At 48.3% G+C, this 69,115-nt stretch overlaps 7 protein-coding genes and 1 pseudogene across 10 annotated transcripts; 7 read left to right on the top strand and 1 right to left on the bottom strand.

The window, feature by feature from the left end:
• Positions 1-1,925: 1,925 nt before the first annotated feature.
• On the top strand, positions 1,926-5,739 carry LOC136482006 (formin-like protein 14). The gene is made up of 4 exons (XM_066479268.1): positions 1,926-3,463; positions 3,554-3,714; positions 4,365-4,609; positions 4,761-5,739. Exons 1-4 carry the CDS (start codon positions 2,184-2,186, stop codon positions 5,511-5,513), a joined length of 2,439 nt encoding a protein of 812 aa, XP_066335365.1. The 5' UTR covers positions 1,926-2,183; the 3' UTR covers positions 5,514-5,739.
• Positions 5,740-5,997: 258 nt separating this feature from the next.
• Positions 5,998-12,879, top strand: LOC136481997 (vacuolar sorting protein 3-like). The gene is made up of 14 exons (XM_066479257.1): positions 5,998-7,128; positions 7,640-7,915; positions 8,435-8,631; positions 8,718-8,859; positions 9,002-9,271; positions 9,339-9,411; positions 9,685-9,733; positions 10,422-10,686; positions 10,808-10,863; positions 10,979-11,047; positions 11,163-11,274; positions 11,980-12,069; positions 12,236-12,406; positions 12,509-12,879. Exons 1-14 carry the CDS (start codon positions 6,190-6,192, stop codon positions 12,602-12,604), a joined length of 2,805 nt encoding a protein of 934 aa, XP_066335354.1. The 5' UTR covers positions 5,998-6,189; the 3' UTR covers positions 12,605-12,879.
• A 3,482-nt stretch (positions 12,880-16,361) lies between these two features.
• LOC136481977 (polygalacturonase inhibitor-like) lies at positions 16,362-18,035 on the top strand. The gene has a single exon (XM_066479239.1). It carries the CDS (start codon positions 16,481-16,483, stop codon positions 17,522-17,524), a length of 1,044 nt encoding a protein of 347 aa, XP_066335336.1. The 5' UTR covers positions 16,362-16,480; the 3' UTR covers positions 17,525-18,035.
• A 7,381-nt stretch (positions 18,036-25,416) lies between these two features.
• Positions 25,417-26,627, top strand: LOC136481987 (polygalacturonase inhibitor-like). Its single transcript, XM_066479247.1, has one exon. The coding sequence runs from the start codon at positions 25,550-25,552 to the stop codon at positions 26,579-26,581; it is 1,032 nt and encodes a 343-aa protein (XP_066335344.1). The 5' UTR covers positions 25,417-25,549; the 3' UTR covers positions 26,582-26,627.
• Positions 26,628-40,751: 14,124 nt separating this feature from the next.
• On the top strand, positions 40,752-47,759 carry LOC136507479 (serpin-ZXA-like). 4 transcript variants are annotated; one of them, XR_010771754.1, is made up of 4 exons: positions 40,752-41,391; positions 41,650-42,439; positions 43,269-43,495; positions 47,542-47,757. XR_010771754.1 is itself a non-coding variant. In XM_066502268.1 (3 exons), the coding sequence occupies exons 1-2, from the start codon at positions 40,966-40,968 to the stop codon at positions 42,430-42,432; spliced, it is 1,209 nt and encodes a 402-aa protein (XP_066358365.1). In that variant the 5' UTR covers positions 40,752-40,965; the 3' UTR covers positions 42,433-42,435; positions 43,269-47,759. The 4 variants fall into 4 exon arrangements, 3 of the variants coding, with proteins under 3 accessions (XP_066358365.1, XP_066358310.1, XP_066358408.1); XM_066502268.1 differs by having other exon boundaries at positions 41,650-42,435; positions 43,269-47,759; XM_066502213.1 differs by having other exon boundaries at positions 43,269-47,759.
• Positions 47,760-49,534: 1,775 nt separating this feature from the next.
• LOC136455954 (zingipain-2-like) lies at positions 49,535-50,140 on the top strand. Its single transcript, XM_066455687.1, has one exon. The coding sequence runs from the start codon at positions 49,535-49,537 to the stop codon at positions 50,138-50,140; it is 606 nt and encodes a 201-aa protein (XP_066311784.1).
• Positions 50,141-50,310: 170 nt separating this feature from the next.
• LOC136481965 (uncharacterized) lies at positions 50,311-52,470 on the top strand (annotated as a pseudogene).
• A 3,597-nt stretch (positions 52,471-56,067) lies between these two features.
• Positions 56,068-59,608, bottom strand: LOC136481955 (E3 ubiquitin-protein ligase CHIP-like). The gene is made up of 8 exons (XM_066479225.1): positions 59,425-59,608; positions 59,059-59,126; positions 58,899-58,962; positions 58,669-58,740; positions 57,138-57,271; positions 56,846-56,996; positions 56,640-56,750; positions 56,068-56,525 (listed from the first exon to the last, which is right to left on the bottom strand). The coding sequence occupies exons 1-8, from the start codon at positions 59,533-59,535 to the stop codon at positions 56,400-56,402; spliced, it is 837 nt and encodes a 278-aa protein (XP_066335322.1). The 5' UTR covers positions 59,536-59,608; the 3' UTR covers positions 56,068-56,399.
• Positions 59,609-69,115: the final 9,507 nt, after the last annotated feature.

Genomic DNA, 69,115 nt, shown 5'->3' with positions numbered 1-69,115 from the left:
ATGGTTATCAAACAGTTTTCTACTGAAAAATGATCCTACAAAATAATTTTATGAAATAAACTAAGAGGCTGACTGAAAAAAGTATACTAGATTCTATGCTGGTTTTGAGTTATATTTCTTTCCATTCTGTTATAGACCTAATCTTTATATTTAAATAAAACTTCCATCATCAAAGAGAAAACCCCCTTGCCTAAAAACCCCCTTGCCTAACTTATTGATAATCAAAATAATTTATGATCATGGTTACAAGGGTATTAAGGACTTCTAATTTTTCTTCAGTATGTCTGAAGGACACATGTCTAGGTAGTACTCCCTCTATCTCATCAAACTACAAGTCATTCTAATATTTTTGGAGAGTCGAAACATCTCAAGCTTGATCAATTTTATATAGTAAAATAATAATATCAAATAAATATCATAGATTCTTTATTTATTATATTTTCATAGTATACCTATTTGATATATATCATAAATATTTATAATTTTCTTCATAATTTTCATCAATCCTGTATACTTTGACTCTCCAAGAAAGTTAAAGTAACTTATAATTGAGAATGGAGAGAGTAACACTATGGAGGCAGATAGGGATATCCAGATAAAGATTTTTTTTTTTGTAAGGTGGGCATTGACTCCGGTGATTATGGAAATAGATGGAATAAATCCTGTCTTGTTTCTTTGTTTTCGTATTTGTAGAAAAATACGAAAATGAGACTGGAAACTGGGTAGTATGGTTTTTTTTTCTGTTTGTTTGTGTTCATAGGATACCGTATTTAAGTGGGATACACCCATATTCATCTCATAACAAGACTTGTAACATGTTGAATAGGCACACTAGGCCATACCATGATCTTACATTAAGTTTATTGTTCCCTAACTTACACTAAGTTTCTAGTTCCGGTCCATAATTGTTCATCCTTGTATTCCCATATAACCCTTTTTTGTGCTCTAGTTTCCATTTCCGATCAAATGTGGAAACATAAATATTTCCTACGGGCTATCCTCTCCTCGTTCTCTTCTCGCTCGACCGTCCATCCACACGACGCGTGTGACATGGCTGCACCTGTTCTTGGTCGCCTGAGGGGAGCCGTGTGGTGTGCGCCGGCATGCTCGTGAGCTCGGTCGCCTAGTCCTAGCCAGCGGCCATGCTGGCCACGGTTGAGCTCGATGGCTACCTGCAAGGGTATAACTCTAGTAGCTCCTCACCACGGTAATGTTGGAGGGAAAGGAAAAAGGATGTGTTGCTCTCCCCTCTTTTCGAGGGATTGTGGGTGTGTTATTTGAACCGAGAAAAAACAGAAAAATAACTGAAAAGGATCCTCAAGGTCTGGTCTAGATTGCAAGTTTTTTCGCTCTCTCTTCATCACATCAAATTTTTAGACACGTGCATGGAGTATTAAATATAGATAAAAAAATAATTAATTACACAGTTTGATTGTGAATTACGAGACGAATCTTTTGAGCCTAGTTAGGCCATGATTGGACAATAATTATCAAATACAAACGAAAGTACTACAATATCGAATACTGATTCCTAACCTCAATCTAAACAAGACCCAAATGTTTCTTTTTCTTCTTTGATCGTACCCTTCGTTCTGAATCACAAGAGGTTTTGGTTATTTGGATACATAATTTTTTTACGTAACACTATGTCCAGATACATGGTATAAAAAGCCAAACTGTGTTTTATTTTTCATTTCCGCACAGCAAGGAGAGAATAAATAAAATATATACTAGTAGTCCTTGAGAAGGCAATAAAATCCAGTAAAAAGGGTGTGGCTCAGCGACTGTAAGCTACGAGTAGTAAAAAGGCACCGGATTTCGAAAAAAAGGGGCCCATGCCTCACTCGTTCACACGCCTAGCAGTACACGCTACAGCCGCACGGAACGGCGGTGCCTGCCACTTCTGTGTCATCTTCCTCCTTCTCTCTCTTCCGCGATTCCCGAGACAAAGCCCCGTAGGGGCAGCGCAGGGCACTGGCTGGCACGCAGCCTCTGCGCCGCTCCACCCCTCCGCCGCCGCCACCAACTGCGTCGTCTTCCTCTCTCTCTCTCGTGTGCACGCACGCAGACACAGCCAAACCCCAAAGGCACCATTTCTTCCCCCAAAGCCCCAAGCCAAAACCCCCTTTTCTTTCCCCCACCCGTGAGTCCCGCCGGCGGAGGCCGCCGGATCGCGGCGCGCGATGCCGTTGCCGCCGCCTCCCTCCTTCTTCCTCCTCCTCTCCCTGCTGCTGCTCCCGGCCGCTACCATTTCCACCACCCAAACAAATGCCACCCTCCCGTCTCCGCCTCCGCCGCCGGCGGCACCGCATCCTCCCCGCCGCCACCACCACACCGCGTCTCCTCGCGCCCCGCTGACGCCGCCGCCGCCACCCAGCCTGCCCCCTCCTCCGCCGCACCCTACACCCACTCCGGTCGCCGTGCCGCCGGCGCCACCGCCCACGCCCACGCCCACGCCAGCGCCGCCGGTCACCACTTCGCCGACGCCCAAGTACCCGTCCTCCTCCGCCACCCCCTCCACCGGGGATCCATACCCCTTCACCAACAACCCCTTCTTCCCAACAGCAAACTCGCCGCCGCCTCCTCCCCCAGCCGCCGAAACCCAGCCCTCCGGCGACGGCGGCCTCCCGACGTTCCCCGCCAACATCTCCACCCTCGTCGCCCCGACCCCGCGCGCCTCCGGCTCCCACCGCTTCCCCGTGCTCCAGGCGCTGCTCCTCTCCCTGCTCTCGCTCTGCCTCCTCCTCCTCTCCGCGCTCCTCTCCATCCACCTCGTCCGCCGCCTCCGCCACCGCGGCGGCGGCGGCCGCTCCGGGGCCGCGGCGTCCTCCGCCTCCGCCGCCCACCGCCGCGCCGCCAGCAACCACGACGACGACGATGACGGGGACGAGGAGGGGCGCAGCCTCAAGCCGCCGCCAATGCCCACCTCCTCCACTAACCCCAGCACCGAGTTCCTCTACCTCGGCACCCTCGCCACCCCGCCGCCGTCGGGACCGCAGCACCCCGGCACCAGTTCTAATCTGCGTCCTGGCTCGCCAGAGCTCCGCCCTCTGCCGCCGCTTCCGCGCGTCGGACCGCCGTCAGGCGAGTTCGCATCCCGCAGCTCGGCCTCCGACCCCAGCACCGTGCCTCCCGCCGCCGCTGCCGATGTCTCGTCCTCCTCGCTCTCTCCCTCCTCGCCGTCGGCTTCCTCACCCACGCTCGGCTCCAGCCCCGTCCATTTCCGCCCGCCGTCCATCCCGCAGCCGCGTGGCCGAGCCCCCAATCCCTCGCCGCCTAAACGGAGGCCGTCGCCGCCCAAGGGTGCTGCGGAGCTCGTGGCGGCGCACGCGTGGAACCCCTTCGTGCCGCTGCCGCCGCGACCAGCAGTTGCTTCGTCAGATGATGGTGACTCTGATCAGATGATGGACCTGCGCAAGTCGCGGCCTTTGCATTCGGACAAGCTCAAGCCCGGCTCTTTGCAGTAAGACCAAACCTTCTTGTTCCCTCCTTCTGCTGCTTGCGGATTCGATTTGATGTCTGAGGTTGCCTCTCTCTGCCCTGTGTGCTATAGCATGAAGGACGAGGTCATCCAGCTATACCTCAACAATTCGGCGGCGGTTGCGGCGCCGAGGGAGGTGTGTTTGCTCGGTGCCCTCAGGTGTCATGGCATCGGGATGATTGTGGGGGCATTGGGAGTTTCCAAGGAGCAACTGAGGGATGCACTCTTGGAAGGTACAGATAGACTGATCTTTCCTCTTCAGCCTCGTATTTGGCTTATAAGCCATGGCTTATCAGTCTTTCTCTCCCACCAAACCAGCCAACAGTACTTTCATCAGGCAACCCAGATTGAGTTTTCTCTGAATAATGCTGACAGTTGCAATCTTTGTTTGACGGAAGTACTCTAGTGTTTATTACTTGTGGGGGACCTTCGAATTGGTTGTTGTGCCATTGACCATGTTTGTAGCATCACATGGTGCCTTGTTGATTATGAGTTACATGAATGATTGTCTCTGATAAACGTTGGGGCCTTACCAATGGGCCACATGGCATGCCCCTCCTACTGTCATAAGTTTGAAAAACCAGAGTTACACAGCCCGCTTTCATTTTAGGTGCATTGTCTATTTCCTAGAAAGAGATCGCATTTAGGATACCATTGGAGCGTTTTGTTGTCCATGTGTATAACTTCTTCATGGGGTCACATCACATTTTAGACAAAGTTGTCCTTTCAAGAGTGCACCACTCTTTGTTTTACATGTCATAGCAAATCTGTTTTGGTTCCTGAAGTTGATCAATTACAACTTTCTCCAATCCTTCGTGCTATGCCTTTATGTGGTATGTTTTATCGCTACTAACTGTAGCATATTTCTGGTTGCTGGGTACAGGTAATGCACATGGTTTGGGAGTGGAAGCCTTGCGGATGCTCACTCAGATGGTGCTCAGCAATGAAGAAGAGCTTAAGCTCAAATATTTCAAGGATGATTCCCAGACCAGACTTTGCCCAGTTGATGCTTTTTTGAAGGCAATGCTGGATGTTCCGTTTGCGTTCAAGAGAGTGGATGCCATGCTTTACATTGCCAGTTTCTATTTGGAGATCAATCAGCTGAGAATGTCATATGCTACTCTTGAGGTAATGCTGTGTTCTTTAGGGGATACAACACAATTATACTGTCCAGAGATTGCTTCTGCTGAAATGATATCACTTATTAGTGATTTTACCTTCTTTCGACTATCATGCATTCATTATCTGAATGTTTAATCCATTTTATTTATTCATCTAGGGGGCTTGCCAGGAGATGAGCAGCAGCAGGCTGTTCCACAAAGTCCTTGAGGCAGTTGTGAATTTTGGCAATTTCATGAACACCAATTCGGGGTCTCCATGTTCAAAAGGCTTGGAGCCAAACACTGTTCTGAAGATAGCTGATGTGAAAGGAGCTGATGGGAAGGCTGCTCTCATGCAGTTTCTTGTCCAGGAAATTGTGAAACCTGAAGGATACAATGTGATGGAGGATGGTTCAGGTACATGCAAGATGAACACAAGCACTCTGCAGTATGATGCTGAGTGCAGGAAGCATGGCCTTGAGGTTGTCACCAAACTTGCAGCCGAGCTGAGCACCACGAAGAAAGCCGCGTCCATTGACATAACAAGGCTGAGCCGAAGCGTGTCGGAGCTTGGAATGGGGCTTGGGAAGGTCCATGACGTGGTGAGGCTGAACAGCATGGTTACCTCTGCTGAGAGCACTCGGCGTTTCCACAATAGCATGAGCACGTTCCTGAGGCACGCTGAGGAGGAGATCCTGAAGCTCCAGTCTCAGGAGAGCATCTGCTTGTCATCAGTGAAGGAGATAGCGGAGTGGTTCATCAGGGAGTTAGGCAATGACGAAGCTCACATGTTCAGAATTTTCGCTGGAGTGAGGGAGTTCCTAGCTATGCTCGACCGGATCTGCAAGGAGGCTGGGGAGGTGAACAGCAACAACTGGGTCGGCGCGACAACGGCGAGCTGGATGGCTGCACCCATGGGGATGACGCCTTAAGCCGCAGGAGCTGCCTTGGCAAAATCTGTAGCTGTCCTTTTTGTAGAATATCATATCGAATCGAGCTATTTGGACTAGTATGGTTCCTAGTATTAGCAGTAGATGAGAACAATGTTATGCTATGTTAAGCCTAAGCCTCTCTATATATAAATATCTGGATAATCTATGCTGGACACCCTGGCTATTGTAAAGTTTACTGTTACTGGTAATGGATGTTGTTGCTTTTCCGTCTTCTCCTGAATGCTGCTGTCCTGCCAATGAGGCAATGAAGCAGCCTTCTATTCCAACTCCATTGGTGATGCCTCTGCTTCTGAATTCTGATAGTTTCTAAAAGTTGCTCATGGATGTCTCGGTCAGAATTGTGTGTGATGAGTGATGACATGATACTTCGTTTGAGTTTGGGCAATGCACGAAGAACCTTTTTTTTTTGGGGGGACGTGTTTTTTCCGCGAGATGTATCTGCAACAGCAAGTTGGTTTGTACAGGTCAGATTCTGAAGTCCTGAAGTCGTCTTCCTCCTTCGCCTCCAAGCAAACCAGCAAGCAGGGCAAAGTAGTCGCCGGCAGAGTCACCCCGCACCCCCAGCCCCCAGTGATTGGGACTGACAGAGGTCTGCAGAGACTAGCGGCGATGGCGCCACCCTGCCCCGAACCCTAACCCCACTCCACCACCGGCCATGGGATCCCAGCCGCCGGCCTCCCGCGTGGCCCTGGAGCCCCTCGCAACGCTCGACCCCCCCGCGCTCGCCGGCCTCCCCGTCTCCTCCCCGCTCACCGTCCGCTCCGCCGCGCTCTCCGGCCACCTGCTCTACCTCGGCACCGGCGGCGGCAAGCTGCTCCTCTTCTCCCTCCAGGATCCCTCCACCCCCGAGTTCCTCCGCCTCCTCCCCATCGGCGCCACGCTTCCTGTCTCCGCCATCGTCCCGCTCCCCTCCGTCGCTCGCCTCCTCGTCCTCGCCGACGGTCTCCTGCTCCTCGCGGACCCGCTCCTCTCCCGCCCCGTCCGCCGCCTCGGCTCCCTGCGCAACGTCGCGGCCGTCGCCGCCCGCCGCGTCGACCCCGCCGACCCATCATCATGCTCCGTCGCCATCTCCGTCGGGAAGAAGCTGCTCCGGGTCGACTTCACGCTGCACGACGCCGACGAGCTGGATGTGCAGACGCGCGAGATCGCCTCTGTCGAGGGGGTCAAGGCGCTCGCTTGGGTCGACGACTCTGTCTTCGTTGCCACCGCCACTGGGTACTCCCTCTACTCGAGCACCACTGGCCAGGTTGTGGACATATTCTCGCTCCCAGAATCCTCCGGCCACCCGAGGGTGAAGCCGCTCTCTGGAGGTGACGAGGTGATGCTCCTGGTCGACAATGTCGGTGTTGTGGTTGACAGATTTGGCCAACCGGTTGGAAGCAGCTTGGTGTTCAGCACCACGCCCGACTGCATAGCCGAGGTGTTCCCCTATGTGATTGTTGCTGGGGACTTCAAGGTCGATGTGTACAGGAGGAGAAATGCTGCACACCTACAGACCATTCCTGTTGCCAGGACTGGTCAAGGCGTTTTGATTGTGGCTAGCGATGATGATGGGATCGGCATGGAGCTAGTTGTGATCGCTACGACTTATAAGGTAACGTAGGTACGTCGATTCATCCGTTATTCATTTGAACTTCTGTATCCAAATTCTATTAGTGTATTTGTATTAGTGTTATGTGGTGCCACAACTGTTGGAAAGAAAATAACTTTACATTACATTGCATCCTAAATAGATGTAGTCTCCCAAGCACACAGGACTAGATGAGCAGGAAAGACTGCCTATATGAATTTGGCATGGGTTGATAGCTAAAGGGTCTATACAACTGTGGTTGGCCTTTGGTTTTACTTTCACAAGGAAGGACGGTAGGTTACCTTGTAGAATCATAATGTTTGTATATATATACTAGTTATAAGTTGCATAAATAAGGCTAGCTTTTACATTCCCTGTACAATTTTAGTACCATATGTATAGTTATCTAAGATTCTAATGTAAAGGAAAGGCTAATAGCACTATAGTAGTGGAAACTGAGAATGTTTAGTCTGGCTCTAATTTATGCAGATTATACTTATGTTACACTGATATAGGAATCAATTGGCTTATCCAGGTTTTTTGCTACCGTAAAGTATCTGCAGTGGAGCAGATTAAGGCATCTTTACGAAGAAAGAACTACAAGGAAGCTATTTCTTTATTAGAAGAGTTTGAGTCAGATGGTGAAATTTCAAAGGAAATGATCTCCTTTGTCCATGCACAACTTGGATTTTTGTTGTTTTTTGACTTGCGTTTCGAGGATGCTGTAAATCATTTCTTGTTATCGGAGACTATGCAGCCATCAGAAGTATTTCCATTCATTATGCGGGATCCTAACCGTTGGTCAGATCTGGTACGCTACATTGCCACTTGGTAGCTGGGATACTGTATATGAGATAAACTGTTTTAGTTCAGTTTCTAAATTAATTGTGTACATCACAAGTTGTGTATTAATTGTGTACATCACAAGTTGTGTTCCAAAAGTACTTTCTTGTCACGTTGTCTTAACCTATTTCTTTTCATGATGAAAATTCACTCTTAATGCTTACATTGAGCTCTTAAAATGATCCAATAAATCTGAATCAACTATTAAAAAATCTCTAGATGAACCAGCTTGACCCTATTTTAGCACAATAGTCATAGATAGGAACTTGTTGAGCCTTACTGAGTTAGAGTATTTATGATTCATCAACTCATTCTTTCAGTTTATGATGAGTCAGTTTTTCCTTCATGGCTCTTTTGGCACTTAACACTGATTATTATTGTACCCTATGTCCGTACCTACTGATTATAACTACGGAGAAACCAAACAATCTTTCATACATTCAGCTACTTGTTTCTAATGGTAACCATTAACAATTATATCCATTAGGTGCCAAGAAAGCGGTATTGGGGTTTGCATCCACCCCCTAAGCCCCTTGAAGAAGTTATTGATGATGGTCTGGTAGCAGTTCAACAGGCATTGTTTCTGAAAAAGGCAGGTGTGGATACAATTGTGGATGAAGATTTCCTTTCAAATCCACCAAGTAGAGCTGATCTTTTGGAACTAGCAATCAGAAATATTATCAGGTATGGTATATGCACGGGTTATATTCATTGTGAATCACTGGGAAGCCACGTCTATCCTCAACTATCTTAATGCTGAATGAATCTAGGTACCTTTGTGCATCGCGGATGAAGAATTTATCTTCTCCAGAGATGGAAGGAGTTGATACTCTTCTGATGTATCTTTATAGAGCACTTCATCTTGTTGATGACATGGAGAAGCTTGCATCATCTCAGAATAGCTGTATTGTGGTATGTACATGCCCTTTAGACATCTGCATCCGATGTGCTTTTGTATGTTGAAGTATTGAATTGACAGAGCACAATGGTCCCATCCTAATGTTTTCATCACATTTGAATGAACACTAAGAAAGCTGCTTGATGCATGGTGCAGGATGAACTAGAATCCCTTTTGGATGACTCTGGACATTTACGGACACTTGCTTTCTTGTATGGCAGTAAAGGAATGTGCTCCAAAGCTCTTTCTATATGGCGTATACTGGCAAGGAATTATAGCACAGGTTTGTGGAAGGATCTGTCTGAGAATGGTTCCTGTGGAACTTTGGTTGGCAAAAGGTCTGGCGAGGAAATTGCCGCTATAGAAGCAGCCAAGATCCTCAAAGAATTGTCTGATGAGGACCTTGTTCTGGAACATCTTGGATGGGTATGCATTTCAGGTTAAGAACTTGTTTATCTTATAACAAGTGTTTTATTACTGAATTTATTTGTAGGTGGCAGACATCGATCAAGATCTAGCGATTGCAGTTTTAACATCTGAGACGAGGGAAAATCAACTCTCACCAGGTAATTGATATGTTCTGGATAGACCAATGTATCAGTGTGCTTTTACTACATAATCATGGCCAGACACATTTTCTAGTTTCTGAGCATGCGTGTCAGAGAATGATGATAGGGACAGAGGGGTAGACTGTTTTAGAATAATTTTGCATGGTTATAGCTTATCGTGTGACATTTAGGAATGTTTTTTTTAGTAATTGGGGGTTAGGTATCTTAAAAGGCTATTCTGCAGAAAAGGTTGTCGCTGCTGTCATTTATTTGAATAATGCTATTTTGCAGAAAAGGTTGTCGCTGCTGTTGATGCTGAAAAGGTTGTGATCCATCAAAGGTATAGATGATTGTCGGTGAACTTTTCAATAAGTTCAGATCTCTTAATTCAACAATCCAAATATAATATTTTAGTTTCATATGAGTGACAAAATATGAGTGACAAAAGTAGTAGGATTACTCTATGGACATATTTGTATGGTAGCTTGTTAGTATGTGTTTTTGCAAATTAGCTCTAAGTATGCAACATCCTTATAATCAACTTTTAGTGGCCAAATGTTGGCTAGGGCTGCGAGGGCGAGAGAGGGCCGGCCGCAGGGCCTTTGCCCACGGCCGAGCAAGAGGGAAGGGTTTCCTTCTTAAGTCTTGCTTGGTTAGATTGATACATCTCCTCTCCTTATATAGAGAGGTTTACTTGACTCCCAAGCTAGGCTTACTTGACCCCTAAGTAAGCGACCCTTATCTCTAATTAACCCTAACACTAATGGGCTATATAGCCAGCCCAGGCCCAATAGGCCCCTGACATACTCTAACACCCCATGCTTTCAGTGAGGTTATAGAATCATTATGCAAATAGTGTTATTCCTTTACATGTTCTTTAAAACTGTTTGTCTATATCTTCTCCTGTATCTTGTCTCTTTGGCCACCTTCATTTGTCATTCATCAGCAGAGAATGCTATGTGGTAGGTAATGATTATTTTCTTATTATCCTTCTGTTATAAAAAGTCTGAACCAGCCAAATTGTACAGATATCTGCAGTGGTTGATTGAGGATCAGGGCTGCGATGACCCTCACTATCACACATCATATGCTCTTTCACTGGCTAAATCTGCGATTGAAGCAATTGATATGGAGTCTAAATATAGAGGGAAAGACAATAGTGAAATTGATTCTGATGCACAATTTATTTATTTATTAAGAGAGAGCTTGCAATTGTTTCTGCAAGCTTCAGACCTGTATGATTCAGAAGATGTGCTCGATGTGATAGCAGAATCTGAGCTATGGCTGGAAAAGGTGATGTTACGATTTGTCTTCTTCCTGGCACTTCCATGTTTGCCTGGTTAAAAATCTTTCCATTGAACTCTCATGCTTGCCCGATCATGCTATACTGATACTCTAGACTTTCCCTTGTCAGGCAATACTGTATAGGAAAATGGGCCAAGAGAATATTGTACTTCAGATACTAGCATTGTAAGATTCTATGCTCTTGGGTTTGATTTTCTATATGTTACCTTCCTTACATATTGGTTTGTTGTAGCCTGTAAATTGCTCTATTGAAATGTCTGCTGCTTGTTATGTGATGAAGGAAGCTGGAGGATAGTGAAGCTGCTGAGCAGTATTGTGCTGAGATTGGTCGAGATGATGCCTATATTCAGTATGTCATTTTTTTTTCACATCAGTATTTCTAAATTAATTAACTTAATTTTTTTCTTCGTCTTTTTGAACAGAAATAATCCCTGCTGTTCATGTTGTCCTTTTTTAAATCTCAGGCTTTTGGGTTTGTATTTGGATCCTCAAAACGGGAAGGAGCCTATGTTTACAGCAGCTGTACGACTTCTTCATAATCATGGTGAATCTTTGGACCCCATACAAGTATTGGAGGTATTACTTCATTGTTGCTTCAATACTCGCAGATTCTTTTGAGAGTCTTGTAGCTTGCATGCTAGTTTGCAAGATGTTGGTGTTCTGGCCTTCAGTATTTTAGGATGGCATATCAGTCATGTGAGGACTGGAGAGAACGGAATAAATATCGTGAAGGTAGTTGTTAGCTCTGGAAATGTGGTGTTCTGTTGAAAAGTGAGCAATTAAAAAAAATAGGACATGGATACAATTGTTCCCCCCTTCACAATAGGATTTGGCATATCTGAACAATTTATTGACCTGTTGGACGTTAACGTTCCAGTATTGTTGTCAAAAAAAAGTTCCAGTATAAATGATCACGATCCTTTAAACATGGTCTGTCTAGTTTCCTATGAAGCAAACTTGCCATCTTGCCACTGACACCCTTCCCCAGACCCCGCACAGAGCGGGAGCTCTCTGCACTGGGTACTGGTATTGCAAAAGAACAAATATGCAAAACTGATGTCCAACCATTTTTCTTGTACTACTGTTGCACACGATCCTAGGAATTGTGAGAAGTCTCAAAAAAGGTTACTGAATAGTCGATACCTAAGTACAAGGTACTCATTGCATCATTAATTCACAATTACATGTTGTATAGCTGCAGGGCTGCCATGTGCATCTGTCTTTATGTTGTGCCATACACTAGTTTCTGGAAAACGAATCTAAACCATAATCTTGTGCCAGAGATTATCTCCTGATATGCCTCTTCAGCTGGCATCAGATACAATTTTACGGATGCTGAGGGCCCGAGTGCACCATCATCGCCAAGGGCAGGTGAGCATAATTCTTTTCCGTTTTTTTAGGGTGAAGTTTTCTGTATTGAACAGTTGAACAGCGTTGTGGATCATTGCCTAGTTTAACCGAGTTTGTTTCAGGTTGAGATGCGTCTTTCTTACCAGTAGAGTTTCTTTGCTCTTTTGTGCTCCTTTGCATGATTTAGATAGTCCACAATTTATCACGGGCGACAAACCTAGACGTGCATTTAACGAGACTGGAGGAGAGATCGAGGCATGTGCAGCTAACCGACGAGAGTATCTGCGATTCATGTAGAGCTCGCCTCGGCACCAAGCTGTTTGCGATGTACCCTGACGACTCGGTTGTTTGCTACAGGGTATGCCTACTTGAGGTGTTTTGAGTTTGCTGCCGATAGCAGTAGCATGTTTGCATGGAGGTTTCAGGTTTCTTTGTGTGTAATAATAACTTGGTTTTGCAGTGCTATCGATCCCAGCAAGGTGATTCCTCATCAGGGCGTGGCCGTAGCTTGAGGAAAGATGTTATATTCAAACAGAGCTGGCTTGTCAGTAGATAGATAGCGAGGAAGGAATGAAGAGTGGTGATCTTGAGGCCAGCATTCGGCTGTGGCTGCTCGGAAATGGCACTAAGTTTTTTGTGTCTGGATGGGCTCACTCTGGAAACTTGACCAGGGCGTTGTGTATTTTTTGCTGAGGCCAATGAATGAATATATACAAATACAGGCATACCGCATACAGGGGATGTGTAGTCTGTTCTAGTAGCTGTAGTACACTGTCTGTAGAGACAAATAATGCTATATAACACGCTGATACGAGATTTGGTAGCTGGAAATTGCAGGTGACAATTCTGTGCGTCCTCACCAGTAGCCCAGAAATGCAAATGCCCCACTAGATCGCAGTGCTGGAGGTGTGTGAAACACGTTTTCGTGGAGACTGAAACGAATGGGGTGGTCGTGAAAGTTGATAGATAGACAAATCCGTTCGTTTGCTACAGACGACTCAGAACAAATCTGTTCGTTTGCTACCAACGAATGGGGTGGCCTTTTGGAAAGCTGGATCTTACGTCACTTGCCTGTGTCATTATTACAGGATGTCGTAGCTCCCTCTATGTAAACCGCCACAACTCAAAACCTAAATACCTAATAGCCATCATTCTCTGAGCATAATCAATATAAATTACATCATTGCATTAAACCAGTGGCAGAGTCAGGATTTTGCACCAAGGTAATCCTTGTAAATAAATTGAGCCACACAAATGTACAATTAATAATAGGACCACAAGTCCATACTAATAACCAAAGTGCAACTAAGACATAGAAGTGAACATAAATCCATAGTAATAATCGAAGTAATACAAACTGTTGACATAGTGGCATTATGGCACCATCTCTTAATAGTTTAGAAACATTACAAAAGCATTTGTGGCCGCCGCCCTTATGGGCCAATTTGGTAGGGATTTTCATAGCTTCACAAAGCTGTTTTCAGCTTCTATCAAACAGGCCCTAATGAAATAGCTTCACTCTAAAACCTATTTTTTAGCTTCACTCACATCCATAGTTCCCTAGGTGAAGCTGAAATTACTAGCTTCTCTCAACTTTCTCTTTGCTATCCTTTTCGAGAAGCTATTTTACCAAATATATATTTTTTTAAATAGCTTTTACTTCACTGGTGAAGCTGCTTTACGGAACTGAAGCTACAGAAACTACTTCACCTTAGTTGCCTTGCCATGAGCTTCTTGTTCGCGCACACCACGTGTTGCCACTATCGTCTACCGCCATCCACTTAGTCGAAGTTGTTGCCACATGCATATCACTGTAGGTAGCCCTTACACACTAGAGAGTCACACCAGTCCGTGAAGGAGGTGCAAAGGACACCCGGTCCTGATATTGATCTCCTGACACCGTCATATGCTAACACACGACCTCTTCTCATGCATGGCCGTCGCCTCTGTCCCCTTTTCTCCTCACAACCATGGCCGTCGCAACCAAGGATAACATGGACGACATTGCCATTGTATTGCATTGCCTTAAAACCTCGATGCATGTCAAACCTGATTAGCAAAATTCACTTGGCACATCACCTGGAAGGTTTAGAATCAAACCTTGCCATGAATTGTATCAAAGATCCTAAGGGGTTGGGGGTGTGGTGGTGGTGTGGTGGTGGTTAGGCTACTCCTTGGGTCGGTCCAATTGCCATGGGACATGGTAAGGCCGGCTGGTAGTCACCCTAGTACAACCACAATAAGTGGTGCTAGTCCTTCTAAACCCCAAGTCTGGCTGGCCATGGTCCTTTGTTGATCTAACTTAAAGATGGCAACGGGCCCCGATACCCGATACCCGACGGGTATTTGATCCAATAGGGGATGGGGATGGGGTCATATCTTTACCCGCGGGCATCTAAATGGACAAGAATCCATCCCCGACGGGTATAGTGGGTACGGGAACGTTCCCTGTTTACCCGTCCTCGTTACCCGTTGGGGAACCCGGCTATTTGAGCTGTCATGCGAGTATTAGGCCCAAAGAAGCTCAACATAGGTATTTTGGCCCAAATCTGAACAATCATATATATAGTTTGTGTGTTTTAGGAACCCTATTTCAATTTTTCCTCACCATCTCCGCCAGCAGCACAAGCACGCCTACCTCACGAGCACTCGTGCCCCTCGCTTCCTCAGTTCGGTCTCTCTGCCACCTTTGCTCGTCCTCCTCGCAACCTCGCTCCTTTCTCCTCGGCATCTCCGAGACTCCGACACTTATACCCGGGTGAAGAAGAAACGTCTCCGATTGCAAAGCTGCGACCCCAAGTGTTCTTGTTTATCGGGTATGCAGTACCCGTCGGGTATCTGTTACCCGACCGATGCCCGACGAGTACGGGGATGGGCAAGAATCTATACCCGAGACAGTTAACGGGGACGGGGACAGGATGAATTCTCCATAGCGAGGAAGAGAACGTTCCGGCGATACCCGACGGGTACATCCCCATTGCCATCTGACCCATGGGTCTAGAACTTTCCTTGTTCTATAACCTTGTACCCTTCCTTAGGCTAGTCTAATCGCCAACCCACCTGATATTACACAATCCTGCCTTTAAGTTGATGTAGGTGACAGGGCCATTTTCGGTTACTTCTCATTCTACATGATCGATGGAGATACGGACGAGGAGGAGTGGAACCGATTCTATATAGTTTGCTTATGTACTCTAATGCTATGAGAGAGCGCTGAAATCTTTGCACTAATAAATCGATGAAATGTGATGTAAACTTGGATATGGTTTTGGGAAACTTGAATGTTAATGCATGTGTTGTGACGATCGCGTATGGTATGTATGTATAAAACATGGTTTATTGTGATGTTCTTGTGCTTCTGAGGTGTTTTTAATTTGTTGGTCTCGGGCAGGTATGGATTGAGACATATCCCATGGAATATTGGGATTGTTTTGCTTAAGTCAAGTGGATCAATGGAAGAAAACTCGGTCGATTTATTAATATGGATGATATACAATTTACGCGGTTTCTCGCATAAGCCGTAAGAGACTTGGCAAATGGAGATTGAACTTATTTCTAGGCTTTGCAAGAAGAAATAAAAATGCAAGCACTAGTTCATTTGATGGATGCGATGATCATGCATCCATGAAGTGGATATTATTGGAGAAGGAAGGCGCTCCTGACCTGACCTGTACCTCGGAAAAGCGAGGCCGTACATGAATGGAGCAATTGGCCCGTCAGTGTCTCATGTCCATACATCAACGGCCGGAAAGGCCAGATTAAAGCGAGGGGAGCAGCAGGAGATGGAGCAGAGGCATGCCAGAACCCACTCATCGTTAGCTAGCAAATTGCCTATATTATATTAAAATAGTGCTGATCCATCATCCATGTCGTCATAAGTTAGGTTACACACTGTAATGCTACACTCCTTTATTTCTCGCTAGCCTAGCTAGTAGCTGCTGCTACTCCTTGGTAGTAGCATGAAGGAAATATCTGATAGATGATGATGCAGCATGAGCAATGTAACGTGCATGCACAAGTGACCGTCGCTGCCTGCCCAGCAGGTCGGCCAGCACACACATGCATGAGACATGACACATCTCATCAATTCGATCTCTCGCACGAGCTGAGGTGCAGTGGTGCATGCAAATGCATACATGATCGATCGATGTGCATGTCTTCATCCCTGTCCTCCACTGCCCTGCACTTTTGCAATGTTTAATTCCAGTGGAGCCTTGCTTTGCTAGTGCAGGTGCTCCCAACTCGCACTTTTGCAAGCCTATAAATATGCATGCATGGCAGCCATGGCATCTCACACTCACAGCCAGCGATCGAGTAGTCTAGCTACAACGACACAAGCAATACCATCTCATCACTATCACAGTCTCACTGCAGCTAGCTAGATATAGCTGATCACAAGACAAGCAAAGCAAGAGGTGATCGATCGTCGACGATGGCCGCCGCTTCCTCACAGCAATTCCCGCACCTGCTACTCGTGGCCGCGCTTCTGGCGTCGTGCCTCGTCGGCGCCGCCAGCTTGTCGTCGTCGTCGATGCAGATGCAGTGCCACGAGGAGGACCAGGAGGCGCTGCTGGCGGTGAACTCGGCGCTGGGCAGCCCGTACCACTTCGCGTCGTGGACGCCCGACACCTTCTGCTGCGACTGGTACAACGTGGACTGCGACAACACCACGGGCCGCGTCGTCGGCCTCACCGTCTTCGGCGACGGCAACCTGACGGGCGCCATCCCGGACGCCATCGCCAACCTCACCAACCTCCGCACTCTGGTCCTGCGCCACCTCCCGGGCCTCTCCGGGATCATCCCGGACTTGCTCGCGCTACTGTCCAACCTCTCCCAGCTCACCATCTCCTCCACGGGCGTCTCCGGCCCGGTGCCGTCGTTCCTGTCCCAGCTCACGGAGCTCACCCTGATCGACCTCTCCTTCAACTTTTTCGAGGGCAGCATCCCGGCGTCGCTCGCCGACCTGCCCAGCCTCTCCAGCATCGACCTCAGCCGCAACCGCCTCTCGGGCCCCGTCCCGTCGCTGCTCCTCAGCAAGTGCACCGACCAGGCGTACCTCCGGCTGTCGCACAACAACTTCTCCGGCGCCATCCCCGCCGGGTTCGCCGCCGTCAGCTTCGCGCACCTGGACCTGTCGCGCAACGCCTTCACCGGCGACGCGTCGGGCGTCTTCGGCAAGGGGAAGCCGCTGCAGCACCTGGACCTGTCCCGCAACGGCTTCGCCTTCAGCCTCACGGCCGTGGAGCTGCCGGAGCAGCTGAGCTACATCGACCTGAGCCACAACGCCATCCGCGGCCGCATCCCGGCGAAGGTGGCGGACCTCGCCGGGCTGCAGCTCTTCAACGTCAGCTACAACAAGATGTGCGGCGTGGTGCCGACGGGAGGGAACATGGCCAAGTTCGACGCCTACAGCTACCAGCACAACAAGTGCCTCTGCGGCACGCCGCTGCCTTCCTGCGGCCACCGTTTCTACTGATTTTGTACTGAGGATCGATCCTCGGAGCAAGGTAAGTAGAGTGGTCGGCCACCGTTTCCATTGATCGATCGATCGATCATCGATGAGAGGAGGAGGAAGCTCTACACGTATGGCAAAGAAGCTCATAGAGTGCTAAACCACGTAAGAAGAAGCTCGCACGTAAGAAGAAGCAAGAGTAGTGAAATATATAGTACGTAGTACGTACAATACTAAACCAAGAGTGCTATATATAATGAAAGTGAAGCAAGGTACCTACAGGTACCAATATGCATGTAATAATTGTATCCTGGAATCAACTGTTAAGGTTAGTTCATGGATCCCAGGATGCATGGATCGAGAGCAACTACAAAAATCTGTACTATATATCTACTAGCTAGTGTAATGGTTGTGTCACACAACTTGTGTGTTTGGGTTTGTGTGTCTGACTAGGTAGAGACAGATTAATAAGCTCAATGCATAATGTATATGAGTCTCTCCTTTGAACTACCAACAATATATTGTTGCTTCATAATGCTTTCAGCAGTTGGCACAAAATGTTTCCATTTATGAATGCTGATGTCATAGCACAAAAACTGATGATGTTCCTGTGGATCTAAACCATCCATATCCATCAATATGTAAATCAGAAGATGCATTTCAATGTGTTGGCTCCCCTCAACAGAACATTTATATTCTGTTGATGCTCGACCTCACCGCCAGCCATAAGATCGACACTGGAGGGCTGAGATTGAGCCACGTCACCTCAGCCCACACCCTTCTGATGACGTGGCTACATACCTTGTTGACCTCTCAATCCTCCTGTGTTGATCTGACGACAGTCTATGAGCAACGCCATAGCTAGGGTGAGCATCTGCCACTGGCGGAGCCTCGTGGAGGTGATCCTGGTCTCTTGCCCCCTGGTTGCATGTTTTGTCAATGCATATAGTATTTCTCTCATCCAATTGCTATGCAACGCCTGTGTGTTTGATGGAAATTCGCCAAGTGTCTCAACCTATGCGAGAAACTTGCAGCTGGAGGGCCATATCTGGGTTCTGGCTGGGGCAAGAAACCTCCAGAACCTGGAACTCGGGCGTCTTGGGTTATAGGTACAGGGCAATTGCATAGTCGGTTCGATTAATTGTAATCTTAGAAAGGATTTTTTCTGGTTTGTTTCGTTTTACCCCCTCTTACCTTGGTCCTAGCACTACTAGGAATATCCACTTCTATGACGATCAGCTTTCGTCACTGAAGGAGCCCGCGTAATACAAAGATATGTGGCTCTCCTGCTTGTTCGAGAAAAAATGCTACATATGTAAAAACGACAGTGGTAGTGCCCGGCGTCCGGATGGACGCCCGCGCCTGCATTTCGTTTCGCGTGCTTCACGTGGGGCCCACGTCGCTCGAGCGACAAGAGGGGGAGGGGCGGCGCCTCTAGTTCGAAAGGACCTGGCCGCGACGTTGTATGGATGCCCAGCCGGCGCCGGGAGGAGGACACACTGAGACGAGGCAGCAGAAGGCGAGGAGGAAGATGGAACACCCGATTTACTTTTGAAACATCTAGATGCAACATTTGCAACATATGTGGGGAGACAGATGAAACTCTTGAAGTATGCGTCTGAAACACTTGCAAAAACACACATGAAAAACAATTGAAACCATTGTAAACATACGCAGCATCCAGATAAAACACTGGCAAACATATGTGTGAAACATATACAACATCTAGATAAACACACTTGCAACATAGGTCTGAAAAAACAGATGAAATTACATTGGGAACAGAAGCTTGCAACATACGTGTACAACCATTGCAACATATGTAACATCCCGATCCATTTTGGAACATCCGTATGAAACAGTTGTAGCATACCTATGAAACATCTGAAACATTTGAAACATACGCTTGCAATATGCGCTTTCAAGCACAACATCTACTTGCTGCTTGGACGAAATGGATGCTCGTCGACGTGGAGCTCGATGCCACAGAGTGGCGAGGGGGGATGCCAGCGGGTAGTTGCGCAGCCCCGACGAGCCGCTACGCGGCTCCAACGATATGGCGGGAGGGTGTGGTCCCCAGGGTAAGGCACCCCTGCGGTGGAGGCGGCAGCGCTGCCCGCGACGAGCACATGCGCTGCCTGCGGGTACCTCGGCGAGGAGCCCCTACGATGGAGGTGGCAGCGCTACCCGCGCGAGCGCATGCGGTGCCTACGGCGAGCGACCCTGCGCTGGAGAAGGTGAGCAGGGGCGGGGCGGCGTGGTGGAGTCGGATGCAGAATTTTGATAGCACGGTGGATAAGGTCTTCTGAGCGAGCGAACATGAGTAGGTCAACGGATGAGTCCAGCGGACGGGGCTGATGGATGCCCTATTCTAAATCATTATCGATGTAAAAACTGCTCTGTCAAGCTGTGAAGCTATGCATGAAAAAAGAGAAGCCTAGACTGTAGGGAACAAATAAAAAAATGATAGAAGAGCCTAGTTCTTTAGTTGTTTATAAAATTTATGTCACATCGAATGTTGAGATACTAATAAAGAGCATTAAATATAGATTAATTATAAAACCAATTACATAGACGGAGGCTAATTTGCGAGACGATTTTTAAGCCCAATTAATCTGTCATTAGCACATGTTACTGTAGCACCACGTTGTCAAATCATGGACTAATTAGGCTTAAAAGATTCGTCTCGCAAATTAGTCGCAAGTTGTGCAATTAGTTTCGTAATTAGTATATATTTAATACTCCATGCATGTGTCCAAACATTTGATGTGACAGAAATTTTAGGAGCGCCTAAACAACCAAATTGGGCCGAAGTCTAACTCCATTCATTTTTCTTTGCATTCCAAAGATATACCCAAACTGGACGAATTATTGCATCGTCAAAATTTAGAGTTGCTAGCTCCGCGTCAACAACCTTTTTTGTGCCATGGAATAAATGGGATCAACATTTTGGTCATGGCTTTGTAAAATGCTTTGGTTTTGACTTTTGAGGGGAAAAACAATGTATATGTTTTTGCATTGGACGCAACAAATTCTGTAGTTTGAAAAAAAAACATGATATCGCTAAAGTTGTTATTAGTTTGGATACACATGACTAGTTATTAGTTGGGGCTAAAAATTAGTCCAATTTAGTTATGGTTGGTTAGCTATTAGCTTGAGTGTGAACTCATGTATGTGTGAGCGTCTGCGTCTGTAACTGGGTCTTGCAAAAAAAAAACCTAATTAAAGACTTAGCTAAAAAATTAACCTGTCTATTAGCTCTCCTATTTTAATATGCACTAAAACTAATTTAAACTAAAAATTAGCTAGCTAACAATTAGCCATGCTATCAACAAGACTCTATACTTGTCTTTTAATGTTGCCATCTGCTCCTGCCGTGATACTTGTTGGCACTGTCTACCCATATTCTAATCTATCTTCTCTGACTCCAGTCTTTTGCAGTACAAGAAAAGTTACAGCAGCCAGGGGATACGTATCTATGTGAGGAGAGGACCAGGCCCTGATTTTTTTTACAATTTGACTCTTTAAAAAAAAATTAAGTATGGCCCCCTAGAAAACTTAAACTCATCTTTGGACCCTAGGGATCGGCGCCAGTACTCATAGCGTCGAGGTAACACGTCTCGGCACCATAGATCTTAGCGTCGAGGTGCCTGGCCGTACACAGTAGGACATCCTAGGTGGCGTTGACGTGGCCGGTACCTCGGCGCCAGAATACATGGCGTCGAGCTCGGCGCCACAGATCTTGGCGCCGACCTGGGCACGCACCCGCGCGACGGGATGGGTGCGGGAGACCCGCGGCCTTTTTCTGGGTGTGGAGCAGGAGTAGGTATGGGCATGCCAGTCCACAGTCCACACCCACAGGCCACAGTGGGCATGGACTGCTGCTGCAAGCGGCGTGTTAAGTCTTGTCAAAGCAGCACGCTCTGGACAGTACTGCAACTGCAACCATGCAATGATTTTGCACCTTGTGCCGCCTTCTGGTCCGGGCTATTTTGGGGTCAGCCGGTTGGTTTCGTTCGCTGGTCCTACTCCATCCATCCGGGAGCCTCAGCGCACCCCCAATCCCGCTGGTGACTACACCCCGCACTTGATGGTGGATTATCGTCGCCATGTGGCTGAGATTCGTCGTCGTCATGCCCAACCTCTCTATGATGAACCCAAGAATTTGAGGATTGAGTATAGGTTCTGGCAACCATTTCATTTTGACTTCTATCATCATTTGGTTTATCTCCGCTTCATCAACAAGCGGGAGGCTCCAGTGGTTCAGATGAAGTCCATTGACACCTATGAACTTGGTAAGTTGCCTGGTTTGGAGCTTAAGCAGATGATCACTGACTTGAAGAGGATGGGGTTAGAGCAGCTGATGGAGTTTCGCAAGCCGTGGAATAATGAGATTATTTATTAGTTCTATGTCATTTGGAGACTCATGAAGCTACTCATGTCATTCATTGGACCACTGAAGGGAAGCACTACAAGGTTGACTTCCCTACCTTTGCTCGCCTTCTTGGTTTGGATCGTCGGGATCGCCGCTCAACAACTATTGCTGAGATTTCCCCTCTTGCTATGGATGAGTATCAGTACATGTATTTGGATGGTCATCCTGCTGATGGGCAAACAGTTTGGTTGAAGCCCTACTACTATGTGCTCAACAACATTCTTCGCCAGATCTTGTATCCCAAGCGCGGTGACTCTACTCATCTTCGTGATGACTCTCAGGTGGTTCTTGACTGTTTTGGCGATGAGTTTACCAAGTTCTCTATTAGTCGTTACATTTGGACGAAGATTTTTTATGCTAGTGAAGATGTGGTGAAGCACTACCCCTATGCACCCTACATCATGCATATCATTGAGCATGTGTCAGGCATTCACTTCCCTATAGACAATCCTCACAAGAAGCTCAAACTTTCCAACATGCTCTCCCTTTAGGCGAAGAGAGAGTTAGAGGAGGCCGCCAACAGCAAAGGAAAAGGCAAAGGTGCCTCAGGTTCATCCTCACGTGCTTCACGCTCTCGCCGTGCTCATAGTGAGGAGCCTCAGTCTTCCTCTTCCTCCGGTGGTAAGCCCCCCAGTAAGTTCAAGTTCTTCATGAAGTATATGTTTGGAGCTTGTTGTGCTAGCGCAGAGTGTGAGCAAGAGTTGCTTGTGAGGATGCATCGGATTGATAGAAGTTGGACATTCACTCTGCACCGCCTCATGAGTTGGAGCCTCTTCGTGATCCTTTCGAGCTTTATGATGAGGTTTGTAAGGACTTCTATGGTGAGTCGTTCGATCAACCCCATCGCCATGGCAAGCAACAAGCCGGCGCTGAGGATGAGGAGTACATCGAGGATGATGATGACGACGACGATGGTGGTGATGATGGTGACCATGATGACGATGAGGACTTCAAGGACGAGTAGTCGTTTCTTTCATGCGGCCTACCCCTTTTGGCACTTGTTGACAAAGGGGGAAAAGGGGGAGTGTTAGGCTTTGATCTATCTTGTAATAAGTTAGTTGGCTTATGAGACTTTAAAATTTTAGCTTGTATAAACTATGTCGTGTGGTGGTACTATATGATGGACAACTATATTTGTGTGTGTGATGGATGATTGTAGGACAAGTAATGTTTATCTACATATCTATTAGTCTCTACATGTGAATGGTGGATATTATTTTGGATGGCCATGTGTTGTTTCAAGTTGTTACTTTGAAATCTTGACCATCATATTTTCTTTTACTTGTTGTGTGAATATAACATGTCATATTGCATCTTATTTTTCACGGATATTCACTTGTTCACATACATTTGGTGCACCCCACGGATTGCAAAATTTAGGGGGAGCTTCTATCTTAATACATGCAAGTGATGTGTTTATGATCATCATTGAAATTCAAATTCATTACATATGTTAAGGGGGAGCTATCCATAAATTTTGGGGTTCAAAAGTTTTAAGTTATTTCATTCTTATAAAAGCCTAAGTTGGTTGTCATCAATTATCAAAAAGAGGGAGATTGAAAGTGCATTTGCACCCTATGTGGGTTTTGGTGTATTGATGACATCCAATTTAGGGACTAATGAGATCTTAATGAGATATATTGCAGCTTTAGTCCCATGAAAGTTTTAAAATGTTGATCCAAGATGAAATGGTATCCTTTAATTCTTGAAATTGAAAAGACGGACGAACTCAAAGCACTCTCCAAAGTTTTATCTTTTGTTTTGAGTTTAAATTCCACCGTACTATAAAGAGGGATGTAAGTTTAGGTGGTCTGAGAAAGATAGAGTGCTCAAGCATATAAATAAAATCAAAAGATAGACACTAAATCATCTCACAAACACTTAGATGCAGACGGTGGACTTTTGGTAGCTGGAAGTCATGGTGTGAGCCGGAAGTCCCAGCGCTCTTGGACTTAGCCGCCAGGATCGGCTGGCTGTCGGAAGTCTCGGCTCAAGCCGGAAGTCCCGGCAAACGTCGGGAGTTCCGACTCCCGCCGAGCCAGCCCTTTGGTCTGCGCCTAGTGAACAGTGTTTTGTAGAAGGGTCGGAAGTTCCGGCGATCTGTGTCGGAACTTCCGACTTAGATCTAAACGGTTGATTTTGCCTATGAGTATAAATAGCTCTCTCATCTCTTCTAACCGTAACCCACTCATTCATTGCTCACCAACCTTCGTCTAAAATAGCTCTCAAGCATTCAAGGTGCCCCCCCTCCTCTCCCCTTTGCTCCAATCTTTGATTCTCTTAGGGTTTTGAGTGAAAGAAGAATGGATTGAGTGAGAGAATCACTTTGACAAGCTTGAGCACTCGATTTCTTCGTCAAGCCAATTGGATTTGCATCTTTTACTCTTGGAGTTTTGCTCCTAGATGGCTAGGCATCGTCCAAGAGCTTCCATCTTATGGAAGAGCCTTAGAAAGTTTATATTACCCTCGTTTTCTTAGTGGAAAGCTCGAGTGACCTTTGTGATTGCTTTGAGAGAGGCAAGGAGGTGGAAGGGACTCCGACCTTTGTGGTCACCTCAACAACGAGGATGTATGAGCTCCTTTGTGGGGTTGCTGAACCTCGGGATAAATCCCTGTGTCCCGCGTGTTTGTTGTTGTTGGAATTTGTGCTATCATATTTGTTCTTGTTGGTTTGTCTTCCTCCCCAACTTTCCTCTTAGGGTTTGGATTCGATCTACGGAATGGTGACCTTCCAGCGTCAAAGGAGCAACCCCAACACTTCATCTTACCACGAGGAAGTGGGGTTGTAAGATATCTCGCACTCAAAGTTCATTTTAGCACTTGTAGTTAAATTCTCGTAGGTGCCGGAACTCCCGGCTGTTTGCGTCGGAACTTCCGGTTGCCGGAAGTTCCGTCCCAAATTGTCGGGACTTTCGACTGTCACTGACATTGGATTTTGAGATTACGCAGAAAATTTTAGATATGCCTATTCACCCCCTCCTCTAGGCATTGTTTAGATCCTTTCATGCTTAGACGAATGAAGCTCGTCCTTGTGGAGCTCGACGTTAACGCGGAGTTCGATGCCACGGAGTGCTCGGAGGTCACCGGTGCGAAGCTCATTGATGGTATGGACCTCGACAGTGGCTACGGCAGGCGGATAGAGTGCGGCCACGACGGAAAGTGCGAGTCCAGACGGCGGAGGTGGCGCCGGCAAGCGGGGGCGTGCAGTGTAGAGCGGGCGTGCGACGCGGACCGGCTCCGTGATTGAGTGGACGAGGCTCGTTCAGATAGGGAGTCATGAGACGGACGCACGGATACAAACATTGCCGATAGATAACAGCTGGATAGTCCTTCTCAAGTCCAGAGACCACAGTGATCCACACTGCATGCTGCTCCTAGTCTTATCCAAGTCAGAGTGTAGCTTGAGATATTTGACCATCTATCCCTTTCGCTTCCATGAGTGGCCTGTCCTGCTCCTGCCAAAGTGACAAACGCGGCGGCGGCTATCTTGTTGTCGGCGCTCATCCATGAGTTGGCAGTTTGGCACTGTTGCATTTCTTGGCAAAGCTAGCCCAGCAGGGAATATATATCCATAGCCAGCTGCAAGCTGCAGCGACCCCCCGTGCACGTCCAAGATGAAGACGACGACGACGGCGATGCGCACCTCCCTCGTCCTCGTCCTCCTCCTCCTCGCTGCGGCTTCGGCCGCCGCCGCCGCCGCCTCAAGCAAGGACCGCTGCCATTCCGACGACAAGAAAGCGCTGTTGGCCATTGACGCGGCGTTCGGCACCCCCTACCACTTCGCGTCCTGGACGCCCGACTCCTCGTGCCGCGACTGGTACGGAGTCGACTGCGACCCCTTCACCGGCCGCGTCGTCGGCCTCTCCATCTTCCAGGACGCCAACCTCACCGGCACCATCCCCGACGTCATCGGCGGCCTCGTCCACCTCCGGAACCTCATGCTGCACCACCTCCCCGGCATCTCTGGCCCCATCCCGCCCGCCATCGCCAGGCTCTCCAACCTCTCCATGCTCATCATCTCCTACACCGGCGTCTCCGGCCCCGTGCCGTCGTTCCTGGGCAAGCTCACCGCGCTCACCTTGCTCGAGCTGCCATTCAACTCCCTCACGGGCGCCATCCCGGCGTCGCTCGCCGCCCTCCCGTACCTCTCCGGGATCGACCTCAGCCGCAACCGCCTCACCGGCGCCATCCCTCCGCTGCTCCTCAGCAGGTCCCCCGACCAGGCCTACCTCGTGCTGTCGCACAACAACCTGTCCGGCGGCATCCCAGCCGAGTTCGCCGCCGTCAACTTCGCGCACCTCGACCTGTCGCGTAACGCACTCACCGGCGGCGACGCGTCGGGCCTGTTCGGCGGGGCAAAGGAACTGCAGTACCTGGACCTGTCGCGCAACGCGCTGAGCTTCAACCTCTCCGGCGTGGAGCTGCCGGAGCAGCTCTACTTCGTGGACGTGAGCCACAACGCCATCTACGGCGACATCCCGGCGCAGGTGGCGAACCTGACCAACCTGCAGTTCTTCAACGTCAGCTACAACCGGCTCTGTGGCGGCGTGCCCACCGGCGGCAACATGGCGAGGTTCGACGCCTACAACTACCAGCACAACAAGTGCTTGTGTGGACCTCCGCTGCCGACGACATGCAACAAGTGATCTACTATGTGTATCAGTCGTTCATCAGAACAGATATCTCAGTTGTACTGACTCTTAATATTTTTCAATAAACGAAATTATTTACGAAATTTGGGAATTTGGCTACTGTAGCACTTTCGTTTTTATTTGGCAACTAGTGTTTAATCATGGACTAATTAGGCTCAAAGCGTTCGTCTCGCGATTTTCAACTAAACTGTACAATTAGTTTTTTTCGTCTACATTTAATGCTCTATGCACGTATCGCAAGATTTGATGTAATAACTACTATAGCACTTTTTGAAAAACTTTTTAGGAACTAAACACAGTCTAAAACTAGGAGCACCCGCTAGAATCTTATCCAAAGGCCTGAGCCAATTTCATATTCTCCAGTTCCATTCCTATAGGTGACGGAAATGCGCTCTAGCCAAAAAAGAGTTGATTCCAGGGCTGGGCTAAAAAAGAAGTCCATTTTTAGAATCTGCATATATACAATTAGCTAGAATTACTCATCTTTGCTCACTTCTCTCTTTATTCATTTTTCTGTCCGAAATAACCATAGAGATGTCTCGTTATCTCTATTTCAGCTGTTATGAACTTATTATCAACTTCTCAATATGTTTTTACCATCCACCACATCAATAGCTCTACATGGCACCTATATGTCTTTAATATGTATTTAGTTTAATATGTATTTAGTTGAAGCCTTTTTGTTAAATATGGTAGATCTAATTATTGCAACCCATGTCACCGACATGATGATTCTTATGAATTTTGATCTTGTTATATCCAACCGATTTCTCGGCATGAGTATTTGATAGAGTGAACAAAGTGAAGGTGTCCACACATTTGAACCCTTGCAAACACTAGAACAGCTCTGCGCTGATGGTGAGAAAACTCAAGTGACATCACAAGAATTCTTCTAACCGCAGCAGTTGATCCTCTTGCTCGACAAGGCGCTGAAATGAGCGACACAATCGCCCTATGCACAAGAATTATTCTAACCACTCAAGACCCTCATAGTAAGGAAATAGACCATAGAGGGTCTAGCAGAGCCCAGGGCACTTGAGGAAGCAAGCATAAGGGAAACATAACTGAGTCGTTGGGTTGCTCTCGCCAGGGTCGGATAAGCATTTATAGTCGGTCTGTAAGATTGAATCCAAGCGCCCATGAATCAATAGTGCCCTCGTAAAGCTTTAAAGTGTGGGCTCATAAGCAGGCAAAGACGTTGGGGAAGGTGACAGATAGTAGGCCCCAGGTCAAGGTTCTCTACCCATGACCACGGACCCATCGAGGGTACAACATGGTAATTTTGAAATAAAATTACTTTTATTCTAAAATTGGGGAACATTTGTTTACACCAAAATTTGATAAAGAAGAACGCGGGAACTCAAAACTCCTAAGATTGTATCATTAAGGGATCGATCAGATGTGAATTGATATCAGTTGGTTTTGATGCAGTCTCGGAATCGGCTATTTTATAGATGACGTCAGCAGACAACATCAACGGACTGTGTACGGATGGCGTCAGGGAGAAAAATATCGGACTCTATAAAAGAGAAAAGGATTAGAGTCCAAGTTATCTTAAATTAGGAATGTTTTCTTTTATTTCAAAGATAGCAATAAGTCGTGTTTGAGGAGGATTCATGTTTAAGTTCTGGGTATAAATATTAGATCCCGGCTATTGTAAGAGACATTCAATCAATCAATACCAATTACTTTTTTTGGTTTTACGCCAACCCTTAGGAGTAGGAGTACTGTAGATCTCGCGAGTTCTTCAACAAGCAGGGCTGCATCGATCCGGTCGACTTCTAGCTTGTCTGTAAGTACCGTCATGGCTTATACTTTTGTTTGTAAGGCTGCATCGGTCCGGCCGACCTCATACGAGCTCTAGTATAAGTTAGTTATCGATCCTTATCTAGTTCAAGTACGGCTGCATCGGTTAAGTTTGACCTCCACTGCTCGAATTAGATTAAGGTCAAGTTATCAGCTCTACCTAAGGGTGGCATCCTTCGTGTAGATTCATTAAGTTACTGATCTTGCTGATGTTCTTGTTGTCATTAGTTTCAGTAATATCAACCTGTCCAATCGAGATCGATCTAGATCGGCCTCATATCCTTTTAGTCCATCGTTTATTTTATCACATTGCGATGGTTCTTACTTTAAACGACGGATTATGTTTTATCGGCCGTTCTACTTCGATCTTGATCGTACATAGTACGCGGCTAAGGCATGTCTGATCTTGAGAAGGTTTACTAGCTAGTTGAATCTGGTCTATAGCTCGCTATTATGGCTGTAACGATCCGGTCGATCCCCACTGTTGGCACTTTAAATCAGAGTATGCTAGTTGGTAGATTTGCTTTTGACCAGACGTGACCTTGATTGTTTGCTATGCCTGCATCGGCTAAATAGCCGATTGCCCGTACTTTAACGCTTATAGTGTGTCTTCATGATTTTGTTAAATATGATTAGATCTATTTACTTTAAAGGTTTGATCTGTTATCTTTATCATGGCTGCCATCGATCCGGTCGAACCCCACTGTTAAGGATAACATGTTAGATTTGATGAGTTTATACATCTGTCTATATTAAACAGTCGATTGTTCACATGCTGTAATCCCTTTTCTACCTAAATTGCCTATTTTAGCCGATTCGTCTGTGCTTTCACAGATATGGCACGCTTTCATGAACCTGTTAAAGTATGGTCGGTTCTAAGGATTTTCTAGTTCTAGACTATCATCATCGTCATAGCTCCATCGATCCAGTCGAACCTCACTGTTAACGGTAATAGATTAGATCTAGACGGTTCGTAGATCTGTCTATATCAAACAGTCGATTGTTTGCGTGGCATATCCCTTTTCACCGGATTCATTGGCTCTACACCACGTATTAATCAAATCTAATTTAGTCAGTGATGTATCTTTGACGCATACATGTTAATAGCTTAAGGGAAATGATCATTAAAACTGGGCGTATTGTATTCATTACTATAAAATCAATCATGACCCGCGAGCGTTACAGTCCTTAACAGTCGATTTCTTCTCGTATCGGCTATTTAGTCAATTTTTCCGTCTGGCTGCTCCCAAAGCGGCACACTTAGAACTGTCTGGGCAAAACCAGCATGTTCCACTCTAAATTACCGATAAACTTTCCCTCCTTGTCAATTGCAATTCAAATTGACTGGCATGTCCTTGGGAATTCGTAGGATTGACTGTTCCTGCGTTGAAGCCAGGCAGATCTCCAAATCGTTTCGGCTTGCTACGTGTCCACCCGGCGCGGCTACCACATTTTCACGTCGACACCCTCTAACCCTAATTTCCTTTGCCTGATGCCCAATGCATCCCCCACGCCGTACTCAGCCGCTCATGCCCCCCTCTCTCCCAGCGCTGTCCATGGTCCACACACTCACTTCATGAGTCGCGATGCCTAGCCACCCTCCGCTCCTCCCATTCCTGTTGTCCTCTTTCCCTAGCGCCGCATCCGAGTTGTGGCGCCCTCCGCTCCTCCTTGTTCTCAAGACGAAGATGCTCACACCGCCCTCCTCTTCCCTCCCCGGGTGCATGGCCACCACCTACGGCCGGATCCACCTCACGAGCGAGCATGCCGGCGGCCGCTACCACCTTCCGTGGCTGCCTACTTTCGGATCTGCATCACCACAGGATGACTAAAAGGGCGATGGCCTCAACATGCTCGGCTTCTCCTCCGCCTTCCCTTGGCAAGCGGGCCTCGGGCCGACCCGACAGGCTTCACAGGCCGTGCTTTGCGGGCCAGCCCAGCACGGAAAGCTACCCATAGGGCCGTGCCTAGGCCGTCGGTCAGGCATGAAGCCTAGGGAGGCACGGCTCGGCAGCACGCTAGGCCCTATCGTGCCGAGCCTTGTTGGGCCGTGCTTGGCATGGGCCCGTGCCGGCCTGGCCCGTTGCCCATCTATAACTCTTGCTTCGTGGCTAAGCATGCATACCTAATCTGACTCCCCGCGTCTAGTCTAACATGTTTTTCTTATATCTTATATTATTAATTATAGTAATAATAATCATAACAATAATAATAATAACAATAACAATAATAATAATAACAATGTTGGTGTAGAAAGTGACCAACACGTAAATATTTGTAGTTTTGTCATACGTTGTGATCGGAGGTGGCCTAACACTCAATGACATAGGGTTTATACTGGTTTAGGCAACGTGCCCTACGTCCAGTTTGAGTCAGTCGGTGACTTTATTCCTGAGCCCAGGTGCTCGAAGTTTGCAGTGGGGTTACAAACGAGAAGGAGAAATGGGGTGTACAAGAGGTTCGGTCGGCTTCGGTCGGAAGGGCCGAGAGCGACAGGAGCTCCGCTACGAGCTAAGTGTTCAAGTGTGTGCTTGAGGTCCGAACCTGGTGGTTCTATGGTTGTAAGCTAGTGAACTTGGTTGATCTAATGAATCTGGGATGGCTTGAATCAACTTGAATAAACTTGGGTTAACTACATTTGTCGGAGGGAACACATCCCCTTTTATAGATGAAGGGGATGGCTTTACAAGTGAGAGGGAGATGGTACGTATGCTATTGAGCCTTGTTACCCACGCCGATGGGTATGAGATAATGGTAGGCGCCCGAAACACTGTTGATGCTACTGTTGAGTGTCAGACGCATGTGGGAGGTGGTGCTGTCTTCTTTGGGTGTGCAGACTTCGGTACCTGCATATACTGGTGATGCCCAGAGGCATGTGAGGGGTTTCACCAGGATAACCCCGTACGGTAAATCCCGACGCCCACAACACTATTGATGCCTAGAGGCATGTGGGGGGTCTTACCGTATGGGATTTTAACGGCGCCCACAATACTATAGAGGAAAACATCGACGCCTACAATACTATTTGTGTCAGGGCGGTTGTAGAGTACTATTCCTACAGGTGACAGGGTATGGTCCCTGGTATCATGGATTGACTTATGTGCCTTGCCTTGCCTTTCCCTGCACGTCTCCTGGTCCTTACTGAGCGGGCGTCCCCGGTCGGTTGGTCTCAGTCGGCTCTGGTTTGTGCCAGTCGGAGAAGAGCAGGGAGCAGGGTCTTTGCATACCCTGGTCGGAGACACGGGGTCGGAGTCGGAAGCGGTGCTTTTGGCCAGGCCTTCCGGTCGAAGAGGTCATCCAGACGCAGGCTAGAGACCGAAGCGAGCACTCCGGTCGGAGAGGTGGGCCGGAGTCAGAAAACGGGCGTTGTTCCTCCTTGGCCTGGCCTTTTAGTTGGAGATTGGATCACTCCCCTGGCCTGTCGCTCAGGTATTTGGGCCGGCCCATGAGTTGTGCGCTGTCTGCTTGGGCCGAGCTTTTGCGGGGATGCCGGTCCGTGAGGGACCCCAGGTTTATGAACCTGATAGGAGCCCTCGAGCCCCCTGGGCGATTCGGGCGGAATCATCCGGGGTTTTTTTGTCTTGACGGCGGGTGCACGCGAGCGCACCCATGGGTGTAGCCCCTGAGCCTCCCGGCGGTTCGGGCAGAATCGTCTGGGGGTTTTTCTGTTTTACCAGTGGGGGAGGTTTTCGTCGGTGGGTGCGCGCGAGCACACCTGTGGGTGTAGCCCCCGAGCGGTTTGGGCAGAACCGTCCGGGAGGTGTTTAGCGGGCGTGCGTGCGTGTTTTTCAGTCGAGGTTTTTAGTAGTTTTTAGGGATCGGGTGAGACGGAGCTCGTGGATCCTAACGTCGATGCGCGCCGCGGGATCGGGCGAGGCAGTTAGGCTTTTTAGGGATCGAACTAGACAGAGCTTGTGGACCTTGGCGTCAGTGCGTGTCGTGGGATTGGGCGAGGTAGTTTAGTTTTTTAGGGATTAGACGAGACAGAGCTTGCGGACCCTGGCGTCGGTGCGTGCCGTGGGATCGGGCGAGTCGGAGTCGTGGATCCTGGCCTTGGTGCGGCCCGCGCAACCGAGGCAGTTAGTCTAGTTAGTTTGGGGTTGGGTGAGCCGAAGCTCGTTGATCCTGATGGGGCGAGTTCGGGGTCGCAGACCCGGTGTTTTTTGGAGCGTAGTCGAAGCGTAGCCGGATGGGGCGAGTTCAGGGTCGTAGACCCAGGTGTTTGGAGCGCAGTTGGAGCATAGCCGGATGGGGCGAGTTCGGGGTCGTAGACCCAGGTAGTTTTGGAGCATAGTCGGAGCGTAGCCAGATGGGGCGAGTTCGAGGTCACAGACCCAGGTAGTTTTGGAGCGCAGTCGGAGCGTAGCCGGATGAGGCGAGTTCGGGGTCGTAGACCCGGGTAGTTTTGGAGCGTAGTCGGGGCGTAGCCAGATGGGGTGAGTTCGAGGTTACAGACCCAGGTAGTTTTGGAGCACAGTCGGAGCGTAGCCAGATGGGCCGAGTTTGGGGTCGCAGACCCAAGCGTTTTGTGTCTTGAGCCCCCAAGCCCTGTCGGGCCTTAGTAGGGTCGGTGTGAGTTTGTGTGCATTACCCCGTCCTCGGTTCCTCACAACCGGAGGGCTGAGTTTTGTCGCTTGTCCCAATCGCTCAAGCTCGAGTGACGTGCTCGGTGAGTTCACTAACGGGTATGATCGAGTGGAATCCGGGTCCATCGTTCGTGACGGGGTCGGCATAGCCCTCTTGTGACATTCTACTGCTCCTTTACCTATAACCCGGTAGATGCCTGGGTCATTCCGGAGACCGACCCGGGTGGCCTAATGGCCTCCCCTTGATAGAGATTCTGTGGGCTTGGCAAGAGGTTCAGGATCGAACGAGAAGGTTGAGATGACCCTATCTGCCAGACTGGGTGAGGGCTGCATAGGGCTCATCTATGTTTTTCTCCCCTGGCTCTGTTGGTTGCTCATGTCGAATGAGGCAACCGCCGCTTCATGACACAACATGGAGCGTTGTGATGCATTTTGCTGCACGTGCGATGCTTAGTTCCTGAGCCCTCGGGTGGTTTAGGGCCCGAATCGTCCAGGAGGCACGGGCCTATGGAATGAATGCGCGTATGGATGTATGAAATGATTTAAATAAAGAAATAGCGGGGGTCGGTAGTGTTACCTTGATGACTCGAGTGATGGGGTTTGAAGAGCTCCAGTCGGAAATGTCCGACTAGGACCCTGCTCGTCGTTCGTGACTGAGCATGGCCTACATGGGGCGTCCCTTCGCTCCATACCTGTCTATTGGTGTGTTTCCTAAGCCGTTCGATCGACTTAGGTAGCCCGACGGTCTCTCCCAGCGGACATCCCGTTTTGGGTTTTTCCAAGTCCCGCCTAGGGATGCGGAGTGCTGCATGTGTGCGGTGGCACTTTGGTTCTTGTGCCCGTCGTGCGGTAGTGGCCGGTGGGCGGTAGTGGTGGGCCATACCTTAGCCATGTCCCATCTGATCAGGAGTTGTTCCGTCGGGTAGGGCACGTCTCATTGGTCAGGGTGTGTCTCATCTACATTAAATGGGAAAGAGAGAGGGTTTTTCACTCCGCCGTTTTGTCTTTCCTGATCGGCGCGCTCTCCCCTAACTGTTGTACCCTTTTCCTTAAGTAGGAGAAGGGAGATGGCTTTTGCTCCATTCTTTTTTCCTGTTCCTCATCTGCCGCCTCCTTTCCTTTTCCTCCTTGCCGAGAGCGTTCTTGAGAGTCGCGGTGGTTCCTAGGAAAGAAAAGGGAGAGAGCGAGGGAGAAGAGAAAAACTCACCAATCCTTTTGCGATCCCAGAGTGAAATGTCGGACTGGAGGTCGTCCGCTGTGAGGGAGTCGGTGTTGAAGGCCTTTGTTGTGAAGGGGTTCCTGCTGCCAAAGGAGGTGGTGCACTGGGGGCTCCCAGGAGGGAGGAGTCCCCGCAACCTTGGCCTGACGAGGTGGTGTCCTTGCTCACCATCCATGAGTGTGGGTTAGGCTACCCCGCACACTGGTTCCTACGTGGGCTCCTCAATGAGTGGGGTCTAGAGCTGCAGCACCTCAATCCAATGGGGGTGCTGCACATCGCCGGCTTTGTCATCATCTACGAGGCTTTCCTTGGGATGGAGCTGGTTAGGAGGACTCTGCCCCCGGCTGAAGTGAGGGGGCGCGGGTCGTAGCCTGGGAGCGGTCCTTGCCCTATAGGCCTGTTGACGTCGGGTCCTGCCTTTAGAGTTGTGTCGCTCACCTCCCAATACATTTTTCTTTGTCCCTTTTTGATCTTTTTCTATTGAGTCTTTTTGGAGTGTGACTTATCTGCACTTTTTGTCAGTGGCTGGATGATGTCGGGTTTGACCATCGCCCCAACTCCCATGCGGGAGGCTTGGAGGCCCACCCCGCAGTGTGTTGCGGCGGGCGATGGGGGGGGGGGGGACAGGGTGGCGGCGGCGAAGTCTTCCCTCCTAGGGGTGATGCCCCCCGGGTCGGTTGCTGGTATGGTGGCAGTGATGGCGTTGGCGTTGGCGGCGATCCTAGTGCTGACGGCGAAGGTCATGTCGGAGGTAACCCTCATGGCCCCTCCTCCACCAGCTATGGAGAAAGAGGCGAGGGAGGCCGAGCTCCCTGCCTCGCCGGGTGGAGGGCTACAAGGCTCACCCTTGTCATCGGAGCCGAAGGCGTCGATGGGGGATGTGGCCGGGACAGAGTCGGAACACCTAGCGACAGCCCGCGCAACCAAGGTGGTGGATATCATGTCAGACAATGAGGCTGATGTCATGGTGGAGCTACCGATGTCGTCACGGGAGCTGGCGGTAGTTCAGTCAGAGGCTGGGCCCTCCGGCGGGTTGCTGAAGGGTGACCTAGAGTGGCCCTGCTCTGAGGACCCGACAAAGGTGCGGTTCATCCTTTGGGATTCGCAGGAGGGTCAGCTCTGGGACATCCTTGGGGAGCAAGGACATGTCGCGGTGCCCAAACTCACCGACCTGTCTACGAGGTTCGGAGATGCCTAGGAGCGGGTTAAGTCCGCTCAATAGTTAGTCAAGGTCGACCTGCAGCTTGCTGTGGAGGTGAGTTTCCCGTACTTGTCCTTGACCTTTGAATCTTTTGTTGGTTGCCTTAGCATGCTTGTTTTTCATAGAGTCTGAAGGGGATGTTGTCCCACAAGTCCCACTTCCTTCAAATGGAGCATGCCCGGATGGCTGAGCTTGAGTGTCAGCTAGAGTTCGCTCACCACGAGTCCTAGGACCAAGCGGTCGAGGCGACAGCGGCACGGGCGGAGGGGCAGCATATAGTAGAGTGGGCGACTGCCAATGAGCAAGGGCTCGAGGTGGCGAAGGCCCGCCAGGCGAAGACTAAGGCGGGGTTGCAGACATCCCTGGCGAACACCGAGGCGGTGCTCTAAGAGTCCTTGGTGGCCCTTGAGTCAGAGCGGAGTGCATTGGTGTCAGAGCGGAGCGCCCTGGAGTTGGCGTGGAAGGCCCTAGAGTCGAAGCGAAAAGCTCGGTCGGAGGCGGACCATGAGGTGCTCATGCTTCGGGGCTAGGTGATGGGGACGGAGGAGGCGAACGCTCGGCTATGCGCGTAGGCGACTCAACAGGTGGAGGAATTCTCCGTCCTTGAGAACTTCCGCGTTGGTATGTACATTTTCTATTTTTTGTCATGTTGGTTTTTCCTTCAGCCTGTTTCTAAGCTTGTCGCCCTTCTTTCAGAGCTAGGTGGAAGGGTGAAGACGCTGGAGCAGGACCTGGAGACGATCAAGGCGACCTTTAGCCAGAATGCAGAGGAGCTGGCCAAGTCCTGTGAAGAGCGACGTGCTCTCGAGGGGGATCTTGATCAGATCTGCAATGTTGCCTACCTCGTCATCTCGGAAGTCTTTGGGTCAGCGCCAAGCACTAGCGCGCCCGCCGTCCAGCTGGCGGAGGTCCCGGATGCGGTCTGGGACCTTATTAGGAGCGTCTGTTCTACAGAGCATTGGGTGTGCTGACTTCGGTGGTGACACACCACCCAAACCTAGACTTCGCTACTATCTACAGTGGGTATGCTGAAGGCTTGAGCATGGAGGACATCTAATCGATCGGGGAGAGCTTGCTGCCGCACGTAAGGTCGATGGCAGAGCAAGTCTTTGCTCAGTGGGTGATGGACGTCCATCGTGAAGACATGGCCAGAAGCATGCATGGGGAGGACGTTGCCCAGCTTGTGGATGGCACGGAGCCTGGGTCAGAGGTGGATATTGCCCCGGCTTCGGTTGAGCCGAATGTCATGCCACCGGGGAGTGAGCAGCCCGTGCCTTCGCCGGTCGCACCGACAGCAGATGCCACCAAGCCGGTCCAGTAGCTTGCAAAGTATAAGTAGTTTAGTGAACGTAAAAAGTTTAAGTTTGTGGGGGAGCCCCTGTGTAAACGTTCCTGTGTGTTTAATGACTAGTTGGTTTCATTTTCTACGATGGAGTCACTCCATTCGGGGAAGCATGTTCCCTTTTGTTCCTTAGTTTTCCCTTAGCATAATTTTGTTTTTTATTCTTTCTTTCTCGTACCTATCCATTTGTTCCATAGGCTACAACCTTGGGAGCCTAGGGCGTGGCCCGTGGGGCTCAGTTGCTCATAACCGTAGGGAAAGGCGGGGTGCGATCGGTTAGAATGTTTTAAAGTAAAGCTACGTAAGGGAAATTAAAGGAACGAACTCCCCTTTTGATCGGGTAGGAAGGAATTTCACCATATGATAGTAAACAAAATAGAGAGGTAGTAGTGCCCCCTAGTGGAGCCCCTGAGTGCCCTAGGCCAAAAAGTGTTCGGTCGGGGTGCTTTTATAGGAGCATACTCTAAGTAAACAATGGTAAAACTGAAACTTAGGGGAAGAAAAAAATGACATAGCTATTCCAAGCATTCGAAGAGAATGTCGTCGTTGTTGTCCTTAAGTCGGTAGGCGTCCGGTCGGATCACTTCAACCTTTAGTCGTCTAGATCCTTGCCCGCTACGCCCCTTTCTCGGTCGCTGCTTCTTCGCCTTTTTCTTCCTTTGGCCTATCAGCCTACCTCAGAAGGCGCTTGAGGAGCTGGCAATCCCTGTAGAGGTGTTTGACGGGGTAGTCGTGGTTGGTGCACAAGCTCTCCATGAGCTCATGGAAATGGCCCAGAGGGTCCTGCTAGGGCTGCATGCCTGCGTGATTAGCCGTGGCAACCAACGCAGAGTTGGCCGATCGGCGGCGATCCTTTCTGTTGTTTTCCCCCTCTACGTGGAGGGGCCCTCATCCTGATCCTAGAGCTTGGCCTTGCCTTTGCCTTGGTCTCCGTTGAAGCGTGGTGGGAGCGGTTCTTGCTGGAGGTTTTGGACAAAGGTCCGCAGTCCTAGGCCATTAGGGCTGGGACTCCGGTCGCTGCTGCGTGTGTCTCGGTTCGGTCCAAGCCGCGCGTATACAGTCGGTTGGTGTGGAGCGGTCGTCAAGTTAAGATGAGGTGTTAATGCGGCCTCCTGTGCCGTGCTCAGCGGTCGTCGCGGTGATCGGGTGGGGCGACCCATCTGCTGCGTCCCCATTCCCCTAGTTGGGAGCGAGGCTACGAATCGGCATCATGATATAGAGCTCTTCGCTTGTTGAACGGCGGCGGTCTCCACTAGTGCTCGGAGATTCCAGTGGATCGCCTGTTCATGAGGGTCGTTCGGCTCGGACAGGCCACGTAGAAGCATTGTCGCAGCGATGATGTTCTGATTGGCCATATCGTTCTCCTGTCCATGGTGTTTGCTGGACCCGACGGGCGTGACCCTAGGCGCCGCTCGTCGATCTATGCGCACAGGGCGCAGCGTGGTGCGCCGAGTGCGCTGGCGCAGTCGATGGCTGATGCAGCCATTGTTGTCGTAGTTCCTCCCCGTGCTCGTGTGTGAGCTCGGGGGTCTCTGCATGAGGGTCCAGAGGGGCGTGAGTCTATAAGGACCCCATTACCCCTGGTGTCTGTCCTGGAGCGTCCGCCATAGCGCACTCCCAGGACAGACGGTGGCTAGGTGCCATGTCGCCAATGCTAGAGCCGTCACTCCCGACATCGTCATCCATGAGATCGAGGAAATAGGTGGGAGCGTAGATCGCCAACCGCACGAATTTAGATGTGAGAGGGGGCAGTGCCGGCATCCTTTAGAGCCCCTAGGCGTCCGCGTCCGCGGGAGACATGAGGCCGTAGGGGAACCGGCCGTATGGCGGTCGCGACGGGGAAAACGGCATCCCTTCGGGTAATTGGTGGAAGATAGAAAATATCAAGTAAATAACAGCATGTACATTACTCACAGCGGGGTTTGAGCAGAGAGTTTGCTCGGAATGAAGCGCAGATATCGCGTCATCAAAGTCGTGCGTCCCAGAGTCGATGGAGTGCACCCCTCCGACGGGTGCCGGAACGAGTGCCTCCTCATGGAGGTGTAGTATGCCGAGCCGGTCGGCGACAAAGTCCAGGCTTTCGAAGAGGAAGGCCTGGGATGACTCAAAGACGGGTGGAACCCACATCCAACAGGTGAGAGTGCAGGAAACTCTAGTGAACCGAAGCGAATCGTATCGCCTGAGCCCACCACGGCGAGGGTGGCAGAAAAGTGAGCCATCCGATGACCAAAAAGTGTTGAACGTACAGCGTCTTCCCCACGGACGGTGCCAACTGTCGGTGCAGAAAGTGACCAACATGTAAATATTTGTAGTTTTGCCGTACATTGTGATCGGAGGTGGCCTAGCACTCAATGACACAGGGTTTATACTAGTTTAGGCAACGTGCCCTACGTCCAGTTTGAGTCGGTCGGTGACTTTATTCCTGAGCCTAGGTGCTCGAAGTTTGAAGTGGGGTTACAAACGAGAAGAAGAGAAATGGGGTGTACAAGAGGTCCGATCGGCTCTGGTCGGAAGGGCTAAGAGCGACAGGAGCCCCGCTACGAGCTAAGTGTTCAAACGTGTGCTTGAGGTCCGAACTTGGCGGTTCTGTGGTTGTGAGCTGGTGAACTTGGTTGATCTAATGAATCTGGGATGGCTTGAATCAACTTGGGTTAACTGCCTTTGTTGAAGGGAACGTATCCCCTTTTATAGATGAAGGGGATGACTTTACAAGTGAGAGGGATATGATACGTATGCTATTGAGCCTTGTTACCCACGCCGATGGGTACGAGATAATGGTAGGCGCCCGCAACACTGTTGATGCTACTGTTGAGTGTCAGACGCATGTGGGAGGTGGTGTTGTCTTCTTTGGGTGTGCATACGTCGGTACCTACATATACTGGTGATGCCTAGAGGCATGTGAGGGGTTTCACCAGGATCACCCGGTACGGTAAATTCCGACGCCCACAACACTATTGATGCCCAGAGGCATGTGGGGGGGTCTTACCGTATGGGATTTTAACGGCGCCCACAATACTGTAGAGAAAAACATTGGCGCCTACAATACTGGTTGTGTTAGGGCGGTTGTAGAGTACTATTCCTGCAGGTGACAGGGTATGGTCCCTGGTATCGTGGTTTGACTTATGCGCCTTGCCTTGCTTTCCCCCGCACGTCTCTTGGTCCTTACCGAGCGGGCGTCCCCGGTCGGTTGGTCCCAGTCGGCTCTGGTCTGTGCTAGTCGGAGAAGAGCAGGGAGTAGGGTCTTTGCATATCCCGGTCGGAGTCGGAAGCGGTGCTTTTGGTCAGGCCTTCCGGTCGAAGAGGTCGTTCGGAGGCGGGCTGGAGACCGAAACGAGCACCGGTCGGAGAGGTGAGCCGGAGTCAGAAAACGGGCGCTGTTCCTCCTCGGCCTAGCCTTCCGGTCGGAGATTGGATCATTCCCCTGGCCTGTCACTCAGGTATTTGGGCCGGCCCATGAGTTATGCGCTGTCTGCTTAGGCCGAGCTTTTGCGGGAAAACCGGTCCGCGAGGGACCCCGGGTTTATGAGCCCGACAAATAATAACAATAACAAGAATAACAAGAATAATAACGAGAATAAGATGAATAATAATAATAATAATAATAATAATAATAATAATAATAATAATAATAATAATAATAATAATAATAATAATAATAACAATAACAATAACAATAACAATAACAACAACAACGTCATTAATCCTAAAATATATAGAATCTTTCCTTTTCTCCCTTGCACGTAGATGATATACCTTTTTTAGCCTAACCAAATAATATTAAAATGTATTTTCTTTCCTATCTCCTTCTTGCTTCCTTTTCCATCCAGCCAGCTAATCACGAACTCAGCCAAAACCAACGTGACCATATCCCTCTCTCGGAGCCTTCCTCTTGTTTATTTTGACCAACTTTGCTAACAACGCGTCTTGGTGACCTGTAGTCCAACAAAATATATAGTAACTCACTCCGGGACTGTTCGAAATTGCACCTCTCTTGTGTTTCCTTTCCGCTGACGAAGGTTGAGGCGACTCCAAACAAGGAAAGGAACTGTGAATCTATTCTATTCTATGAGCAGGGCATGTTAATTTGCTCTAGATTACCAAAACTGAATCTCGATCCAGATTTTTTTTGCCAAACAAACACCTCTGCTGCTGCTAATATATACTACCAATGAAAATCCAAGTCCCAGGAATCGAATTGCTACTCCCGGATCACCGACACCGACCATGGCCACCGCCGCCACGCTCCTCTCCATCGCGCACCAGACCCGCTTCGCGCTCTGCCTCGCCGCTGCCTTCTCCTCCCCCTCTTCTCCCGCTCTCCCTGTCAGCAACACCAACGCCGTCTTCTCCCCGCTGTCACTCCACGTCGCGCTCAGCCTCCTCGCCGCCGGCTCGGGCGGCGCCACGCGCGACCAGCTGCTCGCCGCACTCGGCGGAGGCCATGGCCCGGACGCAGTCGATAGCCTGCACGCGCTCGCCGACCACGTGGCACGGATCGTGATGGCCGACGGGTCCGAGGCGGGAGGCCCACGGATCGCCTTCGCGGACGCCGTCTTCGCGGACGCGTCGTGGAAGCTGAAGCCGGCCTTCCAGGAGCTCGCCGTGGGAAAGTACAAGGCCCACACCCACTCCGTCGACTTCCAGAAACAGGTCTGATATGATATGATCCCCTTGCTTGCTTGCTTGCAAACATCTAGCTCTAGCATGGTTAGTTAGTAGTAGCGATTGTCATTTGTTGTGGTGCGATAGATCCCTCCAGCGCCAGTTGTGAGCTAGTAGTGTTCCTTGTTTCTCTGATGGATCGATCTTGTTATTATTTAATTTAATAAAATTTCGGCAGAGCAAGCTCTTGCCGTCCGTTTTTTTTTTAAAAAAAATTAAGCAAATATATGTTGTCTTTTTTGTCAGGCTGCAGAAGTTGCTGGTCAAGTGAACACATGGGTAGAGAAAGTCACCTCAGGTACAATCGAAGAGCTTCTGCCACCGGGCTCTGTTGATGAATCCACTAGGCTGGTTCTTGGCAATGCACTCTATTTCAAAGGAGCTTGGACTAACAAGTTCGATGCATCTGAAACAAGAGACGGTGAGTTCCACCTTCTCAACGGGAGTTCAGTTGAAGCACCTTTCATGTCCAGCAGAGACGACCAATATATGGCATCTTATGGCGACTTGAAGGTGCTCAGGCTTCCGTACGAGCAAGGTGGTGACAAGAGGCAGTTCTCCATGTACATACTTCTTCCAGAAGCACAAGATGGCCTCTGGAGCTTGGCTCAAAAGTTGAGTTCTGAACCTGAGTTCCTGGACAGGCATATCCCAACGAGGAAGATTCCAGTTGGGCAGATCAAAGTCCCCAAGTTCAAGATATCCTTTGGATTCGAAGCATCCGAGTTGCTGAAAGGTTTGGGGCTCCAGCTGCCGTTTAGCCCAGAAGCAGATCTGTCAGAGTTTGTTGATTCACCCGTGCCACTGAAATTATCTGTCTCGTCCATTCTTCACAAGTCATTTGTGGAAGTTAACGAGGAAGGAACCGAGGCTGCTGCAGCATCTGCTATAGTGACGAGGGGTACTTCACTTAGGAGAATACACCCAGATTATTTCATCGCGGATCACCCTTTCCTCTTCTTGATCCGAGAAGACACGACTGGTGTGGTGCTGTTCGTCGGCCATGTGGTCAATCCCCTACTTGCTTAATGTGTAGGTCTGGTCTAAATCATATTGCTTTTTTTTTATGTTGCAGAAACCTGTAAATCCTAAACTCTGGAGCAGTTATCTACAATAGTGCTACTAAAAGAGGCCGACTGAGTGTGAGCTACATGAATGATTAATTGCTGCTATATCTATATGCAACAACAAATAAATACATTGCTGCTATATGCAACAACAAATAAATACAAAGATATAGATAAGGCACTGCAATTTGGTTGAAATCTTTTTCTTTAGAAATCATTGACAGTTCTCCATTACACACAAAAGCTGTTGGATATCCCACACACAATCATGACTCGCTGGATCAACGATGGCGCGGAAACACCGTGCCCCACGATTTCTAGTATGAGCACATCGGTGCCCCACGATTTCTAGTTAGCACATGTGGGTGAATCTGAAGTATCATAACTCCTTATTAGGCAAACTTAATATCTCAGACAGAAGCATAGTTTGCATATAAAAAGATGTCAAGTTTGGTTGTCAACAGAGTGTTATAGAAAAACATATTTTTCAAGTAGGTTCATCAAACATGGACATTAAGTTTCGCAGCATTTGGACTGAGATAAGCTTAGCTGAAGAGGGTTAAAATCCATAGTGATTCTAATGGTTGATAACCTGGTGGATCCATAAGTTGTTTCTCTGATGGACCATCTCATCATCTGCTGTCTTTTCCAGCTTCTGTCATTTGACATGATGCTCAATAGCCTCTTGGTCTTGGAAACATCTTACATTTAAGTCTCATGTGGATGGTTCTCAATCCTATTGGTAGCAGCGCACATCCTCTGCATTCTCATTCGTTACTTTTTACTTACTTGTTATAGATCTGCCGGTGCATTGCCACGGAACTGAAACAAAGTCCAGAGGTAGCGTCATTCCTAGAGATGAAGCACATGTGGATCTGAATATGTCACTTCTGTTTGTTTCCGGAGAATTTTAGAATGAAAATGTTGCTAATGTAATATGGTAAATTTGAGATGAGAATGTATGCATTTCCAGAAGATGAAATGAGAAGTGCAGTATGGATGCTCAATCAGTGTTCGTTGGAAATGTAAGCTTTATCTCTCCACTTTATATATATTAAGAGGACTGTGCACAGTTCAATACTATTTTATACCATATGGCTATGTATATATCTGATGATTAATCTGTTTTGGTCCTTGTTACCAGAATATGCTTTTCGAACTAAAGATATGAAATTGATATTCATTTACTGACTGTTTACAGATAATATTTGGGGTTTTTATAATGATTTGTATTACTTTTGTGATGTTTTTTTTTCACTTTCAGTAGATAGTATGTCTCTTTGGTTGGGCTCCATTAAAAATATTATTTCAATGTGAGGATTGTATTATTTTTAGTTCCTGCTGCAAAGTTCCATTTCGTTGAACAACAGGACTGATGGTCTTATTGCCAATGTCAACTAATGATACAAAACATAAGTTGTATCTCATATCTTTACTTATTTTCCTGTTTTTTCCTCTTTTCCATTGAATGAGCAATGGCACTGGTCGCAGATTAGTCGGCTGTCATCAAGCCTTTCTATCAAAGTTTTGGCATTTGCTTGAATCTCAGCACAATTTCTAGTGTTAGCTATGTGGGGATGAAAAAAGGGAGGAAAAATCCCAGAAAGAAGTTCTTGAAAAAAAAGAAATAGAAAAAAATATTTGGAAAAAGTAAAAAAAAAAAAAGTATAGAAAAAAGGAGGGAGGGGGAGAGAGAGAGAGTTATCCCCCAAGGTAGCCAGCAGAGAATGCATCAGGCACATCCTGGTACTGGTGAGGCGTGATATGCTGATATCATTAGCGATTTACTGGCACAGTTCATAGGCATGACTTGTAAGCTTGTCCTAACATTTATGCTGAGTGTACTGTAACAATTGTGCTTATGTTGTTTTGCTTGTGGGGATCTTACTCTTGATGTTTCTTTTGCAATTTTACACCGTTGTTTTCTCCTCTTTCACTCTGGATCTTTTTGGGTACCTCTCTGTCCATTTGGATAAAAAAAGTCAAAAAGTCTATCTATTAGTCTGCCAACACTGTTCTACAATCCAAATATATCCTGTTGTCTTGGCATGTCTATATGACTGCATGTCATAGTATAAAAAAGTAAACATAGCAGAGTGCCAAATCATATCAATGAGCTAAAGTCCTGTTGCTTCATGATAGATCTATGTATGTCATGCTGTCATGGCAAGTGCGTCGGCCCAGCCACCAGTTCGGCAGCAGCTGCTTAGGGATAAGGTTTGTTAGTTTGTTCGGGTTTGCTAGCAGATAGGATTGATCAGTTATTTGAATAAAATTTTGTTAGTATGCTCCTGGTCTATAAAGGCAGCCAATGAGTTATAGGTTAGGCAAGCAAGAATATGAACCCTAAATAGTTCAGGGCCTCCAAGGGAGGGGCAAACTGGTTTATCTTGCCCTTGTTCTTCCTATTATCCCATCTACCCCAACCAAGTTCATATGACATGCAGCCCTGATGAAAATTGAAAACTTATCTTGATTTGTGGTTGAAGGTTTCATAATTTGACCAATTGGAACTTCTGTTGACGTCATAAAAACCATCATGCATTAGAGAAGATAAACAAGACATTCATATCGATATATATGTACTACTAGAGACTGGTGCTAGTAATAGACTGTTTTATCTTTGTAGTCGTTATGTAAAATGTTTATCGGCGTGTGGATATATGTAACAGGGGGTTTGTAGTTCAGTTTGTTTTGTGCATGTACAATCTAGGCTTATCTTTCTCATGGCCTTCATCATATCATATATGTTATTGGTGAATCACCTGGTATCGCGTAAATACACGTTTCTTTTTCCAGGTGAAACATCATACGTATGTTTCTGGCAAATCGCGTTCATTCATTTAGTTCAACTATATACTGTATGCTAGAAGATACAAAGTAGATGGTCTATGTTTCTAGCAAATCGCGTTCATTCATTTAGTTCAACTATATACTGTATTCTAGAAGATACAAAGTAGATGGTCTCCACCTTAGTTAAAATAGTTGCATTGACTGTGACGTGATGCCCTTAAATTTGATCGGTAATATTGATATCTGCGAATTTGCTTTGCATTGTGTTTACATTGCGGTGGATTCATTTTGTTAACTAACTTTTGTACCCACCTTAGAGCATCATTTAAGCACTTTAGGTACTTAAGTAGGCATAATCAAACTAAGCTGGAACATCAATTTTTTTTTGTCACTAAACTACACACCAATGGAGAACTTTAGAAATGGTATTTAAGTACCGAAGTAATAAAAAAAAAGGGCGTACCCAGTGCAGAGAGCTCCCGCTCTGTGCGGGGTCTGGGGAAGGGTGTCAGTGGCAAGCCTTACCCTCGCCTGTGCAATGCGAGGAGACCGCGACTCGAACCCGGGACCTTCCGGTCACAGGCGGTAAGACTCTACCGCTTGCACCAGGCCCGCCCTTCTAAGTACCGAAGTAATATCTTGACAAATTTTAGTTAGTTCTGGTGCAACTCTCATATGATATTTGGAACAACGGACTGACTCGTGACTCAACAACAACAACATAGCCTTTCAGTCCCAAGCAAGTTGGGGTAGGCCACGGACTGACTCGTGACTCCTGTACTATTTTCTATGTGTGCGGAGACATGCATTAATTGTCTGCAAAAGTTGGATTCAAAGTTAGATTCAAAGTTTTACTGTCTCATGGAGGTAGGTCCATCCTGATCAACTCCAGCCTCACTAGTATCCCTATGTATACTATGGCTTCTACTGGTTACATGAGGGCACACAGAAGAGGTTTGACTCTGCTAGAGGTAGGTTCTGTTGGGAGGGGGCTGGTAATAGGAAAAAATATCACATGGTGAAATGGGAGGCTTTGGCCACTCCCAAGGATTTTGGAGGCCTTGGCTTTGTTGACACAAGATCTATGAATACTGTCCTCCTGGCCAAATGGTGTTATAAATTGGATAGAGGTGATGATAATCTTGCCATGCAAGTTCTGAGGAACAAGTACTTTCAAGGGCAGAGTGTATGTCAGAGTAAGGTTAGAGGTGGTTCTCAGTTTTGGCAAGGGCTTATGAATGCTAAGGAGTGGTATGAAAGAGAAACCAAATGGTCAGTGGGAAATGGCTCCAGAGAGAGATTTTGGCAATGATGTTTGGGTGGATAGTTGTCCTCTGAAGATCAGGTTCCCTAAGCTTTACAGGATCAACAGGCAACTGAATTGGTCTGTGGCAGAGATGTTTGAGGTGGACTGGGAATTGGATCTCAGGAGAAATCTGGGCCCTGAGGAATTAGCAGAACTGAGTGAGATGCAAGAGGTGCTAGAGGTGGTACAGATCACAGAAGACGATGATAAATTAGTGTGGGCATTAGAACCTTCAGGAAAATTCTCAAGCAAATCCTTGTACAGACTGATGGTTAACCCTGGTGAGGTGGACACAAGAATGAGGGATATGTGGGAAGTGAAAATGCCGTTGAAAATCAAAGTTTTCTTATGGATGTTGTGGCATGACAGGGTCCAAACAGGAGAACAGTTGAAGATCAGGAAAAGCAAACACTCAGAATTCTTCAAGTACTGCCAAAGGGCGTCTAGTCCAAGCGGTTAAGTGGCTCGGCGGCACTCCTCAGGTCGCCCGCCCCCAGGTGCCAAAGCGCAGTTTGGCCCCGGCCCAGTTCTCACAGGGTTACGGTACCACTGCGTCAGGCTGGGGGCGGGGGTTCGGGGGTTTTCTCGATCTGTGTGAGAAGATCTTCTTCTTAAAGGAAAAACCTGGGGGCCGTCATACCCCCCGCAGGTTGAGTTTTTTTTTTTTAGAATTCTGCAAGTACTGTGGACGGTTGGAGACTAGAGACCATTTGTTCTTTAATTGTCATCTCTCAACTTATATGGGTCTGGGTTCGGGTTAGCCTAAGATGGGGACAGAGACCTATTTCGTTGACTACCTTCCAAGATATGCTTAACTTGGGAGAGCTTGAGAGACATAAGAGTTTTAACTTCTTCGTTCTAGCTAGTGTTGCTTGGAGTATCTGGAAAACCAGAAACGATTGGGTGTTCAATAACAAGCTAATCAAATCTCCCAAGTCCATTGCTTATAAAGTGTTGGCTCTGATGAAACAGTGGAAGAAGATGCTCAAGACGAAGGACCAGAAGGTGTTGGAGGACGCCCTGCTGAAGCTCCAGGAGGGTCTTCGAGCGTGGTGATCAAGAGCTACTGAAGACGATGCTTCAAACTTGGCGAGCGTGACAGGCTCCCTTATCTGGTATTTTGTTGTTTGAGAGTTGGAGAGGTTGATCTTTGTAACTCTGTTGTTTCGAACTTTTATTGTAAGCTGGTATCCCCAGCACAACCTTTGCTTTTAATATAAGCAGGGCCAAAGTGCCTTTGGTCTAAAAAAATGTCTGTCTTGCCAGCCGGTTTGCTTCTGGCAACTGCAGCTTGACTATGCCTGCAGTGCACTCCAGATGAAGTTCAGCAGCACTTGAATTCTTGCGGAACTGTTAACAGAGTGCCAATCCTGACTGACAAAAGTTTGGGCAACTAAAAGGTTTTGCTTTTGTGGAGTTTGTTGAAGTTGAAGCTGTTTAGGATGCTGTTAAGTTGAACGAGTCAGTTGCATGGTCGCCAACTGAAGGTGTCAATCTTGGTATTTCTTGTTTTCGGTAAGAACTGCAGACAAACGTCGTTGTGATGCTGCTGGGGTGCGGCAACAGAGGGAGGGAGGCCACTGTTGGGATTTGTGTTGCTTGACATTTGAGCCTGCCTGCCTGTTAAGGTGGTGCATTATTTCTTTGCTTCGCCTCTATACCATGCTGTTGTGGTGATTCTGGGTCGCGTGGCCGGTGGCCGGTGACCGTTCACGCGACGTTCCCGTTTCAGCGTGATGCGTCGGCTCCTCTTGGGAGTTGAAGAGTTGGAAATAGCTAGCTACCCCTACCCTCCTGTTCTTGGCCAGTTGAGCAGATCAGCCACGCTCCTTCTTTTTCTCGATGATGCGCCATGCTCATTGGCCAAGGCCAGTCAAACATAGGCTACTGTATATATCGTTCAAACGTTCCCGTTTCAGCATGATGATGCGTCGACTCCTCTTGAGAGTTAAAGAGTTGGAAATAGCTAGCTACCCTCCTCCTCTGTTCCTGGCCAGTTGAGCTGGTCATCAGCCGCGTTCGTTCCTGCACTCCACTTTCTCGATCCACCATGCTCACTGGCAATGCAGCAACCAAACAGAGGCTACTCTGCATGTCTCTCACTCTCAGATAGTGTCAAAAACCTGAACCTGAACTTAAACCATACACACCGAATAACTAACTAACAAATCATACAGCAGTTTTACAATGAAACACAGGCAGGACACACTATCCCCCGGTTCAAAATACATGCCGTTTAGGAAATCAACAGTCTACAAGGTGAAGATTCGAACAATAATTTCTGTGGAAATGGAAAGATGCCAGTTCTTTCAAAGAAAACCAACCAGGTTAAAAAAATAACAAACTTTTCCTAGTGAATCTAATGATATATATCACTGTTGCATTGTCATTCAAAGTAGTTTTGTACTCCGTATGTAGAGATGGCCATATACAGCAGAGTGGGGAGGAGAGCCACACTCCACGGCAGAGTGGGAAGCAGAGCAGAGTCGGAAGCATGGTGAGGACGCTTGCGCTGGCGCCGCCGCCGGCCACCGGCGCCGAGCTGTTCACGCCAGAGGACATGGAGTCTGAGGACTCCATGTGGGCTCTGTACGACCGCTGGGGCGCACGTTACGGGGTGGTGCGCGACGCCGGCGATAAGCTCCGGCGCTTCGGCATCTTCAAGGAGACGGCGCGCCTCGTGTACGCCGCCCACCCCGGCGACAAGCACCCTCAACATCTTCGCGGACATGGCGACCGACGAGTTTCGTGCCGCCTACGCCTGTGAGAGGGTCCCGTCGATGGCGGGGAGCGCCACGTCAACGTCGGCGGGAAGCTGATCACCGTCACGCCGCCGCCGCCGCCAGCGGCGGAAGAAAAGGCGGCACTGCCGGATAGCATCGACTGGCGCACAGCCGACTGCAATGGCCACCCGTGCGTGACCAAGGTGAAGGACCAGGCTTACTGCGGATGCTGCTGCTGGGCCATGGCAGCAGCCGCGGCGCTAGAGAGCGTGCACGCCATACAGCGCAACGACAGTCTGTTGGACCTGTCGGTGCAGCAGCTGGTGGACTGCGACACCGGCAACGCTGGCTGCAGAGGCGGCTTCGCTTTCAAGGCGTTCAATTACATCATCAGCAACGGCGGCCTCGCGTCCGAAGCCGCCTACCCGTACAGGGGATGGCGCGACACATGCCAGGCCGCTGCCAACTCCCCCGTCGTGGCCATGGCCGGGTTCAACCGGGTCGCGGCGTTCTTGGAGTTCGATCTGATGTTTGCAGTGAAGTTCGTTCCTGTGGTGGTTGCCATGGACGGCTCCGACGATTCCTTCAAGAACTACGCCGGCGGCGTGTACCGAGGACCGTGTGGTCACTCGCTGAACCACGAGACGCTTCTCGTTGGGTACGGCACCACCGACGACTGGGATTACGATTACTGGATCGTCAAGAACAGCTATGGAGAAGGTTGGGGCGAGAACGGCTACATGCGGATGCAACGCAACATCAACCGCGATACAGAAGACTCCTTGGGTATGTGCGGCATCCTTCTGGATAGCATTTACCTCTACATGGAATGGATTGACTACCCCTAGTGTGTGTAGCTGAACTTCAATGGCTACGGATGTTATTGAAATTTAGCTTGCTTAGTTGCAGATGTTCTGTCTTTTCTGAATCTGTTATGTCTGAACTTTAGTTGGGTTCGTTGGGTGTAGTTGTATTGCTGCTGGTATCCCCAGCGTTTCATATACCTTGATGGATTGACTACCCCAAGTGTGTAGCTGAACTTCGATGGCTACTGTCAGCAAAAGCAACTCCATAACGGCTGAGGCACCCTGGCATATCGGATCTGCAACAGCCTCAACAGCTCGCGCGCACTTCACGCGCACGCCGCGCCCTTGCATGCGCGCTCGTCGCGCCAGTGACTCGCTCACCACGCTCTCGCGTGCCCGGTCCTCGCGCTGCCTGCATGTCCGCTAGGCGCGCTCGCCCGTTCTCAGTGTACAGCATGGCCAAAGGCCCCGGATGTAATCCTATATATGTATACTGTAAATGATCAATGAAAGCTGTCCAGTTGTGCAATCTTATTCTACATGGTATCAGCCGCCTCCGATCCTACTCTCTCTCCGGCACATTCAGCTTCCGCTCCCATGGCTCCCTCTTCTCATGCCTCTGATTCTTCTTCCGACGACGGCTTCTCCGTCGCACCAGCCACCTCGTCTCAGATCCAAGGGATCTCTATTCGCCACCATGTTCCCGTCATTCTTGACATGGACGATGGCAACTTCGGCCAGTGGTGCCATTTCTTCGAGTCCGCCCTCGGCAAGTTCGGGCTGGAGGATCACGTCCGCACCACTGCGCCGAACGACGTCCGCGATCGCGAGTGGCGCTGGATCGATTCCTGCGTCGTCAACTGGATCCTCGCGACGGTCTCCAAGGGCGTCTACGACGTCGTGCGCCGTGACAACCACGACGCGTTCTCCCTCTGGCACGCAGTCGAGGCGCTCTTCCACGACAACGAACTGCAACGTGCCGTCTTCCTCGAAACCGAACTGCGCTCTCTCCAACAAGGCGACATGTCGATGAACGATTACTGCACCAAGTTGAAGCGCATCGCCGACCAGCTGCGTGACATCGGCCACGCCGTCTCCGAGCCGAGCCAGGTGCTGAACCTCCTCCGCGGCCTCAATCCCCGGTACCGCTACGTCAAGCCGGTGATCACCTCCAAGTTCCCGCCGCACACCTTCCAAAGCGCCCGCTCTTTCCTCATCCTCGAGGAGCTCAGCTTCCAGCACGACTCCAACGCCGAGGCTGGACAGGCTCTCACTGCCGCCCATGGTGACCACAGCGGCGGCTCCAACAGCTCGGCTTCCTCCGGCGCCAAGGACGGCTCCTCCGCTCTCTCCGCGTCGCGATCCAACAATGGCCGATCCGGCAACGGCAACAGCGGCGGCAACGGGCGCTCCAACAACCGGTCTGTTCGGCGTCGCGGCCGCGGCAAACGGCGGTGGCGGCGGTGGCTCGTCTCGGAACAGCGCCAACACCTCCACCGACCAGTCCGCGCCATGGGCCGCGGGCTACAACCCATGGCAGGGCATGGTGCAGGCTTGGCCCATGCCCTTCCGTGCCCCCGGCGTCGGCGTTTTGGGCCCCCGCCCACCGTTCCAGCCGCAACAGGCGATGGCGGCTGCTGCCCACCCCTCCAACGTCTTCGACAACAGTGGCCTCTACGCGGCGCTGAACGCGTCCGGCGTTCCTCACCATCCACCCAGCGCCGCCGACTGGTACTTCGACACTGGAGCCACTTCGCACATGTCGTCCTCTCACGGTAACCTCCTTCCCTCCACCCTACAACCATCATCTTCCATCATCACAGTGGGCAATGGTGCTCGTGTTCCAGTCACACACCAAGCACAAACGTTCATTCCCACTGTCACCAAATCTCTCCGTTTAAATGATGTTCTTGTTTCTCCAAATCTTATTAAGAACTTGATCTCAGTTCGTCGTTTAACACGTGACAACAATGTTTCTATTGAATTTGACCCTTTTGGCTTTTCCATAAAGGATCTTCCTACCAAGGTGGAGATGCTCCGATGTGAGAGCAACGGTGATCTCTACCCTCTCCGGCCTCCATGCCACCAAGCTCTTCACATGTCCTTGGCGACGTCCCTGTGGCATCAGCGGCTGGGACACCCAGGACATCCAGCTACCTCTCAAATTCTGCATAATTTTGTTTTTCGTTGTAATAAGGCTGATGCTCATTCCTGTTCGTCATGCCGGCTAGGCAAACACACTCGCCTGCCATTTGATGCATCTACATCACAGTCCTTCTTCCCATTTCAGCTAGTGCATTCCGACGTTTGGACCTCGCCTGTGTTCAGCTACTCAGGTTATAAATATTATGTTGTGTTCCTCGATGATTACACTCACTATCTATGGACAATTCCATTACGCAATAAGTCTGATGTCCTTTCAACCATCCGTGCGTTCATCTCATATGTACATACTCAGTTCCGTCTGCCAATCCTCGCTTTTCAGACGGACAATGGCAGGGAGTATGACTCCACTGCTATGCGCCTTCTGCTCTCTTCTCTTGGCACTCAGCTACGGCTTTCGTGCCCTTACACATCGCAACAAAACGGGAAGGCTGAGCGCGTGCTACGTACTGTTAACGATTGTCTGCGAACTCTGTTGATTCACAGTGCAGCTCCCTTGGAGTTTTGGGCCGAGGCGCTCACCACGGCGACACACCTGATCAACCGCCGTCCGTGCCGAGCCACCGGAACCACGACACCGTACGAACTGCTGTTCGGTACACCTCCGTCCTACGACGCGCTTCGCGTTTTTGGCTGCCGCTGCTTCCCCAACACCATCGCCACGTCGAGTCACAAACTTGCCGCGCGTTCTACGCCATGCATCTTCATCGGCTATCCGGCGGATCACCGTGGCTATCGCTGCTACGAGATCGTGACGGGACGAATCATCACCTCGAGGCATGTCGTGTTCGACGAAGCATGCTTTCCCTTCCGCGCCACTGCATCTCCACGCGACGTGCCGGCGCAGGTGGACAATGATCCTCCACCAACCCCTCGTGACGCCCAGGGCGCCGCACACGCCGCGTCGCGACTGTGGACTCCTCCACCATCGCCACCTCCAACGGTGCATCACCCACCTCGACGGTCTACACGTGGACGCATTGCACCGCAGCAGTCGCCCTCACCGATCGTCGACGACGCTGCACCATCAACACCGTCTACTACCAATCTAGTGGTGTCCAGCTCCAATACATCATCTACGGCCGGTGATCGAGCGACAACGCCCACGACGCTCGGTGCCTCGTCTCCACCGCACGACTCGAGCCGCCCGGACACCCGATGATCACTCGTGCTCGTGCCGGGATCCACAAACCCAACCCCAAATACGCCATGACGGTGTCCACCGACGTCTCACCCATCCCTCGGAGTGTCCGCAGCGCTGTCAAGGACCCCCATTGGTATGCTGCTATGAAATTGGAGTTCGATGCATTGCAGGCAAACAAAACCTGGACACTCGTTCCACGGCCGCCAGGTGCTCGTGTCATCACGGGCAAATGGGTGTTCAAGCACAAGATGAATCCGGACGGGTCACTTGAGCGCTACAAAGCTCGGTGGGTCGTTCGCGGCTTCAACCAGCGGCCCGGCATTGACTTCGGCGAAACGTTCTCGCCGGTGGTCAAGCCGGCCACGATCCGCACTGTACTGACGATCGTGGCGACGAACAACTGGCCTGCACACCAGCTCGATGTCTCCAATGCATTCCTCCACGGCAACTTGCAGGAACAGGTGTACAGCCAGCAGCCCACTGGGTTCGTTGATCCACAACGACCCGACGACGTCTGCCTCCTGTCACGCTCGCTCTACGGCCTACGTCAAGCACCGCGGGCATGGTTCGACCGCTTTGTCGGCCATGTCACGAGCCTGGGCTTTGTTCAGTCGAAGGCGGATTCCTCACTCTTCGTCTACCATCGCAATGGCGCGACGGCATATCTTCTTTTGTACGTCGACGACATGATACTCTCGGCGTCGACAACAGCACTCCTCCGCCACGTCATCGCTAGGCTACATGACGTCTTTGCAATGAAGGACATGGGGCCGGTACGGCATTTTCTGGGCATCAACGTCAGGCAAACCACGACAGGCTTCTTCCTCTCGCAAGCTTCATACGCTGAGGAGCTGCTGGAGCGAGCGGGAATGGCGAACTGTAAACCAGTCGCCACACCTGCAGACACCAAGTCCAAAGCCTCGTCGGCCGACGGCAAGCTGATCGCCGACGCCACGGCCTACCGCAGCGTCGCTGGCGCGTTGCAGTACCTGACGATCACGCGACCGGACATCGCATACGCCGTGCAACAAGTATGTTTGCACATGCATGCGCCGCGCGACGTTCACCAAACGATGCTGAAACGCATTCTCCGCTACATCAAGGGCACGATGGCTCTCGGCATCCAGCTGCGCACCGCACCGACACCGACGATCACCGCCTACTCCGACGCGGATTGGGCCGGCTGCCCAGACACGCGCCGTTCTACGTCCGGGTTTTGTGTCTTCTTCGGCACCTCGCTCATCTCGTGGTCCTCAAAGCGACAAAACACCGTGTCGCGTTCGAGTGCCGAAGATGAGTACCGCGCCATCGCCAATGCCGTCTCCGAGTGCTCGTGGCTACGCCATCTTCTCGGCGAGCTCCTCGTCAAGGTTCCCTCTGCGACATTGGCCTTCTGCGACAACATCTCTTCGGTGTACATGTCCCGGAACCCCGTCCATCATCGACGAACCAAACACATAGAGCTCGACATCCACTTCGTCCGAGAGAAGGTCGCCATTGGAGAACTTCGTGTCACGCACGTTCCTAGTGCGCGTCAACTCGCTGACGTGTTCACGAAGGGACTACCATCAGCGTTATTCCTCGACTTCCGGGACAGCCTCTCTGTCACCGCTGGCGACGTCCAGACTGCGGGGGGGTGTCAGCAGAAGCAACTCCATAACGGCTGAGGCACCCTGGCATATCGGATCTGCAACAGCCTCAACAGCTCGCGCGCACTTCACGCGCACTCCGCGCCCTTGCATGCGCGCTCGCCGCGCCAGTGACTCGCTCACCACGCTCTCGCGTGCCCGGTCCTCGCGCTGCCTGCATGTCCGCTAGGCGCGCTCGCCCGTTCTCAGTGTACAGCACGGCCAAAGGCCCCGGATGTAATCCTATATATGTATACTGTAAATGATCAATGAAAGTTGTCCAGTTGTGCAATCTTATTCTACAGCTACGGATGTTATTGAAATTTAGCTTGCTTAGTTGCAGATGTTCTGTGTCTTTTATGAATTCTGTTATGTCTGAACTTTAGTTGGGTTCGTTGGGTGGAGTTGTATTGCTGCTGGTATCCCCAGCGTTTCATGTACCTTGATGCTTTCTTAAAAGCTGAGTTTCACTGTGAAGGGAACTGTGATCAGGTCTGGTGGTGTCAAGATGATTTTTTGAGGAAAACAGGAGGGTGCAAGCCCCTACTGTGCTTTTATTATAATTGAACAAGTGTTTACAACAAAGTTTATGATACAAAGAAAGTAAGAAAGAAAATTAAAGCTATTACACATGCTTCTAGCCGTTGACTAATTGAGGGTACATAAGCTTTCTTTGCTCTAAGAATAACCCGAGCAAAATCTCTCCTGAAATGACACTTGGCATTACTGATTTGTGGCTGCACATTCCTGAAAATTGCATCTTTCCTAACTGACCAGATAGCCCAACTCATTGAAATAATTATCTCCATGGAGAAAGGAACACCAAGCTGAACTCTGAATGAAGTGATTGTATCAAAAGGATCAGCAGAGTTATGAATGACAAGGCCTAGAGTACTCCAACACTCCACTGCAAACTGAAAATCAAGAAAGAGATGCGACCGAGTTTCTTCTGATGTTGGGCTGCAAACGGCACAATTAAAGTCATCCAGATGCATATGTTTCCTTCTCAGCAAATTTCTAGTGCTGAGCCTATCTTTCATTAACAACCAGAAGCAAATTTCTAGTGCACCATATATATATACATTGCTGCAATCACACACGCAGTGAACTAAACCAACCGAGAAGTTGGTAAGTCAACAACTTATGCAAATCTCCATCCTAACCTCCAATGTTTTATGTACACTTGCTCCATTACATCCATCCAATCAGTGTTTGCAGTTATAAGTCAAGTTGCCCAATCAATACTAAGAATGATGAATCGAGCTATCTAATCAATCTCATGATCCCAACGCATCAGAAAATCAAACTCTAATAAAGGCAACCCCCATTCATCAGCATCTGCAGTCAGCAAAGCACTCGACATCCATCAGTTCAGCTTGTAAGCCCAGCTGTGCTCCTTCAGGTAGGCCTGCACTGCTTCCTTGATGGCTAGATTCGGAACCAGCTGATGCTCTTTCAAAGGCTCTCGCGTCACGGGGTCGAAATTGCCAACCTGAAACAGCAAGGCAATGGTTAGGTTAGGTTAGGCTAATGGTAACCGCATCTGTAACTGTAATTGTGTACATACAAAAAGTAAATAAGTTCACAAGTTAGCGAAAGGGCACACCTTGTGGAGATGTTTAACAAGTGTAGCCCTCTCATATGTTAGACCACTTGGTGTGATCACTGGATCTCGAAAAATCTCGAAAGTTATCTGACAGCAAAGGTAATCGGGCACCTAGGGATTCAGCATGGCAGCAGCAGTTTCAGATCACAGTTATAGAAACCGAAGGGTTAACAAAAACAAAAGTTTATTCTGAGCATTGCTCATACATCCGCTGGTGTATCGGCAATTGTCGCTTGGCTGAAGACCTCTGATAGCAGTTTGATTTGCTCTGAATACTCATTGCTTGACCCATTGGAGTCTTCCTCAAGTGTACCAGTAAGAAAATGATGCTCCTGCAGAGCACTTTCACAAGCTTCCCTGCATGTCCACGGGATACACTTCTGTTAACAGACTTTAACAGCCAGAAACTTCAACTGATCAGCCATATCAAGATAAGAAGTGCTTGATCTAAAGCAAAATGATAGTGCTATGTTGTTTTAGGTTTAATATCTAACATACTTCAGACTTTGCATCCTCCATAGCCGTTCAGTGGAATGCTTCTCCCAATCTAAGTATTTTGCCTTCGCAAGGACCTGCCAAATTTCCTCGGCCATTTCATCCATTGAATTCGCGGACTTCAAGAGAATCAGAGCCTGTTTCCCATGATAAGACGAGCAAGAGCTTAGAAATAATGTGACAGGACAAGACATCAGTAGCCGGAGTCAAAACAAGGTACTAAACAAGGATGTCAATACATAGTTGTAGTGTGTAGTGACCCAGCCCTTAGCAAAGGAACCAGGCATCCCCATAGCCTTAGCATGTCACTAGTTACTAGTAGTATATACGGAGTAGGTTGTTATTACAACTCTTAACTCAGTGGCGCTTCACAGTTGGCAGGAAGAGGCGCCCAGGAATATACTAATTTTTACACATTTATTACATCACTGTGCTTCTACTTCTCAAAAGTAAAGTACCGACAAGGAACAATACATCCACCACAGAACAGAGGAAACAGAATATCAAGATAATATTATGCGATTATTAATTATAGTTGAGTACTATCGACCACTGGTATTGAAAGGTTTGAGTAAATGGAAACAGGTATAGATATGTCGGAATTGCATTACAAGGTGAAGAAAACAACTTTAGATTAACAACAAACAAGGTAAGCACAACTTAGATGCATGAAACAACCACATGTTTGAACAAGCACAGTGGGACGACAGCCAGCATAATTCAGGATGTCGCGGTCTCCTCGCATTGCACAGGCGAGGGTAAGGCTTGCCACTAACACCCTTCCCCAGACCCCGCACAGAGCGGGAGCTCTCTGCACTGGGTACAGGGGGTATTTCCGAGCTGCACAGGCACGCTGGTATGATCGTGGTTTTGATGCTTGTCTAATGGAAGCATTAGCGTGCCGAGACGGGTTAGTGTTGGTGAAGCAACAGGGTATACAGCATGTATGGCTGGAAACCGATTGTTTGGAGCTTGTCAACCTGTGGAAGAAGGACGACCAGCGATCCATTGTTGATCCAGTTTTAAAGGAGATTGATGACCTCAGGCTTGCCTTTCAAGATTTCTCTTTTTCTTATATTATTAGTAGATCTTATAATAAAGTAGCACATGTTTTAGCTAAACAAGTATCGAGCACTCATCGCACGGAGATGTGGCATGTAACTCCGCGTGTGTGCTCGACCTGATACTCTTTGAAGCCTCGGCCGGTTGATGGTAATGGAAGGCAAGCAATTCACAAAACCAAAAAAAAAAAAAAACTTTCAAGTTAACTATTATGGTAATTGTTCCTCAGAGGTCAGCGCCATTTCACATCTGCTATGGTAGTACATATTGGGATGTTTTATTTATCATAAATGGAAGTTAGTGCATCTTAAATTAAATATGGAAGTTAGTGCATCTAGTTGGTGTTTCAGGGGCAAGATGTAATCATGACAAGACAGGCAAAAATGGCTCCATATGCGTTGAATCTAATTACTCCTACACAAGGAAACTCCTTGAGAATTCACATAATGCGTACAAGGGACAAATGAGGAACCTTTTCGAATTCCTTGATAGCAAGAGCAGACTCTTCCTTCTCGAGCAGTGTACACCCCAGCAGATAGTGCCCCTACATCACACAAGGAACAGAGCAATCGCGTGGCCTCACTGGTGACTTTTGTGTCTTTATTTATCATCGAACGGTTAGTTAAGGATAGTGATTACATATAGTGGTTAGTTGAAGTTGGCACATTAGTTTTGAGAGGAAAGAAGAAATAAGAATGTGACCTTGACTAAAGTGTGATCAAGCGCGAGAGCCTTCCTGCTGTCCTCTTCGACCTTGGCCCACTCCCTGTGCACAAGATTTCAGATATTCGTTTCTGTCTTGCCAAAAAAAAAAGGGAGGGGGAGGAGGTAGCAATTACTAGCAAACAGTAAACTCACTCACTTGAGCTTGAAATGGCATAGGGCCCGATTCATCCAGTAGACGGCGACGTTGGGGCAGAGCGCAATTGCCTGGCGACGAAACACAGATTAGGCAGTCAAGTTTCATCAAGAAACAACCAACCAATGAGAAGAAGAAAAATCTTTCGGAATCGCTCCCAGAACCACAGAAACAGGGTTCGTGTAACACACGGCACGGAACTAAAGAGAATAAGAAGACCTGCAGGGGATCAAAGGACAGGAGGACGACGGAGCGCATTCTGAAATAGGAAGGAATCTCTGAGCTCAGGCCACAGCCAACTCGCGAGAGTGGGAGGGCACGGGGGAATTTTGGGGAAGTCAGGGAAGAGGGCACCGGGAGGTGTCTTGCCTCGGTGTAGCAGTCGATGGCGGCGCCGAGGCGGGCCTTCTTGAAGCAGACGTTGCCCTCGATCCGGCGGAGCTCCGCCTGGTGAGCCACGCCGTCCCCGCCCGCCGCCATGGCTTTGGTGGCTTCCCCTCCGGAGTCCGGACAGACAGCAGCAGGGAAGAGAAGGGAAGTGACGCCAAACAAGTATGAAGATGTGGTAACTAACGTCTTCAATCAAACAAGGAAAGATGTGGTAACTAACTTCTTTCAATACTCAATCTGTTCAAAAGAAAAAACCTTGCATTAATAAGGAGTTAAACAATTTTAAGGTTAACTTTAATTAATATATAAAAAATACTAACATTATAATACCGAATAAGTATAAGTATTATTAGATTATTGTAGAATAAAATTTTCAAAGTAAATCTATTTGTTAAATCAAAAAAGTGTGAACCTATTTAAAGGCATAAATATTGACATTATTTTTTTTATTAATTTAGTTAGATTTTAGTTCAAATCTAGAATTAGATTCTTTTTGGGCGATGATTGTGGACGTACAACGTTGCGTTTTTAAGGATATGGGCGTACGGCACCCATTATTGAATAGTTTTTCCGTAACCATCATTTAAGTAGTACTTCAATTCAATTCATGATATATATATACCTATACCTATGCCTAATAATAAAGAAGCAAAATTTATGTCCTTTTTTTATCCACCTCCCCCCGACTATTTGTCGGGTTCATAAATCTAGGGTTCCTTGGGGGCTTCCCAAACAAAAACTCGGTCCAAGCAGACAGGCACGCAACTCATGGGCCGACCCAAGTATCGGAGCAACAAGCCGGGGGAGTGATCCAATTTCCGATCGAAAGGTCAGGTCGAGGAGGAACAGCGCCCGTTTTCTGACTCTGGCCCACCTCTCCGACCAAAGAGCTCGCTTCGGTCACCAGCCCGCCTCCGGACGGCCTCTTCGACCGGAAGGTCTGGCCAAAAGCACCGCTTCCGACTCTGACCTCGCACTCTCCGACCGGGGATACGCCCAGCCCCTGATCACCGCTCTTCTCCGACTGGCACGATCAGAGTCGACTAGGATCAACCGACCGGGGACGCCCGCTCGGTAGGGACCAGGAGACATGAGGAGAAAGCAGGGCAAGGCGCACAAGTCAAACCACGATACCAAAGACCATGCCCTGTACACCTATAGGAACAGTACTCTGCAACCGCCCTGACACAAACAGTGTTGTAGCCGCCTACATTTCCCCTACAGTATTGCGGGCGCCATTAAACTCCCATACGGTAAGGCTCCCCCACATGCCTCTGGGTATCGACAGTGTTGTGGGCGCCGAGATTTACCGTACCGAGTGCACAGGGTAAAACTCCTCACATGCCTCTAGGCATCAATAGTATATGTAGGTACCAACATCTGCCATACCCAAACAAGAACGACTGAACCTCCCATGTGTATCTGACATCCAACAGTGTTGTGGGCGCCTATCATCATTCTGTACCCGTCGGCGTGGGCAACAAGGCTTAGAAGCATTCGTACACTCTCCCTCTCACTTGTAAGGTCATCCCCTTCATCTATAAAAGGAGATGCGCTCTCTCCTAATAGACTAGAGTTGATTCAAGCTCAGTCCCTTTAGATTCATTAGATCGATCAAGTTCACTAGCTCACAACCACAGAACCGTCAGGTTCGGACCTTAAGCATACGCTTGAACAGATAGCCCATAGCGGAGCTCCAGTCGCTCTCGGCCCTTTCGACCGGAGCCGACTGGACCTCTTGTACACCCTATCTTTCTTCTTCTCGTTTGTAACCCCACTGTAGACTTCGAGCACCTGGGCTCAGGAATAAAGTCATCGACCGACTCAAACTGGACGTAGGGCACGTTCCCTGAACCAGTATAAACCCTATGTCATTGAGTGCTAGGCTACCTCCGATCACAACGTACGGCAAAACTACAAATATTTACGTGTTGGTCACTTTCTGCACCGACAGTTGGCGCCGTCCGTGGGGAAGACGCTGTACGTTCAATACTTTTTGGTCATCGGATGGCCCACTTTTCCGCCACCCTCGCCATGGCAGGCTCAGGCGATACAATTCGCTTTGGCTCGCAGGAGTTTCCTATAACAGAACCGACCAATTATACAAGATTAAGTAAGGAAATCTTTCGCCGAAGCAAATAATTTCGTAAACTTAAGCCCGTATAACCCGGTAGTCTATGAAATCACGAAGGATTTCAAACCAATCGACACACAAACCAAGATCGTACAAGTTTAGCAATTACCGTCACATGTTACATAAAGTTCGCAATGACAGCTGGATACATCAGAGTTTAGAACATAAAGTTATTACAACCCAAGTTCAAATTGAAATAGCGGAAGCAAATAGTTTTAAAGCCACACACACACTTTTGGTTCAGATACAGTACCAGTAGGTAGTCATCTCCAACAAAAGCATCAGATGAGAGATACGGAGTGACCATTGCCCTTGGTCCTGGTTGTCGCCCATCGCCGGGTACAGGCAGTTAATGTAATAACTATAGTACATTTGACCATCTGCAACAACAATGGGAACAACGCCCTGAGTACGAGAAGGTACTCAGCTAGACTTACCCATCTTAAACAAAAAAATAAGCGACACCAAGTATTATGCAAGGCTTTCTTTAGTGGGCTAGCTGACTCGTTTGCGAAAAGCATAAGCTATTCTGAAGAAACCATTTTAAGTACTTTGCATCATCTTTATTATGACCTATCCATCTATGTAATCACCTATACTATAGCAATCACTTGATTAACCAATAACATCCAGTTACCAACTTAGATTTAGCATATCCTATACCATCCAGATAACCATTAGTGTTCCATCATAATTACTACAATGCTGTAGCTTGAGTCAAGTGCTCACTATCCAGGAGCGATGGCGATTCGAATCGATTCCTAACCAGCTGGTGATTTATTCCTCACACAAACCACACTCACCGATCAAGTGAGCTACAGATCACTAATGACACTTTCCAAGTAGCCGCGGGATAACAGTTATGGACCGCACTACCTAGGGACCGCCCGATAGCCAGGACACACCTTGGGCTCACTCTTCGCATCCCCGTCATATCCCCTTCAGCACCAATCTGCCAATCCAAGTTTATCCCGGCTCGAATAGTGTCACTAGCTTCGCGGTCGAAAGGTACTTTATTCGGTCAGCTAAATGTGAGGCACGCGTTCAACATGACAAGAGGGACGAGCAACGATCGGTCCTTAATCGACACAGATGGAAAACTAACAGCACCCCAGAACCCTGTTTGGTTGCCTCTAACTTTTTTTCCATCCGGTCTCCAATTATCCATCACACATGGTTAATTCTAGGATATCATTCTTTTCATAGCTAAATTCTTCCAGTAACCCCCTATAAATGTAGGTGACCAGAAATCACTAATCGCTACTGGTCTAAGCAAGGCTAAGCAGTTATTCGATCCCGACCTAATAGCGTAAAAAGGTAATAAGGTAGGCAAGGATAGTAATAAATGCATCAACGGTTTCAATCAACTCCTACAACTTAATGCAACAATATATAACTCATATATAGAAAGAATTGCTTTTATAAAGTAGGAGACTTAGAATGCTCCGGGGCTTGCCTCGTTCGAACGAACTAGGTTGATGATCCACGCACTCGGGCAAGTCCTCTCCTTGCTCCTCTTCCTCTGGCACCTCCTGTGCCTGGATTTCTGGTGGATCTGTCCCGGTCTGCTCTTCCTGAACTGCTACTAGCAACTCCTCCTATGATCCTGTATGATGCAGATGTATAAGTGCTCATACATAGGTGCATCGGAGAGATGACATGTAATGATCATGATGCATGGAATGTAGATGAACATGTTTAACTTTATTGGACATAGTAGAAGTAAAGCTCTTCTACAAGGTAGCCAACATCATCCAAGAACATATACTACTATACTACTACTATAACCACTGTACTAACATGCCAAGTCACCATAGCAAGCTAAGATGCTTCAAAGATACACCAAAGCAAACATTATTAACTAAACATGCATTAAAGAAGATTATTTTATTTCATTTTAAACTAGGGCTACAACAGCAACATATATTTTTGGTGCTCACAAAAATCTGAAAAAATTACAGTAGCATAGTACTACTCTAAGTAGACTACCATAAAATTTTCGTGGCATTTGGATAAGTAAAATAGCCTACACAAAAATGACAAGCTATGGCATAAATATGAGCATGAAAATACTTTGTACTATGAAAAGTGTCAAACAACAGATTTGGTATTTTTTCTATGTTCTACACAGTAAACAATCACTGCACAAAAATTATCATACACATGTTTTATACAATTTTTGCTCTCTATCAAAATAACAAAAATCATCAATTAAAGGCACTTGAACTACACATCAATATTTCTCTACAGAACCTGCATGGCATATATTTTTCCTACAAAGTACATCACTAAAGGAGATTAACAAAACTAGAACCATATTTTTCTGATATATATTCTATTTACTAGACATTTTCTAAGAAATCAGCATTTATTCAATTTAAATAAAGCTACACAGAAAAGTATCACAAATTTGACATGCAATATTTTTCTACTGTAGATCTAAGAATAAGAAACATATAGAAATTTGTTTCACCAAAATTGGAGCACCACAACAACAACTATATATTTTAGAATCCTTTAAAAGCATTTTCTAGAAATCTTTTTCTTTTAAAACGAAAATCCAGCCAACCCTATTTGCTAGATGCACCCGGATCTACACCCAAAACCGCTCTAGAGAGACAGACAGGCAGGACCTAGAGGGTCAATTGACCCCACCGGTCAGTCAAACACGAGCAGGGCTCGCGGTTGACCGGCGAGATCTCGCTGTCGGCGAGGTTGCCGGCGACGAGGTCACCACCATTGTGACCACCGTGCCAAGGCGGACGCAGCAGTGCAAGCGGCAGGGCCAGAGAAGCTTGAAATCGAGCTCACTGTCGCCCATGGTGGCGCAGTGGCGTGGCTCAACATTGGCCGGCCAGCTCCGGCCGAGAGGTGGCGCGGGGAGTGGCTTGGGAGCTGTACCACGCTCAGGCGGTGCTCGTGCGCGTGAAAAGGAGGCGAGAAGGAGGATGGAGGGGCGAGGTCCACGGAGCGATGCATCTCCGGTGAACTCGACCCAACTCTGGTGAACGATTCCCGAGGAAGGGAAGCTTCCCATGGCTTACCGAGGCGAGCACGGGGTGCACGAGGTGGAGGCGGAGCTGCTGGCGAGATGGAGCGGTCGACGGCGAGCTGTGGTGGCCGAGCGAGCCAACTCTGGTGAGGCGCCGGTGCGGGCGGTGGCGGAGGCGAGCGCGCGCGTGCTCTGCTACTGTGCTGTGGCTGACGAAGTGGAGAGGCAAGTGGGGAGAGCGGCGTGGTCGGGCAGGTGAAGGCGAGCGTGTGGAGTGGCGGGGCCCACCGGGGTGCCACCCGTACGCCGTCATCGGCGTTCGGCGGCCACGCGGCGGTCGTGGCCTGACGCTGGTCGGGTGCGGCGCGCGCGTGGGCGGGCGAGCGAGCCAGCGCGGAGGCAGGCCGGGCCGGCCTGTGCTGCTGGGCCGAAAGGGAGGCGGCGGCCCATTAAGGTAAAACCGATTTTTTTTTCAATTTCTTTTTTCTCCCAAATTCATTTAAATGAATTTTTAAACCTTTTCAAAGTAATTTCAAAAGTTGGACCCAAAATAAAAGTTGTTTAGAAATTTAAACTCTATAACTTTGTCAAAAAGGAGTAAGGCCAAAATCCAGTTAGATTTTGAACTATAGTTTTAAAGTTAATTTAAATCAAAAACCCTAATTTTAGAAGAATATTTTTTTAAAAAAGCAAAATTTGAGAAAACTTTGAATATACACCTTGCTCCAAATTGCATCCTAATTACTTCTAAGTGGTCTAAGTGATCAACCAAGTTACACACATGGCAAAGGAATATGGCATCCAATCTATCAAAATAAAACTATGCAACACATATGTTTGATTAGTATGTTTCAATTCTATATTTCATGTCATGCTTATGAATGCATAATAATGATTATGCTCATGATTTGCAAAATGTTAATACATGCTTAACACCGAGGTGTTACAGCCCTCCCCCCTTATAAGAATCTTGTCCCAAGATTTTGAGTTACGAACCATTTGTTATAAAAATCCTTATAAGTGTTTTGCAGATATTCTCCTGTTTCCCACATCGCATCACCATCATCGTGATGACTCCACTGTATCTTATATGTTCTCACCACTTTATTCCGAGTGACTCGGTCCTTAGTGTCCAAAACTCGAATCGGTTGCTCACGGTATTCCAAGTCTAATTTGAGTCGAATGCTCTGAGGTTCTATTCTCTCTTTCGAAACACGCAAGCACTTCTTCAACTGTGATACATGGAAGACTGGAAAGATCGAACCCATCGCTTCTGGTAACTGTAACTTATAAGCCACGGGACCCTTTTTCTCTATGATCTTGTACGGTCCTACAAACCTAGGAGCGAGCTTTCTCTTTACTCCAAACCGTTGTACTTTCTTCATTGGAGTAACCTTCAGATAAACATAGTCACCTACCTCAAACTCAAGCGGTCTCCTTCTCTTATCGGCATAACTCTTCTCGCGTGACTGTGCCGCTTTCATGTTTTGTTGGATAATACGGACCTTTTTCTCAGCCTCGTCAACAAAATCGATTCCGAAAAACCTTCTCTCCCTAGGCTCAACCCAATTCAACGGTGTCCTACATTTCTTGCCATACAATGCTTCAAATGGAGCCATCTTGATACTCTCTTGGTAACTGTTGTTGTAAGCGAACTCTGCCAAAGGTAACCATGATTCCCATGAACCCCTAGACGATAACACACAAGCTCTAAGCATATCTTTAAGAACAGCATTAACTCGCTCTGTCTGCCCATCTGTCTGTGGGTGGTAAGTTGTACTACGAATCAAGCTAGTACCCAAACCTTTATGAAGATGCTCCCAAAAATGAGCGGTAAACTATGACCCATGGTCAGACACGATAGTCTTTGGTATACCATGTAATCGGACAATCTCTGCAATGTACTTCTCAGCATACTGAGGGGGTCGAAAAGCGTTCTTGACTGGTAAAAAGTGAGCTGATTTGGTAAGGCGATCTACAATCACCCAAATCGAATCATTCTCCTTTGGTGTGGTGGGAAGACCGGTGATAAAATCTATACTTATCTCATCCTATTTCCAATCTGGTACTGACAAAGGTTGCAACATTCCTACGGGTCTCATGTGAAGAGCTTTCACTCTACAACACATGTCGCAACGAGCAACATATGCTGCAATCTCCTTCTTCATCTTCGTCCACCAATAACGAGGTTTCAATTCTTGGTACATTTTGCTACTTCTAGGATGGATAGACAACTTAGAGTGATGAGCTTCATCCATCAATTTGTTCTTAAGCTCTCGATCTTTAGGTACAACCAGACGGTCCTTAAACCATAACACTCCTTGTTCATCCACTCTAAAGTGCTTGGTCGGTTCTTTCTTCATTTCCTCCTTGATATGGAATATTCCCTTATCTATTTTCTGACCCTCAATGATCTTGCTCTCCAAGGTACAACTAACCTGGATATTATGCAACATAGCAGGATGCAACAAATTGAACACATCTTCAAACAACGGTTGCACAACAAGAGAATGTGACTTCCTACTTAAGGCATCTGCTATTACATTTGCCTTTCCCGAATGATAGTGCACATTCAGATTATAATCCTTTATCAGCTCTAACCATCTTCTCTGTCATATATTCAACTCAGACTGAGTAAATATGTACTTGAGACTCTTATGATCTATAAAGATATTGCACACATTCCTAAGCAAGTAGTGTCTCTAAATCTTTAGAGCATGCACAACGGCTGCAAGCTCTAAATCATGCGTAGGATAGTTAACCTCATGCTTCCTCAACTGATGTGAGGCATAAGCAATGACCCTTCCATCTTGCATCAGAACACATCCTAAACCATTCTTTGATGCATCGCAAAACACATCAAACGGCTTCTCTATATCCGGTTGCACCAGAACAGGAGCAGTGGTTAGCAAATTCCGCAAGGTGTAGAATGCTGCCTCACACTCCTCTGTCCAAACGAACTTATGATCCTTCTATAGCAAACTTGTCATTGGCTTGTAATCTTCGAGAAGTCCGGTATAAAACGACGATAGTAACCGGCTAATCCAAGAAAACTCCGAACCTCATGAACTATGCTTGGTGCCTTCCAATCCATAACCTCTTGTACCTTACTAGGATCCACTGAGATTCCATTCTTAGATAACACATGACCGAGAAAAAGAACTGTCTTCAGCCAGAACTCACATTTACTAAACTTAGCATATAGCTGGTGATCTCCGAGTCTAGTCAAAACAATTCTTAGATGCTCTGCATGATCCTGTTTATTCTCTGAGTATACTAGAATGTCATCAATGAACACAATCACGAACTTATCCAACTCCGGCATAACGACCGAATTCATCAGATACATAAAGTATGCAGGAGCATTTGTCAAACCAAAGGATATGACAAGATACTCGTATAAACCATATCTGGTGGAGAACGCGGTCTTGGGTATATCTTGTGGTCTAATCTTGATCTGATGGTACCCTGATCTCAAATCTATCTTGGAGAACACCTTGGCTTTTGACAATTGATCAAACAAGATATCAATCCAAGGTAGAGGATACTTGTTTTTAATTGTCACCGCATTCAGTGGTTGGTAGTCCACGCACATCCATAAGGAGTTATCCTTCTTCTTCTTCATGAACAGTGCGGGACATCCCCATTCTGATGAACTTGGACAAATTAAACCCTTAGTCAACAGATCTTGGAGTTGTTTCTTCAACTCGGCTAATTCATTTGGAGGCATCCGATAAGGCCTTCTTAAGATCAGTGGTGTTCTAGGGATTAACTCAATGGCAAACTCAACATCTCTATCCGGTGGAAGACCGGGTAACTCATCTAGAAACACGTCTGGAAACTCGCACACTACTGGAATCTTGGCTAGAAGAGTAGTTCGGACTGCACAAGTTGTACTGGCCAGATCTATTCTCTGAGGTAAGGTTACTTGAAATGTACCTTCTCCAACAGGTTCCTTGAGAGAAATGCTTCTTCCTCTAACATCAATTACTACTCCCATCATATTCATCTAGTTTATTCCTATAATCACATCTAGAACTAGCCCTGGCATAACTATCAAGTTAAGCTTATACTGCCTGTTTGCTATACTCAGGGTTACCCCCTAGATTATCTGATTAGTTAATAGATCAGTCCCAGCTGAACTTATCCGATAAGCACATTCCAATTCAACTATCTTTTGTTCATACTTTCTTGTAAATGCTTGACTTATGAATGAATGCGATGATCCAGAATCAAACAAAACGACTGCAGGATGATTGTTGATAGAAAACATACCGGCTGTCATGGGCTCTCCTTCTAGGATGTCATCAATGGTGGTGTGGTGCACACGAGCTTGGTACTGATTCTGCTGCTTCTTGGAATATGGGCAAAACTTCACAAAGTGCCCAGGTTGATTGTAGTTGAAACACGGTCCTGTTACTTGAGTAGTAGCTCCAAATGAACTACCTTGTCCGGTCTTGGCTTGTGGCATCGCCATCTTGAATGGCTTTTGATTCCTCTGAGGTTGCTGGGCATTCTGATTCCTCTGCTGGGGTGGCCTGAAC

This window comes from Miscanthus floridulus, chromosome 1 (assembly GCF_019320115.1).
Source record: "Miscanthus floridulus cultivar M001 chromosome 1, ASM1932011v1, whole genome shotgun sequence".
Taxonomy (NCBI): domain Eukaryota; kingdom Viridiplantae; phylum Streptophyta; class Magnoliopsida; order Poales; family Poaceae; genus Miscanthus; species Miscanthus floridulus.
This window is presented reverse-complemented; position numbering and strand designations above follow the sequence as displayed.

Bases quoted from the DNA above. Each gene is read 5' to 3' on its own strand.
- LOC136482006 (XM_066479268.1), top strand. From the start codon at position 2,184: ATGCCGTTGCCGCCGCCTCCCTCCTTCTTCCTCCTCCTCTCCCTGCTG. The intron at 3,464-3,553 runs GTAAGACCAAAC...TGTGTGCTATAG, and splicing joins CTCAAGCCCGGCTCTTTGCA to CATGAAGGACGAGGTCATCC. The intron at 4,610-4,760 runs GTAATGCTGTGT...TTATTCATCTAG, and splicing joins TGTCATATGCTACTCTTGAG to GGGGCTTGCCAGGAGATGAG.
- LOC136507479 (XM_066502268.1), top strand. From the start codon at position 40,966: ATGGCCACCGCCGCCACGCTCCTCTCCATCGCGCACCAGACCCGCTTC. The intron at 41,392-41,649 runs GTCTGATATGAT...CTTTTTTGTCAG, and splicing joins CCGTCGACTTCCAGAAACAG to GCTGCAGAAGTTGCTGGTCA.
- LOC136481955 (XM_066479225.1), bottom strand. From the start codon at position 59,535: ATGGCGGCGGGCGGGGACGGCGTGGCTCACCAGGCGGAGCTCCGCCGG. The intron at 58,741-58,898 runs GTCACATTCTTA...TGTGTGATGTAG, and splicing joins TTGATCACACTTTAGTCAAG to GGGCACTATCTGCTGGGGTG. The intron at 56,997-57,137 runs GTATGTTAGATA...GTGGACATGCAG, and splicing joins TGGAGGATGCAAAGTCTGAA to GGAAGCTTGTGAAAGTGCTC.
- LOC136481997 (XM_066479257.1), top strand. From the start codon at position 6,190: ATGGGATCCCAGCCGCCGGCCTCCCGCGTGGCCCTGGAGCCCCTCGCA. The intron at 9,412-9,684 runs GTAATTGATATG...GCTATTTTGCAG, and splicing joins GGAAAATCAACTCTCACCAG to AAAAGGTTGTCGCTGCTGTT. The intron at 12,070-12,235 runs GTGAGCATAATT...TGCATGATTTAG, and splicing joins ACCATCATCGCCAAGGGCAG to ATAGTCCACAATTTATCACG.
- LOC136481987 (XM_066479247.1), top strand. From the start codon at position 25,550: ATGAAGACGACGACGACGGCGATGCGCACCTCCCTCGTCCTCGTCCTC.
- LOC136481977 (XM_066479239.1), top strand. From the start codon at position 16,481: ATGGCCGCCGCTTCCTCACAGCAATTCCCGCACCTGCTACTCGTGGCC.
- LOC136455954 (XM_066455687.1), top strand. From the start codon at position 49,535: ATGGCAGCAGCCGCGGCGCTAGAGAGCGTGCACGCCATACAGCGCAAC.